Source organism: Heptranchias perlo, chromosome X (genome assembly GCF_035084215.1).
Source record: "Heptranchias perlo isolate sHepPer1 chromosome X, sHepPer1.hap1, whole genome shotgun sequence".
Classification (NCBI taxonomy): domain Eukaryota; kingdom Metazoa; phylum Chordata; class Chondrichthyes; order Hexanchiformes; family Hexanchidae; genus Heptranchias; species Heptranchias perlo.
Window position 1 is genome coordinate 19,520,627 of NC_090370.1, and position 72,089 is coordinate 19,592,715.

Genomic DNA, 72,089 nt, shown 5'->3' on the forward strand with positions numbered 1-72,089 from the left:
CCAGATCAGTTGATCTATTCCCCCAGATCAGTGGATCTATTCCCCCAGATCAGTGTATCTGTTCCCCAAGATCAGTGTATCTGTTCCTCTCGATCAGTGTATCTGTTCCCCTGGATCAGTGTATCTGTTCCTCTCGATCAGTGAATCTGTTCCTCTAGATCAGTGTATCTATTGCCCTGGATCATTGTATCTGTTCCCCCGGATCAGTGTCTCTGTTCCCCAAGATCTGTGTATCTGTTCCTCTCGATCAGTGTATCTGTTCCTCTCGATCAGTGTATCTGTTCCTCTCGATCAGTGAATCTGTTCCTCTCGATCAGTGTATCTGTTCCCCTCGATCAGTGTATCTGTTCCCCTGGATCAGTGTATCTGTTCCTCTCGATCAGTGAATCTGTTCCTCTAGATCAGTGTATCTATTGCCCTGGATCATTGTATCTGTTCCCCCGGATCAGTGTCTCTGTTCCCCAAGATCTGTGTATCTGTTCCTCTCGATCAGTGTGTCTGTTCCCCCAGATCAGTGTATCTGTTGCTCTCGATCAGCGTATCTGTTCCACTCGATCAGTGTATCTGTTCCCCAAGATCAGTGTATCTGTTCCTCTCGATCAGTGTATCTGTTCCCCTCGATCAGTGTATCTGTTCCCCAAGATCAGTGTATCTGTTCCCCCAGATCAGTGTATCTGTTCCCCCAGATCAGTGTATCTGTTCCCCAAGATCAGTGTATCTGTTCCCCCAGATCAGTGTATCTGTTCCCCAAGATCTGTGTATCTGTTCCTCTCGATCAGTGTGTCTGTTCCCCCAGATCAGTGTATCTGTTGCTCTCGATCAGTGAATCTGTTCCACTCGATCAGTGTATCTGTTCCCCAAGATCAGTGTATCTGTTCCTCTCGATCAGTGTATCTGTTCCACTCGATCAGTGTATCTGTTCCCCAAGATCAGTGTATCTGTTCCCCTCGATCAGTGTATCTGTTCCCCAAGATCAGTGTATCTGTTCCCCTCGATCAGTGTATCTGTTCCCCAAGATCAGTGTATCTGTTCCCCTCGATCAGTGTATCTGTTCCCCAAGATCAGTGTATCTGTTCCCCTGGATCAGTGTATCTGCTCCCCTAGATCAGTGTATCTGTTCCTCTCGATCAGTGTATCTGTTCCCCCGGATCAGTGTATCTGTTCTTCTCGATCAGTGTATCTGTTCCCCGAGATCAGTGTATCTGTTCCCACAGATCAGTGTATCTGTTCCCCAAGATCAGTGCATCTGTTCCCCAAGATCAGTGTATCTGTTCCCCCAGATCAGTGTATCTGTTCCCCAAGATCAGTGTATCTGTTCCCCCAGATCAGTGCATCTGTACCCCCGGATCAGTGTATCTGTTCCCCCAGATCAGTGTATCTGTTCCCCCAGATCAGTGCATCTGTGCCTCTCGATCAGTGCATCTGTTCCTCTCGATCAGTGTATCTGTTCCCCCAGATCAGTGCATCTGTTCCTCTCGATCAGTGCATCTGTTCCCCTGGATCAGTGCATCTGTTCCTCTCGATCAGTGTATCTGTTCCTCTCGATCAGTGTATCTGTTCCCCCAGATCAGTGGATCTGTTCCCCTGGATCAGTGTGTCTGTTCCCCCAGATCAGTGTATCTGTTCCCCAAGATCAGTGTATCTGTTCCTCTCGATCAGTGTATCTGTTCCCACAGATCAGTGTATCTGTTCCCCCAGATCAGTTTATCTGTTCCCCTGGATCAGTGTGTCTGTTCCCCCAGATCAGTGCATCTGTTCCCCCAGATCAGTGTATCTGTTCCCCCAGATCAGTGCATCTGTTCCTCTCGATCAGTGTATCTGTTCCCCCAGATCAGTGTATCTGTTCCCCCAGATCAGTGCATCTGTTCCTCTCGATCAGTGTATCTGTTCCCCCGGATCAGTGCATCTGTTCCTCTCGATCAGTGTATCTGTTCCTCTCGATCAGTGCATCTGTTCCCCCAGATCAGTGTATCTGTTCCTCTCGATCAGTGTGTCTGTTCCCCCAGATCAGTGTATCTGTTCCCCCAGATCAGTGTATCTGTTCCTCTCGATCAGTGCATCTGTTCCCCCAGATCAGTGTATCTGTTCCTCTCGATCAGTGTATCTGTTCCCCCAGATCAGTGCATCTGTTCCCCAAGATCAGTGTATCTGTTCCCCCAGATCAGTGTATCTGTTCCCCAAGATCAGTGTATCTGTTCCCCCAGATCAGTGCATCTGTTCCCCCGGATCAGTGTATCTGTTCCCCCAGATCAGTGTATCTGTTCCCCAAGATCAGTGTATCTGTTCCCCCAGATCAGTGCATCTGTTCCTCTCGATCAGTGCATCTGTTCCTCTCGATCAGTGTATCTGTTCCCCTGGATCAGTGTATCTGTATCTCTCGATCAGTGTATCTGTTCCCCCAGATCAGTGCATCTGTTCCTCTCGATCAGTGCATCTGTTCCCCTGGATCAGTGCATCTGTTCCTCTCGATCAGTGTATCTGTTCCTCTCGATCAGTGTATCTGTTCCCCCAGATCAGTGTATCTGTTCCTCTCGATCAGTGCATCTGTTCCTCTCGATCAGTGTATCTGTTCCCCCAGATCAGTGTATCTGTTCCTCTCGATCAGTGTATCTGTTCCTCTCGATCAGTGCATCTGTTCCTCTCGATCAGTGTATCTGTTCCCCCAGATCAGTGTATCTGTTCCTCTCGATCAGTGTATCTGTTCCCCCAGATCAGTTTATCTGTTCCTCTCGATCAGTGCATCTGTTCCTCTCGATCAGTGTATCTGTTCCTCTCGATCAGTGTATCTGTTCCTCTCGATCAGTATATCTGTTCCCCCAGATCAGTGTATCTGTTCCTCTCGATCAGTGTATCTGTTCCTCTCGATCAGTGTATCTGTTCCTCTCGATCAGTGCATCTGTTCCTCTCGATCAGTTTATCTGTTCCCACGGATCAGTGTATCTGTTCCCCCAGATCAGAGCATCTGTTCCTCTCGATCAGTGTATCTGTTCCTCTCGATCAGTGTATCTGCTCCCCTGGATCAGTGTATCTGTTCCTCTCAATCAGTGTATCTGTTCCCCTGGATCAGTGTATCTGTTCCCCCAGATCAGTGCATCTGTTCCCCCGGATCAGTGTATCTGTTCCCCCAGATCAGTGTATCTTTTCCCCAAGATCAGTGTATCTGTTCCCCCAGATCAGTGCATCTGTTCCTCTCGATCAGTGCATCTGTTCCTCTCGATCAGTGTATCTGTTCCCCTGGATCAGTGTATCTGTTCCTCTCGATCAGTGTATCTGTTCCCCCAGATCAGTGCATCTGTTCCTCTCGATCAGTGCATCTGTTCCCCTGGATCAGTGCATCTGTTCCTCTCGATCAGTGTATCTGTTCCTCTCGATCAGTGTATCTGTTCCCCCAGATCAGTGTATCTGTTCCTCTCGATCAGTGCATCTGTTCCTCTCGATCAGTGTATCTGTTCCCCCAGATCAGTGTATCTGTTCCTCTCGATCAGTGTATCTGTTCCTCTAGATCAGTGTATCTGTTCCTCTCGATCAGTGTATCTGTTCCCCCAGATCAGTGTATCTGTTCCTCTCGATCAGTGTATCTGTTCCCCCAGATCAGTGTATCTGTTCCTCTCGATCAGTGCATCTGTTCCTCTCGATCAGTGTATCTGTTCCCCCAGATCAGTATATCTGTTCCTCTCGATCAGTGCATCTGTTCCTCTCGAACAGTGCATCTGTTCCTCTCGATCAGTGTATCTGTTCCCCCAGATCAGTGTATCTGTTCCTCTCGATCAGTGTATCTGTTCCCCCGGATCAGTGTATCTGTTCCTCTCGATCAGTGTATCTGTTCCCCCAGATCAGTGTATCTGTTCCTCTCGATCAGTGCATCTGTTCCTCTCGATCAGTGTATCTGTTCCCCCAGATCAGTGTATCTGTTCCTCTCGATCAGTGTATCTGTTCCTCTCGATCAGTGTATCTGTTCCTCTCGATCAGTGTATCTGTTCCTCTCGATCAGTTTATCTGTTCCCACGGATCAGTGTATCTGTTCCCCCAGATCAGAGCATCTGTTCCTCTCGATCAGTGTATCTGCTCCCCTGGATCAATGTATCTGTTCCTCTCAATCAGTGTATCTGTTCCCCTGGATCAGTGTATCTGTTCCCCTGGATCAGTGTATCTGTTCCCCCAGATCAGAGCATCTGTTCCTCTCGATCAGTGTATCTGTTCCTCTCGATCAGTGTATCTGTTCCTCTCGATCAGTGTATCTGTTCCTCTCGATCAGTGTATCTGCTCCCCTGGATCAGTGTGTCTGTTCCCCTGGATCAGTGTATCTGTTCCTCTTGATCAGTGTATCTATTCCCCCAGATCAGTGGATCTATTCCCCCAGATCAGTTGATCTATTCCCCCAGATCAGTGGATCTATTCCCCCAGATTAGTTGATCTATTCCCCCAGATCAGTGGATCTATTCCCCCAGATCAGTTGATCTATTCCACCAGATCAGTGGATCTATTCCCCCAGATCAGTGTATCTGTTCCCCAAGATCAGTGTATCTGTTCCTCTCGATCAGTGTATCTGTTCCCCTGGATCAGTGTATCTGTTCCTCTCGATCAGTGAATCTGTTCCTCTAGATCAGTGTATCTATTGCCCTGGATCATTGTATCTGTTCCCCCGGATCAGTGTCTCTGTTCCCCAAGATCTGTGTATCTGTTCCTCTCGATCAGTGTATCTGTTCCTCTCGATCAGTGAATCTGTTCCTCTCGATCAGTGTATCTGTTCCCCTCGATCAGTGTATCTGTTCCCCTGGATCAGTGTATCTGTTCCTCTCGATCAGTGAATCTGTTCCTCTAGATCAGTGTATCTATTGCCCTGGATCATTGTATCTGTTCCCCCGGATCAGTGTCTCTGTTCCCCAAGATCTGTGTATCTGTTCCTCTCGATCAGTGTGTCTGTTCCCCCAGATCAGTGTATCTGTTGCTCTCGATCAGTGTATCTGTTCCACTCGATCAGTGTATCTGTTCCCCAAGATCAGTGTATCTGTTCCTCTCGATCAGTGTATCTGTTCCCCTCGATCAGTGTATCTGTTCCCCAAGATCAGTGTATCTGTTCCCCCAGATCAGTGTATCTGTTCCCCCAGATCAGTGTATCTGTTCCCCAAGATCAGTGTATCTGTTCCCCCAGATCAGTGTATCTGTTCCCCAAGATCTGCGTATCTGTTCCTCTCGATCAGTGTGTCTGTTCCCCCAGATCAGTGTATCTGTTGCTCTCGATCAGTGAATCTGTTCCACTCGATCAGTGTATCTGTTCCCCAAGATCAGTGTATCTGTTCCCCTCGATCAGTGTATCTGTTCCCCAAGATCAGTGTATCTGTTCCCCTCGATCAGTGTATCTGTTCCCCAAGATCAGTGTATCTGTTCCTCTCGATCAGTGTGTCTGTTCCCCAAGATCAGTGTATCTGTTCCCCTGGATCAGTGTATCTGTTCCCCAAGATCAGTGTATCTGTTCCCCTGGATCAGTGTATCTGCTCCCCTAGATCAGTGTATCTGTTCCCCCGGATCAGTGCATCTGTTCCTCTCGATCAGTGTATCTGTTCCTCTCGATCAGTGCATCTGTTCCCCCAGATCAGTGTATCTGTTCCTCTCGATCAGTGTATCTGTTCCCCCAGATCAGTGTATCTGTTCCCCCAGATCAGTGTATCTGTTCCTCTCGATCAGTGCATCTGTTCCCCCAGATCAGTGTATCTGTTCCTCTCGATCAGTGTATCTGTTCCCCCAGATCAGTGCATCTGTTCCCCAAGATCAGTGTATCTGTTCCCCCAGATCAGTGTATCTGTTCCCCAAGATCAGTGTATCTGTTCCCCCAGATCAGTGCATCTGTTCCCCCGGATCAGTGTATCTGTTCCCCCAGATCAGTGTATCTGTTCCCCAAGATCAGTGTATCTGTTCCCCCAGATCAGTGCATCTGTTCCTCTCGATCAGTGCATCTGTTCCTCTCGATCAGTGTATCTGTTCCCCTGGATCAGTGTATCTGTTCCTCTCGATCAGTGTATCTGTTCCCCCAGATCAGTGCATCTGTTCCTCTCGATCAGTGCATCTGTTCCCCTGGATCAGTGCATCTGTTCCTCTCGATCAGTGTATCTGTTCCTCTCGATCAGTGTATCTGTTCCCCCAGATCAGTGTATCTGTTCCTCTCGATCAGTGCATCTGTTCCTCTCGATCAGTGTATCTGTTCCCCCAGATCAGTGTATCTGTTCCTCTCGATCAGTGTATCTGTTCCTCTCGATCAGTGCATCTGTTCCTCTCGATCAGTGTATCTGTTCCCCCAGATCAGTGTATCTGTTCCTCTCGATCAGTGTATCTGTTCCCCCAGATCAGTTTATCTGTTCCTCTCGATCAGTGCATCTGTTCCTCTCGATCAGTGTATCTGTTCCTCTCGATCAGTGTATCTGTTCCTCTCGATCAGTATATCTGTTCCCCCAGATCAGTGTATCTGTTCCTCTCGATCAGTGTATCTGTTCCTCTCGATCAGTGTATCTGTTCCTCTCGATCAGTGCATCTGTTCCTCTCGATCAGTTTATCTGTTCCCACGGATCAGTGTATCTGTTCCCCCAGATCAGAGCATCTGTTCCTCTCGATCAGTGTATCTGTTCCTCTCGATCAGTGTATCTGCTCCCCTGGATCAGTGTATCTGTTCCTCTCAATCAGTGTATCTGTTCCCCTGGATCAGTGTATCTGTTCCCCCAGATCAGTGCATCTGTTCCCCCGGATCAGTGTATCTGTTCCCCCAGATCAGTGTATCTTTTCCCCAAGATCAGTGTATCTGTTCCCCCAGATCAGTGCATCTGTTCCTCTCGATCAGTGTATCTGTTCCTCTCGATCAGTGTATCTGTTCCCCTGGATCAGTGTATCTGTTCCTCTCGATCAGTGTATCTGTTCCCCCAGATCAGTGCATCTGTTCCTCTCGATCAGTGCATCTGTTCCCCTGGATCAGTGCATCTGTTCCTCTCGATCAGTGTATCTGTTCCTCTCGATCAGTGGATCTGTTCCCCCAGATCAGTGTATCTGTTCCTCTCGATCAGTGCATCTGTTCCTCTCGATCAGTGTATCTGTTCCCCCAGATCAGTGTATCTGTTCCTCTCGATCAGTGTATCTGTTCCTCTAGATCAGTGTATCTGTTCCTCTCGATCAGTGTATCTGTTCCCCCAGATCAGTGTATCTGTTCCTCTCGATCAGTGTATCTGTTCCCCCAGATCAGTGTATCTGTTCCTCTCGATCAGTGCATCTGTTCCTCTCGATCAGTGTATCTGTTCCCCCAGATCAGTATATCTGTTCCTCTCGATCAGTGCATCTGTTCCTCTCGATCAGTGCATCTGTTCCTCTCGATCAGTGTATCTGTTCCCCCAGATCAGTGTATCTGTTCCTCTCGATCAGTGTATCTGTTCCCCCGGATCAGTGTATCTGTTCCTCTCGATCAGTGTATCTGTTCCCCCAGATCAGTGTATCTGTTCCTCTCGATCAGTGCATCTGTTCCTCTCGATCAGTGTATCTGTTCCCCCAGATCAGTGTATCTGTTCCTCTCGATCAGTGTATCTGTTCCTCTCGATCAGTGTATCTGTTCCTCTCGATCAGTGTATCTGTTCCTCTCGATCAGTTTATCTGTTCCCACGGATCAGTGTATCTGTTCCCCCAGATCAGAGCATCTGTTCCTCTCGATCAGTGTATCTGCTCCCCTGGATCAATGTATCTGTTCCTCTCAATCAGTGTATCTGTTCCCCTGGATCAGTGTATCTGTTCCCCTGGATCAGTGTATCTGTTCCCCCAGATCAGAGCATCTGTTCCTCTCGATCAGTGTATCTGTTCCTCTCGATCAGTGTATCTGTTCCTCTCGATCAGTGTATCTGTTCCTCTCGATCAGTGTATCTGCTCCCCTGGATCAGTGTGTCTGTTCCCCTGGATCAGTGTATCTGTTCCTCTTGATCAGTGTATCTATTCCCCCAGATCAGTGGATCTATTCCCCCAGATCAGTTGATCTATTCCCCCAGATCAGTGGATCTATTCCCCCAGATTAGTTGATCTATTCCCCCAGATCAGTGGATCTATTCCCCCAGATCAGTTGATCTATTCCACCAGATCAGTGGATCTATTCCCCCAGATCAGTGTATCTGTTCCCCAAGATCAGTGTATCTGTTCCTCTCGATCAGTGTATCTGTTCCCCTGGATCAGTGTATCTGTTCCTCTCGATCAGTGAATCTGTTCCTCTAGATCAGTGTATCTATTGCCCTGGATCATTGTATCTGTTCCCCCGGATCAGTGTCTCTGTTCCCCAAGATCTGTGTATCTGTTCCTCTCGATCAGTGTATCTGTTCCTCTCGATCAGTGAATCTGTTCCTCTCGATCAGTGTATCTGTTCCCCTCGATCAGTGTATCTGTTCCCCTGGATCAGTGTATCTGTTCCTCTCGATCAGTGAATCTGTTCCTCTAGATCAGTGTATCTATTGCCCTGGATCATTGTATCTGTTCCCCCGGATCAGTGTCTCTGTTCCCCAAGATCTGTGTATCTGTTCCTCTCGATCAGTGTGTCTGTTCCCCCAGATCAGTGTATCTGTTGCTCTCGATCAGTGTATCTGTTCCACTCGATCAGTGTATCTGTTCCCCAAGATCAGTGTATCTGTTCCTCTCGATCAGTGTATCTGTTCCCCTCGATCAGTGTATCTGTTCCCCAAGATCAGTGTATCTGTTCCCCCAGATCAGTGTATCTGTTCCCCCAGATCAGTGTATCTGTTCCCCAAGATCAGTGTATCTGTTCCCCCAGATCAGTGTATCTGTTCCCCAAGATCTGCGTATCTGTTCCTCTCGATCAGTGTGTCTGTTCCCCCAGATCAGTGTATCTGTTGCTCTCGATCAGTGAATCTGTTCCACTCGATCAGTGTATCTGTTCCCCAAGATCAGTGTATCTGTTCCCCTCGATCAGTGTATCTGTTCCCCAAGATCAGTGTATCTGTTCCCCTCGATCAGTGTATCTGTTCCCCAAGATCAGTGTATCTGTTCCTCTCGATCAGTGTGTCTGTTCCCCAAGATCAGTGTATCTGTTCCCCTGGATCAGTGTATCTGTTCCCCAAGATCAGTGTATCTGTTCCCCTGGATCAGTGTATCTGCTCCCCTAGATCAGTGTATCTGTTCCTCTCGATCAGTGTATCTGTTCCCCCGGATCAGTGTATCTGTTCTTCTCGATCAGTGTATCTGTTCCCCGAGATCAGTGTATCTGTTCCCCCAGATCAGTGTATCTGTTCCCCAAGATCAGTGCATCTGTTCCCCAAGATCAGTGTATCTGTTCCCCCAGATCAGTGTATCTGTTCCCCAAGATCAGTGTATCTGTTCCCCCAGATCAGTGCATCTGTTCCCCCGGATCAGTGTATCTGTTCCCCCAGATCAGTGCATCTGTTCCCCAAGATCAGTGTATCTGTTCCCCCAGATCAGTGCATATGTTCCTCTCGATCAGTGCATCTGTTCCTCTCGATCAGTGTATCTGTTCCCCTGGATCAGTGTATCTGTTCCTCTCGATCAGTGTATCTGTTCCCCCAGATCAGTGTATCTGTTCCTCTCGATCAGTGCATCTGTTCCTCTCGATCAGTGTATCTGTTCCCCCAGATCAGTGTATCTGTTCCTCTCGATCAGTGTATCTGTTCCTCTCGATCAGTGCATCTGTTCCTCTCGATCAGTGCATCTGTTCCTCTCGATCAGTGTATCTGTTCCCCCAGATCAGTGTATCTGTTCCTCTCGATCAGTGTATCTGTTCCCCCGGATCAGTGTATCTGTTCCTCTCGATCAGTGTATCTGTTCCCCCAGATCAGTGTATCTGTTCCTCTCGATCAGTGCATCTGTTCCTCTCGATCAGTGTATCTGTTCCCCCAGATCAGTGTATCTGTTCCTCTCGATCAGTGTATCTGTTCCTCTCGATCAGTGTATCTGTTCCTCTCGATCAGTGTATCTGTTCCTCTCGATCAGTGCATCTGTTCCTCTCGATCAGTTTATCTGTTCCCACGGATCAGTGTATCTGTTCCCCCAGATCAGAGCATCTGTTCCTCTCGATCAGTGTATCTGTTCCTCTCAATCAGTGTATCTGTTCCCCTGGATCAGTGTATCTGTTCCCCTGGATCAGTGTATCTGTTCCCCCAGATCAGAGCATCTGTTCCTCTCGATCAGTGTATCTGTTCCTCTCGATCAGTGTATCTGCTCCCCTGGATCAGTGTGTCTGTTCCCCTGGATCAGTGTATCTGTTCCTCTTGATCAGTGTATCTATTCCCCCAGATCAGTGGATCTATTCCCCCAGATCAGTTGATCTATTCCCCCAGATCAGTGGATCTATTCCCCCAGATTAGTTGATCTATTCCCCCAGATCAGTGGATCTATTCCCCCAGATCAGTTGAACTATTCCCCCAGATCAGTGGATCTATTCCCCCAGATCAGTGTATCTGTTCCCCAAGATCAGTGTATCTGTTCCTCTCGATCAGTGTATCTGTTCCCCTGGATCAGTGTATCTGTTCCTCTCGATCAGTGAATCTGTTCCTCTAGATCAGTGTATCTATTGCCCTGGATCATTGTATCTGTTCCCCCGGATCAGTGTCTCTGTTCCCCAAGATCTGTGTATCTGTTCCTCTCGATCAGTGTATCTGTTCCTCTCGATCAGTGAATCTGTTCCTCTCGATCAGTGTATCTGTTCCCCTCGATCAGTGTATCTGTTCCCCTGGATCAGTGTATCTGTTCCTCTCGATCAGTGAATCTGTTCCTCTAGATCAGTGTATCTATGGCCCTGGATCATTGTATCTGTTCCCCCGGATCAGTGTCTCTGTTCCCCAAGATCTGTGTATCTGTTCCTCTCGATCAGTGTGTCTGTTCCCCCAGATCAGTGTATCTGTTGCTCTCGATCAGCGTATCTGTTCCACTCGATCAGTGTATCTGTTCCCCAAGATCAGTGTATCTGTTCCTCTCGATCAGTGTATCTGTTCCCCTCGATCAGTGTATCTGTTCCCCAAGATCAGTGTATCTGTTCCCCCAGATCAGTGTATCTGTTCCCCCAGATCAGTGTATCTGTTCCCCAAGATCAGTGTATCTGTTCCCCCAGATCAGTGTATCTGTTCCCCAAGATCTGTGTATCTGTTCCTCTCGATCAGTGTGTCTGTTCCCCCAGATCAGTGTATCTGTTGCTCTCGATCAGTGAATCTGTTCCACTCGATCAGTGTATCTGTTCCCCAAGATCAGTGTATCTGTTCCTCTCGATCAGTGTATCTGTTCCACTCGATCAGTGTATCTGTTCCCCAAGATCAGTGTATCTGTTCCCCTCGATCAGTGTATCTGTTCCCCAAGATCAGTGTATCTGTTCCCCTCGATCAGTGTATCTGTTCCCCAAGATCAGTGTATCTGTTCCCCTCGATCAGTGTATCTGTTCCCCAAGATCAGTGTATCTGTTCCCCTGGATCAGTGTATCTGCTCCCCTAGATCAGTGTATCTGTTCCTCTCGATCAGTGTATCTGTTCCCCGAGATCAGTGTATCTGTTCCCCCAGATCAGTGTATCTGTTCCCCAAGATCAGTGCATCTGTTCCCCAAGATCAGTGTATCTGTTCCCCCAGATCAGTGTATCTGTTCCCCAAGATCAGTGTATCTGTTCCCCCAGATCAGTGCATCTGTTCCCCCGGATCAGTGTATCTGTTCCCCCAGATCAGTGTATCTGTTCCCCCAGATCAGTGCATCTGTTCCTCTCGATCAGTGCATCTGTTCCTCTCGATCAGTGTATCTGTTCCCCTGGATCAGTGTGTCTGTTCCCCTGGATCAGTGTATCTGTTCCTCTTGAACAGTGTATCTATTCCCCCAGATCAGTGGATCTATTCCCCCAGATCAGTTGATCTATTCCCCCAGATCAGTGGATCTATTTCCCCAGATTAGTTGATCTATTCCCCCAGATCAGTGGATCTATTCCCCCAGATCAGTTGATCTATTCCCCCAGATCAGTGGATCTATTCCCCCAGATCAGTGTATCTGTTCCCCAAGATCAGTGTATCTGTTCCTCTCGATCAGTGTATCTGTTCCCCTGGATCAGTGTATCTGTTCCTCTAGATCAGTGTATCTATTGCCCTGGATCATTGTATCTGTTCCCCCGGATCAGTGTCTCTGTTCCCCAAGATCTGTGTATCTGTTCCTCTCGATCAGTGTATCTGTTCCTCTCGATCAGTGAATCTGTTCCTCTCGATCAGTGTATCTGTTCCTCTAGATCAGTGTATCTATTGCCCTGGATCATTGTATCTGTTCCCCCGGATCAGTGTCTCTGTTCCCCAAGATCTGTGTATCTGTTCCTCTCGATCAGTGTATCTGTTCCTCTCGATCAGTGAATCTGTTCCTCTCGATCAGTGTATCTGTTCCCCTCGATCAGTGTATCTGTTCCACTGGATCAGTGTATCTGTTCCTCTCGATCAGTGAATCTGTTCCTCTAGATCAGTGTATCTATTGCCCTGGATCATTGTATCTGTTCCCCCGGATCAGTGTCTCTGTTCCCCAAGATCTGTGTATCTGTTCCTCTCGATCAGTGTGTCTGTTCCCCCAGATCAGTGTATCTGCTGCTCTCGATCAGTGTATCTGTTCCACTCGATCAGTGTATCTGTTCCCCAAGATCAGTGTATCTGTTCCTCTCGATCAGTGTATCTGTTCCACTCGATCAGTGTATCTGTTCCCCAAGATCAGTGTATCTGTTCCCCTCGATCAGTGTATCTGTTCCCCCAGATCAGTGTATCTGTTCCCCCAGATCAGTGTATCTGTTCCCCCAGATCAGTGTATCTGTTCCCCCAGATCAGTGTATCTGTTCCCCCAGATCAGTGTATCTGTTCCCCCAGATCAGTGTATCTGTTCCTCCAGATCAGTGTATCTGTTCCCCAAGATCAGTGTATCTGTTCCCCCAGATCAGTGTATCTGTTCCCCAAGATCTGTGTATCTGTTCCTCTCGATCAGTGTGTCTGTTCCCCCAGATCAGTGTATCTGTTGCTCTCGATCAGTGTATCTGTTCCACTCGATCAGTGTATCTGTTCCCCAAGATCAGTGTATCTGTTCCTCTCGATCAGTGTATCTGTTCCACTCGATCAGTATATCTGTTCCCCAAGATCAGTGTATCTGTTCCCCAAGATCAGTGTATCTGTTCCCCTCGATCAGTGTATCTGTTCCCCAAGATCAGTGTATCTGTTCCCCCAGATCAGTGTATCTGTTGCCCAAGATCAGTGTATCTGTTCCTCTCGATCATTGTGTCTGTTCCCCTAGATCAGTGTATCTGTTCCCCTGGATCAGTGTATCTGTTCCCCAAGATCAGTGTATCTGTTCCCCTGGATCAGTGTATCTGTTCCCCGAGATCAGTGTATCTATTCCCCTAGATCAGTGTATCTGTTCCTCTCGATCAGTGTATCTGTTCCCCCGGATCAGTGTATCTGTTCTTCTCGATCAGTGTATCTGTTCCTCTCGATCATTGTGTCTGTTCCCCTAGATCAGTGTATCTGTTCCCCTGGATCAGTGTATCTGTTCCCCAAGATCAGTGTATCTGTTCCCCTGGATCAGTGTATCTGTTCCCCGAGATCAGTGTATCTATTCCCCTATATCAGTGTATCTGTTCCTCTCGATCAGTGTATCTGTTCCCCCGGATCAGTGTATCTGTTCTTCTCGATCAGTGTATCTGTTCCCCGAGATCAGTGTATCTGTTCCCCCAGATCAGTGTATCTGTTCCCCAAGATCAGTGTATCTGTTCCCCAAGATCAGCGTATCTGTTCCCCCGGATCAGTGTATCTGTTCCCCAAGATCAGTGTATCTATTCCCCAAGATCAGTGTATCTGTTCCCCAAGATCAGTGGATCTATTCCCCCAGATCAGTGGATCGATTCCCTCAGATCAGTTGATCTATTCCCCTAGATCAGTGTATCTGTTCCCCCAGATCAGTGAATCTGTTCCTCTCGATCAGTGTATCTGTTCCTCCAGATCAGTGTATCTGTTCCTCTCGATCAGTGAATCTGTTCCTCTCGATCAGTGTATCTGTTCCTCCAGATCAGTGTATCTTTTTCTTCTCGATCAGTGTATCTGTTCCCCAAGATCAGTGTATCTGTTCCTTCAGATCAGTGTATCTGTTCCCCAAGATCAGTGTATCTGTTCCCCAAGATCAGTACATCTGTTCCCCAAGATCAGTGTATCTGTTCCTCTAGATCAGTGTATCTGTTTCTTCTCGATCAGTGTAACTGTTCCCCAAGATCAGTGTATCTGTTCCCCAAGATCAGTGTATCTGTTCCTCTCGATCAGTGCATCTGTTCCCCCAGATCAGTGTATCTGTTCCCCAAGATCAGTGTATCTGTTCCTCCAGATCAGTGTATCTGTTCCTCTCGATCAGTGAATCTGTTCCTCTCGATCAGTGTATCTGTTCCTCCAGATCAGTGTATCTTTTTCTTCTCGATCAGTGTATCTGTTCCCCAAGATCAGTGTATCTGTTCCTTCAGATCAGTGTATCTGTTCCACAAGATCAGTGTATCTGTTCCCCAAGATCAGTACATCTGTTCCCCAAGATCAGTGTATCTGTTCCTCTAGATCAGTGTATCTGTTTCTTCTCGATCAGTGTAACTGTTCCCCAAGATCAGTGTATCTGTTCCCCAAGATCAGTGTATCTGTTCCTCTCGATCAGTGTATCTGTTCCCCAAGATCAGTGTATCTGTTCCTCTCGATCAGTGTATCTGTTCCCCAAGATCAGTGTATCTGTTCCCCAAGATCAGTGTATCTGTTCCCCAAGATCAGTGTATCTGTTCCTCTAGATCAGTGCATCTGTTCTCCAAGATCAGTGTATCTGTTTCTTCTCGATCAGTGTATCTGTTCCACTCGATCAGTGTATCTGTTCCCCAAGATCAGTGTATCTGTTCCTCTCGATCAGTGTATCTGTTCCCCAAGATCAGTGTATCTGTTCCTCTCGATCAGTGTATCTGTTCCTCTAGATCAGTGTATCTGTTTCTTCTCGATCAGTGCATCTGTTCCCCTCGATCAGTGTATCTGTTCCCCAAGATCAGTGCATCTGTTCCCCAAGATCAGTGTATCTGTTCCCCAAGATCAGTGCATCTGTTCCCCAAGATCAGTGTATCTGTTCCCCAAGATCAGTGTATCTGTTCCTCTCGATCAGTGTATCTGTTCCTCCAGATCAGTGTATCTGTTCCTCTCGATCAGTGAATCTGTTCCTCTCGATCAGTGTATCTGTTCCTCCAGATCAGTGTATCTTTTTCTTCTCGATCAGTGTATCTGTTCCCCAAGATCAGTGTATCTGTTCCTTCAGATCAGTGTATCTGTTCCCCAAGATCAGTGTATCTGTTCCCCAAGATCAGTACATCTGTTCCCCAAGATCAGTGTATCTGTTCCTCTAGATCAGTGTATCTGTTTCTTCTCGATCAGTGTAACTGTTCCCCAAGATCAGTGTATCTGTTCCCCAAGATCAGTGTATCTGTTCCTCTCGATCAGTGCATCTGTTCCCCCAGATCAGTGTATCTGTTCCCCAAGATCAGTGTATCTGTTCCTCCAGATCAGTGTATCTGTTCCTCTCGATCAGTGAATCTGTTCCTCTCGATCAGTGTATCTGTTCCTCCAGATCAGTGTATCTTTTTCTTCTCGATCAGTGTATCTGTTCCCCAAGATCAGTGTATCTGTTCCTTCAGATCAGTGTATCTGTTCCACAAGATCAGTGTATCTGTTCCCCAAGATCAGTACATCTGTTCCCCAAGATCAGTGTATCTGTTCCTCTAGATCAGTGTATCTGTTTCTTCTCGATCAGTGTAACTGTTCCCCAAGATCAGTGTATCTGTTCCCCAAGATCAGTGTATCTGTTCCTCTCGATCAGTGTATCTGTTCCCCAAGATCAGTGTATCTGTTCCTCTCGATCAGTGTATCTGTTCCCCAAGATCAGTGTATCTGTTCCCCAAGATCAGTGTATCTGTTCCCCAAGATCAGTGTATCTGTTCCTCTAGATCAGTGCATCTGTTCTCCAAGATCAGTGTATCTGTTTCTTCTCGATCAGTGTATCTGTTCCACTCGATCAGTGTATCTGTTCCCCAAGATCAGTGTATCTGTTCCTCTCGATCAGTGTATCTGTTCCCCAAGATCAGTGTATCTGTTCCTCTCGATCAGTGTATCTGTTCCTCTAGATCAGTGTATCTGTTTCTTCTCGATCAGTGCATCTGTTCCCCTCGATCAGTGTATCTGTTCCCCAAGATCAGTGCATCTGTTCCCCAAGATCAGTGTATCTGTTCCCCAAGATCAGTGCATCTGTTCCCCAAGATCAGTGTATCTGTTCCCCAAGATCAGTGTATCTGTTCATCTCGATCAGTGCATCTGTTCCCCAAGATCAGTGTATCTGTTCATCTAGATCAGTGCATCTGTTCCCTAAATCAGTGTATCTGTTCACTAAATCAGTGTATCTGTTCCCCAAGATCAGTGTATCTGTTCCCCAAGATCAGTGCATCTGTTCCGCAAGATCAGTGCATCTGTTCGCTAAATCAGTGTATCTGTTCCCCAAGATCAGTGCATATGTTCATCTAGATCAGTGCATCTGTTCCCCTAGATCAGTGTATCTGTTCCCCAAGATCAGTGCATCTGTTCCCTAAATCAGTGTATCTGTTCCTCAAGATCAGTGCATCTGTTCCCTAAATCAGTGTATCTGTTCCCCAAGATCAGTGCATATGTTCATCTGGAACAGTGCATCTGTTCTCCAAGATCATTGCATCTGTTCCTCTAGATCAGTGTATCTGTTCCCCAAGATCAGTTTATCTGCTTCCTCTCGATCAGTGTATCTGTTCCCCAAGATCAGTGAATCTGTTCCTCTCGATCAGTGTATCTGTTCCCCAAGATCAGTTTATCTGTTCCTCTCGATCAGTGTATCTGTTCCTCTTGATCAGTGTCTCTGTTCCTCTAGATCAGTGTATCTGTTCCCCTCGATCAGTGTATCTGTTCCTCTTGATCAGTGTATCTGTTCCTCTCGATCAGTGTATCTGTTCCTCTCGATCAGTGTATCTGTTCATCTCGATCAGTGCATCTGTTCCTCTCGATCAGTGTATCTGTTCCTCTCGATCAGTGCATCTGTTCCTCTCGATCAGTGTATCTGTTCCTCTCGATCAGTGTATCTGTTCCTCTCGATCAGTGCATCTGTTCCCCGAGATCAGTGTATCTGTTCCTCTCGATCAGTGTATCTGTTCCCCTCGATCAGTGTATCTGTTCCTCTAGATCAGTGTATCTGTTCCCCCAGATCAGTGTATCTGTTCCCCGAGATCAGTTTATCTGTTCCTCTCGATCAGTGTATCTGTTCCCCTTGATCAGTGTATCTGTTCCTCTTGATCAGTGTCTCTGTTCCTCTAGATCAGTGTATCTGTTCCTCTTGATCAGTGTATCTGTTCCTCTCGATCAGTGTATCTGTTCCCTGAGATCAGTGTATCTGTTCCTCTCGATCAGTGCATCTGTTCCTCTCGATCAGTGTATCTGTTCCTCTTGATCAGTGTATCTGTTCCTCTCGATCAGTGTATCTGTTCCCTGAGATCAGTGTATCTGTTCCTCTCGATCAGTGTATCTGTTCCTCTCGATCAGTGTATCTGTTCCCTGAGACATGTGTATCTGTTCCTCTCGATCAGTGTATCTGTTCCTCTCGATCAGTGTATCTGTTCCTCTTGATCAGTGTATCTGTTCCTTGAGATCAGTGTATCTGTTCCCCTCGATCAGTGTATCTGTTCCTCTCGATCAGTGTATCTGTTCCTCTCGATCAGTGTATCTGTTCCCTGAGACATGTGTATCTGTTCCTCTCGATCAGTGTATCTGTTCCTCTCGATCAGTGTATTTGTTCCTCTCGATCAGTGTATCTGTTCCTCTCGATCAGTGTATCTGTTCCCTGAGACATGTGTATCTGTTCCTCTCGATCAGTGTATCTGTTCCTCTTGATCAGTGTATCTGTTCCCTGAGATCAGTGTATCTGTTCCCTGAGATCAGTGTGTCTGTTCCCTGAGATCAGTGTATCTGTTCCTCTCGATCAGTATCTGTTCCTTGAGATCAGTGTATCTGTTCCCCCGGATCAGTGTATCTGTTCCCTGAGATCAGTGTATCTGTTCCCTGAGATCAGTGTATCTGTTCCTCTCGATCAGTGTGTCTGTTCCCTGAGATCAGTGTATCTGTTCCTCTCGATCAGTGTATCTGTTCCCTGAGATCAGTGTATCTGTTCCTCTCGATCAGTATCTGTTCCTTGAGATCAGTGCATCTGTTCCCTGAGATCAGTGTATCTGTTCCTCTCGATCAGTATCTGTTCCTTGAGATCAGTGCATCTGTTCCTCTCGATCAGTGCATCTGTTCCCTGAGATCAGTGTATCTGTTCCTCTCGATCAGTATCTGTTCCTCTCGATCAGTGTATCTGTTCCCCTTGATCAGTGTATCTGTTCCTCTTGATCAGTGTCTCTGTTCCTCTAGATCAGTGTATCTGTTCCCCTCGATCAGTGTATCTGTTCCTCTTGATCAGTGTATCTGTTCCTCTCGATCAGTGTATCTGTTCCCTGAGATCAGTGTATCTGTTCCTCTCGATCAGTGCATCTGTTCCCCCAGATCAGTGTATCTGTTCCCCAAGATCAGTGTATCTGTTCCCCAAGATCTGTGTATCTGTTCCTCTCGATCAGTGTGTCTGTTCCCCCAGATCAGTGTATCTGTTGCTCTCGATCAGTGTATCTGTTCCACTCGATCAGTGTATCTGTTCCCCAAGATCAGTGTATCTGTTCCTCTCGATCAGTGTATCTGTTCCACTCGATCAGTATATCTGTTCCCCAAGATCAGTGTATCTGTTCCCCTCGATCAGTGTATCTGTTCCCCAAGATCAGTGTATCTGTTCCCCTCGATCAGTGTATCTGTTCCCCAAGATCAGTGTATCTGTTCCCCCAGATCAGTGTATCTGTTGCCCAAGATCAGTGTATCTGTTCCTCTCGATCAGTGTGTCTGTTCCCCTAGATCAGTGTATCTGTTCCCCTGGATCAGTGTATCTGTTCCCCAAGATCAGTGTATCTGTTCCCCTGGATCAGTGTATCTGTTCCCCGAGATCAGTGTATCTATTCCCCTAGATCAGTGTATCTGTTCCTCTCGATCAGTGTATCTGTTCCCCCGGATCAGTGTATCTGTTCTTCTCGATCAGTGTATCTGTTCCCCGAGATCAGTGTATCTGTTCCTCTCGATCAGTGTATCTGTTCCCCTGGATCAGTGTATCTGTTCCCCGAGATCAGTGTATCTATTCCCCTATATCAGTGTATCTGTTCCTCTCGATCAGTGTATCTGTTCCCCCGGATCAGTGTATCTGTTCTTCTCGATCAGTGTATCTGTTCCCCGAGATCAGTGTATCTGTTCCCCCAGATCAGTGTATCTATTCCCCAAGATCAGTGTATCTGTTCCCCAAGATCAGCGTATCTGTTCCCCCGGATCAGTGTATCTGTTCCCCAAGATCAGTGTATCTATTCCCCAAGATCAGTGTATCTGTTCCCCAAGATCAGTGGATCTATTCCCCCAGATGAGTGCATCTATTCCCCCAGATCAGTGGATCTATTCCCCCAGATCAGTGGATCGATTCCCTCAGATCAGTTGATCTATTCCCCTAGATCAGTGTATCTGTTCCCCCAGATCAGTGAATCTGTTCCTCTCGATCAGTGTATCTGTTCCTCCAGATCAGTGTATCTGTTCCTCTCGATCAGTGAATCTATTCCTCTCGATCAGTGTATCTGTTCCTCCAGATCAGTGTATCTTTTTCTTCTCGATCAGTGTATCTGTTCCCCAAGATCAGTGTATCTGTTCCTTCAGATCAGTGTATCTGTTCCACAAGATCAGTGTATCTGTTCCCCAAGATCAGTACATCTGTTCCCCAAGATCAGTGTATCTGTTCCTCTAGATCAGTGTATCTGTTTCTTCTCGATCAGTGTAACTGTTCCCCAAGATCAGTGTATCTGTTCCCCAAGATCAGTGTATCTGTTCCTCTCGATCAGTGTATCTGTTCCCCAAGATCAGTGTATCTGTTCCTCTCGATCAGTGTATCTGTTCCCCAAGATCAGTGTATCTGTTCCCCAAGATCAGTGTATCTGTTCCTCTAGATCAGTGCATCTGTTCCCCAAGATCAGTGTATCTGTTCCTCTCGATCAGTGTATCTGTTCCCCAAGATCAGTGTATCTGTTCCTCTCGATCAGTGTATCTGTTCCTCTAGATCAGTGTATCTGTTTCTTCTCGATCAGTGCATCTGTTCCCCTCGATCAGTGTATCTGTTCCCCAAGATCAGTGCATCTGTTCCCCAAGATCAGTGTATCTGTTCCCCAAGATCAGTGCATCTGTTCCCCAAGATCAGTGTATCTGTTCCCCAAGATCAGTGTATCTGTTCATCTAGATCAGTGCATCTGTTCCCCAAGATCAGTGTATCTGTTCATCTAGATCAGTGCATCTGTTCCCTAAATCAGTGTATCTGTTCACTAAATCAGTGTATCTGTTCCCCAAGATCAGTGTATCTGTTCCCCAAGATCAGTGCATCTGTTCCGCAAGATCAGTGCATCTGTTCGCTAAATCAGTGTATCTGTTCCCCAAGATCAGTGCATATGTTCATCTAGATCAGTGCATCTGTTCCCCTAGATCAGTGTATCTGTTCCCCAAGATCAGTGCATCTGTTCCCTAAATCAGTGTATCTGTTCCTCAAGATCAGTGCATCTGTTCCCTAAATCAGTGTATCTGTTCCCCAAGATCAGTGCATATGTTCATCTGGAACAGTGCATCTGTTCTCCAAGATCATTGCATCTGTTCCTCTAGATCAGTGTATCTGTTCCCCAAGATCAGTTTATCTGTTCCCTCTCGATCAGTGTATCTGTTCCCCAAGATCAGTGAATCTGTTCCTCTCGATCAGTGTATCTGTTCCCCAAGATCAGTTTATCTGTTCCTCTCGATCAGTGTATCTGTTCCTCTTGATCAGTGTCTCTGTTCCTCTAGATCAGTGTATCTGTTCCCCTCGATCAGTGTATCTGTTCCTCTCGATCAGTGTATCTGTTCCTCTCGATCAGTGTATCTGTTCCTCTCGATCAGTGTATCTGTTCCTCTCGATCAGTGCATCTGTTCCTCTCGATCAGTGTATCTGTTCCTCTCGATCAGTGCATCTGTTCCTCTCGATCAGTGTATCTGTTCCTCTCGATCAGTGCATCTGTTCCCCGAGATCAGTGTATCTGTTCCTCTCGATCAGTGTATCTGTTCCCCTCGATCAGTGTATCTGTTCCTCTAGATCAGTGTATCTGTTCCCCCAGATCAGTGTATCTGTTCCACGAGATTAGTTTATCTGTTCCTCTCGATCAGTATATCTGTTCCCCTTGATCAGTGCATCTGTTCCTCTTGATCAGTGTCTCTGTTCCTCTAGATCAGTGTATCTGTTCCCCTCGATCAGTGTATCTGTTCCTCTTGATCAGTGTATCTGTTCCTCTCGATCAGTGTATCTGTTCCCTGAGATCAGTGTATCTGTTCCTCTCGATCAGTGCATCTGTTCCTCTCGATCAGTGTATCTGTTCCTCTTGATCAGTGTATCTGTTCCTCTCGATCAGTGTATCTGTTCCCTGAGATCAGTGTATCTGTTCCTCTCGATCAGTGTATCTGTTCCTCTCGATCAGTGTATCTGTTCCCTGAGACATGTGTATCTGTTCCTCTCGATCAGTGTATCTGTTCCTCTCGATCAGTGTATCTATTCCTCTTGATCAGTGTATCTGTTCCTTGAGATCAGTGTATCTGTTCCCCTCGATCAGTGTATCTGTTCCTCTCGATCAGTGTATCTGTTCCTCTCGATCAGTGTATCTGTTCCCTGAGACATGTGTATCTGTTCCTCTCGATCAGTGTATCTGTTCCTCTCGATCAGTGTATTTGTTCCTCTCGATCAGTGTATCTGTTCCTCTCGATCAGTGTATCTGTTCCCTGAGACATGTGTATCTGTTCCTCTCGATCAGTGTATCTGTTCCTCTCGATCAGTGTATCTGTTCCTCTTGATCAGTGTATCTGTTCCTTGAGATCAGTGTATCTGTTCCCCCGGATCAGTGTATCTGTTCCCTGAGATCAGTGTATCTGTTCCCTGAGATCAGTGTATCTGTTCCTCTCGATCAGTGTGTCTGTTCCCTGAGATCAGTGTATCTGTTCCTCTCGATCAGTGTATCTGTTCCCTGAGATCAGTGTATCTGTTCCTCTCGATCAGTATCTGTTCCTTGAGATCAGTGCATCTGTTCCCTGAGATCAGTGTATCTGTTCCTCTCGATCAGTATCTGTTCCTTGAGATCAGTGCATCTGTTCCTCTCGATCAGTGCATCTGTTCCCTGAGATCAGTGTATCTGTTCCTCTCGATCAGTTTTCTGTTCCTCTCGATTAGTGTATCTGTTCCCCTTGATCAGTGTATCTGTTCCTCTTGATCAGTGTCTCTGTTCCTCTAGATCAGTGTATCTGTTCCCCTCGATCAGTGTATCTGTTCCTCTTGATCAGTGTATCTGTTCCTCTCGATCAGTGTATCTGTTCCCTGAGATCAGTGTATCTGTTCCTCTCGATCAGTGTATCTGTTCCTCTCGATCAGTGTATCTGTTCCCTGAGACATGTGTATCTGTTCCTCTCGATCAGTGTATCTGTTCCTCTCGATCAGTGTATCTGTTCCCTGAGACATGTGTATCTGTTCCTCTCGATCAGTGTATCTTTTCCTCTTGATCAGTGTATCTGTTCCTCTCGATCAGTGTATCTGTTCCTCTCGATCAGTGTATCTGTTCCTCTCGATCAGTGTATCTGTTCCTCTCGATTAGTGTATCTGTTCCTCTCGATCAGTGCATCTGTTCCTCTCGATCAGTGCATCTGTTCCCCGAGATCAGTGTATCTGTTCCTCTCGATCAGTGTATCTGTTCCCCTCGCTCAGTGTATCTGTTCCTCTGGATCAGTGTATCTGTTCCCCCAGATCAGTGTATCTGTTCCCCAAGATCAGTTTATCTGTTCCTCTCGATCAGTGTATCTGTTCCCCTTGATCAGTGTATCTGTTCCTCTTGATCAGTGTCTCTGTTCCTCTAGATCAGTGTATCTGTTCCCTGAGATCAGTCTATCTGTTCCCTGAGATCAGTGTGTCTGTTCCCTGAGATCAGTGTATCTGTTCCTCTCGATCAGTGTATCTGTTCCTCTTGATCAGTGTATCTGTTCCTTGAGATCAGTGTATCTGTTCCCTGAGATCAGTGTATCTGTTCCCTGAGATCAGTGTGTCTGTTCCCTGAGATCAGTGTATCTGTTCCTCTCGATAAGTATCTGTTCCTTGAGATCAGTGTATCTGTTCCCCCGGATCAGTGTATCTGTTCCCTGAGATCAGTGTATCTGTTCCCTGAGATCAGTGTATCTGTTCCTCTCGATCAGTGTGTCTGTTCCCTGAGATCAGTGTATCTGTTCCTCTCGATCAGTGTATCTGTTCCCTGAGATCAGTGTATCTGTTCCTCTCGATCAGTATCTGTTCCTTGAGATCAGTGCATCTGTTCCCTGAGATCAGTGTATCTGTTCCTCTCGATCAGTATCTGTTCCTTGAGATCAGTGCATCTGTTCCTCTCGATCAGTGCATCTGTTCCCTGAGATCAGTGTACCTGTTCCCCTCGATCAGTATGTCTGTTCCCATAGATCAGTGTATCTCGTCCTCTCGATCAGTGCATCTGTTCTCCAAGATTTTGATGGTATTAGACAGGAACTTTCAGAAGTTGATTGGGAGAGTCTGTTGGCAGGCAAAGGGACGTCTGGTAAGTGGGAGGCCTTCAAAAGTGTGTTAACCAGGGTTCAGGGTAAGCACATTCCTTATAAATTGAAGGGCAAGGCTGGTAGAAGTAGGGAACCTTGGATGACTCGGGAGATTGAGGCTCTAGTCAGAAAGAAGAAGGAGGCATATGACATGCATAGGCAGCTGGGATCAAGTGGATCCCTTGAAGAGTATGGAGATTGCCAGAGCAGAGTTAAGAGAGAAATCAGGAGGGCAAAAAGGGGACATGAGATTGATTTGGCAGATAAGGCAAAGGTGAATCCAAAGAGCTTCTACAAATACATAAAGGGCAAATGAGTAACTAGGGAGAGAGTAGGGCCTCTTAAGGATCAACAAGGTCATCTATGTGCGGAACCACAAGAGATGGGTGAGATCCTAAATGAATATTTCGCATCAGTATTTACTGTTGAGAAAGGCATGGATGTTGGGGAACTTGGGGAAATAAATAGTGATGTCTTGAGGAGTGTACATATTACAGAGAGGGAGGTGCTGGAAGTCTTAACGCGCATCAAGGTAGATAAATCTCCGGGACCTGATGAAATGTATCCCAGGACGTTATGGGAGGTTAGGGAGGAAATTGCGGGTCCCCTAGCAGAGATATTTGAATCATCCACTGCTACAGGTGAGGTGCCTGAAGATTGGAGGGTAGCAAATGTTGTGCCTTTGTTTAAGAAGGGCGGCAGGGAAAAGCCTGGGAACTACAGACCGGTGAGCCTGACATCTGTAGTGGGTAAGTTGTTAGTGGGTGTTCTGAGGGACAGGATCGACAGGCATTTGGAGAGGCAGGGACTGACAGGAACAGTCAGCACGGTTTTGTGAGAGGAAAATCATGTCTCACGAATTTGATTGAGTTTTTTGAAGGGGTAACCAAGAAGATAGATGAGGGCTGTGCAGTAGACGTGGTCTACATGGACTTCAGCAAAGCCTTTGACAAGGTACCGCATGGTAGGTTGTTACATAAGGTTGGATCTCACGGGATCCAAGGTGAGGTAGCCAATTGGATACAAAATTGGATTGACGACAGAAGACAGAGGGTGGTTGTCAAGGGTTGGTTTTCAAATTGGAGGCCTGTGAGCAGCGGTGTGCCTCAGGGATCGGTGCTGGGTCCGCTGTTATTTCTTATTTATATTAATGATTTGGATGAGAATGTAGGAGGCATGGTTAGTAAGTTTGCAGCTGACACCAAGATTGGTGGCATTGTGGACAGTGAAGAAGGTTATCTAGGATTGCAACGGGATCTTGATAAATTGGGACAGTGGGCCGATGAATGGCAGATGGAGTTTAATTTAGATAAATGTGAGGTGATGCATCTTGGTAGATCGAATCGGGCCAGGACCTACTCCGTTAATGGTAGGGCGTTGGGGAGAGTTATAGAACAAAGAGATCTAGGAGTACAGGTTCATAGCTCCTTGAAAGTGGAGTCACAGGTGGATAGGGTGGTGAAGAAGGCATTCAGCATGCTTGGTTTCATTGGTCAGAACATTGAATACAGGAGTTGGGATGTCTTGTTGAAGTTGTACAAGACATTAGTAAGGCCACACTTGGAATACTGTGTACAGTTCTGGTCACCCTATTATAGAATGGATATTATTAAACTAGAAAGAGTGCAGAAAAGATTTATTAGGATGCTACCGGGACTTGATGGTTTGACTTATAGGGAGAGGTTGGATAGACTGAGACTTTTTTCCCTGGAGAGTAGGAGGTTTAGGGGTGATCTTATAGAAGTCTATAAAATAATGAGGGGCATAGATAAAGTAGATAGTCAAAATCTTTTCCCAAAGGTAGGGGAGTCTATAACGAGGGGGCATAGATTTAAGGTGAGAGGGGAGAGATACAAAAGGGTCCAGAGGGGCAATTTTTTCACTCAAAGGGTGGTGAGTGTCTGGAACGAGCTGCCAGAGGCAGTAGCAGAGGCGGGTACAATTTTGTCTTTCAAAAAGCATTTGGACAGTTACATGGGTAAGATGGGTATAGATGGATATGGGCCAAGTGCAGGCAACTGGGACTTGCTTTGTGGTATAAACTGGGCGACATGGACATGTTGGGCCGAAGGGCCTGTTTCCATGTTGTAAACTTCTATGATTCTATGATTCTATAAAATCAGTGCATCTGTTCCCCTCGATCAGTGTATCTGTTCGCCAAGATCAGTGCATATGTTCATCCAGATCAGTGCATCTGTTCCCCAAGATCAGTGCATCTGTTCATCTAGATCAGTGCATCTGTTCTCCAAGATCAGTGCATCTGTTCCCCGAGATCAGTGCATCTGTTCCCCAAGATCAGTGCATCTGTTCCCCAAGATCAGTGCATCTGTTCCCCAAGATCAGTGCATCTGTTCATCTAGATCAGTGTATCTGTTCCCCAAGATCAGTGCATCTGTTCCCCAAGATTAGTGCATCTGTTCCCCAAGATCAGTGCATCTGTTCCCCTAGATCAGTGCATCTGTTCTCCAAGATCAGTGCATCTGTTCCCCTCGATCAGTGCATCTGTTCCCCAAGATCAGTGTATCTGTTCATCTAGATCAGTGCATCTGTTCCCCAAGATCAGTGCATCTGTTCCCCTGGATCAGAGCATCTGTTCCCCTAGATCAGTGTATCTGTTCCCCAAGATCAGTGCATCTGTTCCTCTCGATCAGTGCATCTGTTCCCCTAGATCAGTGTATCTGTTCCCCAAGATCAGTGCATCTGTTCCCCAAGATCAGTGCATCTGTTCCCCAAGATCAGTGCATCTGTTCTCCAAGATCAGTGCATCTGTTCCCCTAGATCAGTGCATCTGTTCCCCAAGATCAGTGCATCTGTTCATCTAGATCAGTGCATCTGTTCCCCAAGATCAGTGCATCTGTTCCCCTCGATCAGTGCATCTGTTCCCCAAGATCAGTGCATCTGTTCATCTCGATCAATGCATCTGTTCATCGAGATCAGTGCATCTGTTCATCTAGATCAGTGCATCTGTTCCCCAAGATCAGTGCATCTGTTCCCCTCGATCAGTGCATCTGTTCCCCAAGATCAGTGCATCTGTTCCCCAAGATCAGTGCATCTGTTCATCTAGATCAGTGCATCTGTTCCCCAAGATCAGTGCATCTGTTCCCCAAGATCAGTGCATCTGTTCATCTAGATCAGTGCATCTGTTCTCCAAGATCAGTGCATCTGTTCCCCTAGATCAGAGCATCTGTTCCCCAAGATCAGTGCATCTGTTCCCCAAGATCAGTGCATCTGTTCCCCAAGATCAGTGCATCTGTTCATCTAGATCAGTGCATCTGTTCCCCAAGATCAGTGCATCTGTTCCCCTAGATCAGTGCATCTGTTCCCCAAGATCAGTGCATCTGTTCATCTCGATCAGTGCATCTGTTCATCTAGATCAGTGCATCTGTTCATCTAGATCAGTGCATCTGTTCCCCAAGATCAGTGCATCTGTTCCCCTTGATCAGTGCATCTGTTCCCCAAGATCAGTGCATCTGTTCCCCAAGATCAGTGCATCTGTTCATCTAGATCAGTGCATCTGTTCATCTAGATCAGTGCATCTGTTCCCCAAGATCAGTGCATCTGTTCCCCAAGATCAGTGTATCTGTTCCTCTCGATCAGTGCATCTGTTCCCCAAGATCAGTGCATCTGTTCCCCAAGATCAGTGCATCTGTTCCCCAAGATCAGTGCATCTGTTCGTCTGGATCAGTGCATCTGTTCATCCAGATCAGTGCATCTGTTCCCCAAGATCAGTGCATCTGTTCCCCGAGATCAGTGCATCTGTTCCCCAAGATCAGTGCATCTGTTCCCCGAGATCAGTGCATCTGTTCCCCAAGATCAGTGCATCTGTTCCCCAAGATCAGTGCATCTGTTCCCCGAGATCAGTGCATCTGTTCCCCGAGATCAGTGCATCTGTTCTCCAAGATCAGTGCATCTGTTCGCCGAGATCAGTGTATCTGTTCCCCAAGATCAGTGTATCTGTTCCCCGAGATCAGTGCATCTGTTCCCCGAGATCAGTGCATCTGTTCTCCAAGATCAGTGTATCTGTTCCACGAGATCAGTGCATCTGTTCCCCGAGATCAGTGCATCTGTTCTCCAAGATCAGTGCATCTGTTCCCCAAGATCAGTGCATCTGTTCCCCAAGATCAGTGCATCTGTTCCCCAAGATCAGTGCATCTGTTCCCCGAGATCAGTGTATCTGTTCCCCAAGATCAGTGCATCTGTTCCCCAAGATCAGTGCATCTGTTCATCTAGATCAGTGCATCTGTTCCCTAAGATCAGTGCATCTGTTCCCTAAATCAGTGTATCTGTTCCCCAAGATCAGTGCATCTGTTCCCCAAGATCAGTGCATCTGTTCCCTAAGATCAGTGCATCTGTTCCCCGATATCAGTGCATCTGTTCCCCAAGATCAGTGCATCTGTTCCCCAAGATCAGTGTATCTGTTCCTCTCGATCAGTGTCCTGTACCACGAGATCAGTGTATCTGTTCCCCCAGATCAATATGCCTGTTCCCCTCGATAAGTGTATCTGTTCCTGTAGATCTGTGTAACTGTTCCCCTCGATCAGTGTATCTGTTCCCATTGATCAGTGCATCTCTTCCTCTCGATCAGTGTTTCTGTTCCTCAAGATCTGTTCATCATTTCGTGCAGATCAGTGTATCTGTTCCCATAGGTCAGTGGATCTGTTCCCCTCGATCAGTGGATCTGTTCCTGTAGATTATTGAGTCTGTTCCTTCAGATCAGTGTATTTGTTCCCCTGGATCACTGTATCTGTTCCTCTGGATCAGTGTATCTGTTCCTGTCGATCAGTGTATCTGTTCCCTTTGATCAGTGTGTCTGATCACGTGGATCAGTGTACCTGTTCCCCTAGATCAGTGTATCTGTTGCTCTGGATCAGTGTATCTGTTCCCCTCGATCAGTGTATCTCTTCCCCTCGATCAGTGTATCTGTTCCTCTCGATCAGTGTGTCTGTTCCCCTCGATCAGTGTATCTGTTCCCCCAGATCAGTGTATCTGTTCCCCTCGATCAGTGTATCTGTTCCTCTCGATCAGTGTATCTGTTCCCCTCGATCAGTGTATCTGTTCCCCCAGATCAGTGTATCTGTTCCCCGAAATCAGTGTATCTGTTCCCCTCGATCAGTGTATCTGTTCCCCGATATCAGTGCATCTGTTCCCCTGGATCAGTGTATCTCTTCCCCTCGATCAGTGTATCTGTTCCCCTCGATCAGTGTATCTGTTCCCCGATATCAGTGTATCTGTTCCCCTGGATCAGTGTATCTGTTCCCCTTGATCAGTGTATCTGTTCCCCGAAATCAGTGTATCTGTTCCCCTGGATCAGTGTATCTGTTCCCCGATATCAGTGAATCTGTTCCCCTGGATCAGTGTATCTGTTCCCCTCGATCAGTGTATCTGTTCCCCGATATCAGTGTATCTGTTCCCCTTGATCAGTGTATCTGTTCCCCGAAATCAGTGTATCTGTTCCCCGATATCAGTGTATCTGTTCCCCTCGATCAGTGTATCTGTTCCCCTCGATCAGTGTATCTGTTCCCCGATATCAGTGTATCTGTTCCCCTGGATCAGTGTATCTGTTCCCCTTGATCAGTGTATCTGTTCCCCGATATCAGTGTATCTGTTCCTCCAGATCAGTTCATCTGTTACTCGAGATCAGTGTATCTGATCGCCTAGATGAGTGCATCTGTTCCTCTAGATCAGACTTTCTGCAATCATCACCTGTTGATATCGACTGCATATGATGATCACCTGTTTATATAGACTGGATGTGATGATCACCTGTTGAAAAAGACTGGATGCGATGATCACCTGATTAGAAAGACTGGATGTGATGATCACCTGTTTATATAGACTGGATGCGATGATCACCTGTTTCTATAGACTAGATGTGATGATCAACTGTTTATACAGACTAGATGTGATGATCAACTGTTTATATAGACTGGATGTGATGATCACCTGTTTATATAGACTGGATGCATTGATCACCTGATAAGATAGACTGGATATGATGATCACCTGTTTATATAGACTGGATGCGATGATCACCTGTTTATATAGACTGGATGTGATGATCACCTGTTTATATAGACTGGATGTGATGATCACCTGTTTATACAGACTGGATGCGATAATCACCTGTTCAGATGGACTGAATGCGATGATCAACTGTTTACTTAGACTGGATGTGATGATCACCTGTTGATAAAGACTGGATGCGATGATCACCTGTTTATATAGACTGGATGCGATGATCACCTGTTCATATAGACTGGATGTGATGATCACCTGTTTATATAGACTGGATGCATTGATCACCTGTTTATTTAGACTGGATGTGATGATCACCTGTTTATTTAGACTGGATGTGATGTTCACCTGTTCATATAGACTGGATGTGATGATCACCTGTTTATATAGATTGGATGTGATGATCACCTGTTTATATAGACTGGATGTGATGATCACCTGTTTATATAGACTGGATGTGATGATCACCTGTTTGTATAGATTGGATGTGATGATCACCTGTTCATATAGACTGGATGTGATGATCACCTGTTTATATGGACTGGATGCGATGATCACCTGTTTATACAGACTGGATGCGATGATCACCTGTTTTCTTGACTGGATGCGATGATCACCTTTTTATATTGACTGGATGCGATGAACATCTGTTTTCTTGACTGGATGCAATGATCACCTGTTTATATAGACTGGATGCAATGATCACCTGTTTATAGAGACTGGATGCGATGATCAGCTGTTTATATTGACTGGATGCGATGACCACCTGTTTATATAGACTGGATGTGATGATCACCTGTTTATATGGACTGGATGCGATGATCACCTGTTTATATAGACTGGATGTGATGATCACCTGTTTATATTGACTGGATGCGATGATCACCTGTTTATTAGACTGTATACGATGATCACCTGTTTATATAGACTGGATGTGATGATCACCTGTTCATATTGACTGAATGCGATGATCACCTGTTTATATAGACTGAATGCGATGATCACCTGTTTATATAGACTGGATGCGATGATCACCTGTTTATATAGACTGGATGTGATGATCACCTGTTTATATTGACTGGATGTGATGATCACCTGTTTATATAGACTGTATGCGATGATCACCTGTTTATATAGACTGTATGCGATGATCACCTGTTCATATTGACTGGTTGTGATGATCACCTGTTTATGTAAACTGGATGTCATGATCACCTGTTTGTATAGACTGGATGTGATGATCACCTGTTTCAATTGACTGGATGTGATGATCACCTGTTTATATCGACTGGATGTGATGATCACCTGTTTATATAGACTGGATGTGATGATCACCTGTATATGAAGACTGGATGTGATGATCACCTGTTTATATAGACTGGATGCGATGATCACCTGTTTATATAGACTGGATGTGATGATCACCTGTTTATATTGACTGGATGTGATGATCACCTGTTTATATAGACTGGATGTGATGATCTCCTATTGATATGGACTGGATGGATTGATCACCTGTTTATATAGACTGGATGTGATGATCACCTGTTTATATAGACTGGATGCGATGATCACCTGTTTATATAGACTGGATGTGATGATCACCTGTTTATATAGACTGGATGTGATGATCACCTGTTTATATAGACTGGATGTGATGATCACCTGTTTATATAGACTGGATGCGATGATCACCTGTTCATATGGACTGGATGTGATGATCACCTGTTTTGTATTGACTGGATGCGATGATCACCTGTTTTTTAGACTGTATACGATGATGACCTATTTATATAGACTGGATGTGATGATCACCTGTTCATATGGACTGAATGCGATGATCACCTGTTTACATAGACTGGATGTGATGATCACCTGTTTATGTGGACTGGATGTGATGATCACCTGTTTATCTCGACTGGATGTGATGATCACCTGTTTATATAGACTGGATGTGATGATCACCTGTTTATATCAACTGGATGCGATGATCTCCTGTTTATATGGACTGGATGCGATGATCACCTGTTTATATAGACTGAATGCGATGCTCACCTGTTAAAAAAGACTGGATGCGATGATCACCTGTTTATATAGACTGAATGCGATGATCACCTGTTTATATAGACTGGATGCGATGATCACCTGTTTTTGTAGACTGGATGCGATGATCACCTGTTTATATAGACTGGATGCGATGATCACCTGTTTATAGAGACTGAATGCGATGATCACCTGTTTATATAGACTGGATGCGATGATCACCTGTTTATATAGACTGAATGCGATGATCACCTGTTTATATGGACTGGATGCGATGATCACCTGTTTATATTGACTGGATGCGATGATCACCTGTTTATATTGACTGGTTGCAATGATCACCTGTTTATATAGACTGGATGGGATGATCACCTGTTTGTATAGACTGGATGCGATGATCACCTGTTTATTTAGACTCGATGCGATGATCACCTGTTCATATTGACTGGATGCGAAGATCACCTGTTTATATAGACTGAATGCGATGCTCACCTGTTAAAAAAGACTGGATGCGATGATCACCTGTTTATATAGACTGAATGCGACGATCACCTGTTTATATAGACTGGATGCGATGATCACCTGTTTTTGTAGACTGGATGCGATGATCACCTGTTTATATAGACTGGATGCGATGATCACCTGTTTATAGAGACTGAATGCGATGATCACCTGTTTATATAGACTGGATGCGATGATCACCTGTTTATATAGACTGAATGCGATGATCACCTGTTTATATGGACTGGATGCGATGATCACCTGTTTATATTGACTGGATGCGATGATCACCTGTTTATATTGACTGGTTGCAATGATCACCTGTTTATATAGACTGGATGGGATGATCACCTGTTTGTATAGACTGGATGCGATGATCACCTGTTTAATTAGACTCGATGCGATGATCACCTGTTCATATTGACTGGATGCGAAGATCACCTCTTCATATTGACTGGATGTGATGATCACCTGTTTCTATAGACTGGATGCGATGATCACCTGTTTATATAGACTGGATGCGATGATCACCTGTTTAGAGAGACTGGATGCGATCAGCACCTGTTTATATTGACTGGATGTGATGATCACCTGTTTATATAGACTGGATGAGATTATCACCTGTTTATTTAGACTGGATGCGATGATCACCTGTTTATATTGACTGGATGTGATGATCACCTGTTTGTATAGACTGGATGCGATGATCACCTGTTTAGATGGACTGGATGCGATGATCACCTGTTTATATTGACTGGATGCGATGATCACCTGTTTATATTGACTGGATGTGATGATCTCCTGTTTATATAGACTGGATGCGATGATCACCTGTTTATATTGACTGGATGCGATGATCAGATGTTCATACAGACTGGATGTGATGATCTCCTGTTTATATAGAATGGATGTGATGATCACCTGTTTATGTGGACTGGATGTGATGATCACCTGTTTATATAGACTGGATGTAATGATCACTTGTTTATTTAGACTCGATGCGATGATCACCTGTTTATATAGACTGGATGCGATGATCACATGTTTATAAAGACTGGATGTGATGATTACCTGTTTATATAGACTGGATGCGATGATCACCTGATTATATAGACTGAATGTGATGATCACCTGTTTATATAGACCAGATGCGATGATCACCTGATTATTTAGACTGAATGTGATGATCACCTGTTTGTACAGACTGGATACGATGATCACCTGTTTATATCGACTGGTTGCGATGATCACATGTTTATATGGTCTGGATGTGTTGATCACCTGTTTATATTGACTGGATGTGATGATCACCTGTTGATATGGACTGGATGTGATGATCACCTGTTTATTTTGACTGGATGCGATGATCTTCTGTTTATATGGACTGGATGCGATGATCACATGTTTATATAGACTGGATGCGATGATCACCTGTTTATATTGACTGGATGTGATGATCACCTGTTTATATAGACTGGATGCGACGATCACCTGATTTTATAGACTGGATGAGATGATCACCTGTTTATTTAGACTGGATGCGATGATCACCTGTTTGTATAGACTGGATGTGATGATCACCTGTTTTTCTAGACTGGATGTGACGGTCACCTGTTTATTCAGAATGGATGCGATGATCACCTGTTTATAGAGACTGGATGCGATGATCACCTGTTAATATAGACTGGATGTGATGATCTCCTATTTATATAGACTGGATGCGATGATCTCCAGTTCATATAGACTGGATGCGATGATCTCCTGTTTCTTTAGACTGGATCTGATGATCTCCTGTTGATATAGACTGGATGCAATGATCACCTATTTATATAGACTGGATCTGATGATCTCCTGTTTATATTGACTGGATGCAATGTTCCCCTGTTTATATGGACTGGATGTGATGATCACCTGTTCACATAGACTGGATGCAATGATCACCTCTTTATATAGACTGGATCTGATGATCTCCTGTTTGTATAGACTGGATGCGATGATCAACTGTTTATATTGACTGGATGTGATGATCACCTGTTCATAGAGACTGGATGCGATGATCACCTGTTTGTATAGTCTGGATGCGATGATCACCTGTTTGGATAGACTGGATGCGATGATCACCTGTTCATATAGACTGGATGCAATGATTAGCTGTTTATATAGACTTAATGCGATGATCACCTGTATATATGGACTGGATGCAATGATCACCTGTTTATATAGACTGAATGCGATGATCACCTTTTTATATGGACTGGATGCGATGATCACCTGTTAATTTTGACTGGATGTGATGATCACCTGGTAATATAAACTGGATGCGATGATCTCCTGTTTATATAGACTGGATGCGATGATCACCTGTTTATATTGACTGGATGTGATGATCACCTGTTTATATAGACTGGATGCGACGATCACCTGATTTTATAGACTGGATGAGATGATCACCTGTTTATTTAGACTGGATGCGATGATCACCTGTTTGTATAGACTGGATGTGATGATCACCTGTTTTTCTAGTCTGGATGTGACGGTCACCTGTTTATTCAGAATGGATGCGATGATCACCTGTTTATAGAGACTGGATGCGATGATCACCTGTTAATATAGACTGGATGTGATGATCACCTGATTATATAGACTGGATGTGATGATCACCTGTTCATATAGACTGGATACGATGATCACCTGTTTATTTTGATTGGATGCGATGATCACCTGTTTATATTGACTGGATGCGATGATCACCTGTTGATATTGACTGGATGTGATGATCACCTGTTTACATAGACTGGATGCGATGATCACCTGTTTATATTGACTGGATGTAATGATCACCTGTTTATACAGACTGGATGCGATGATCACCTGTTTGTATAGACTGGATGCGATGATCACCTGTTTATTTAGACTGGATGTGATGATCACCTGTTTATATAGACTGGATGCGATGATCACCTGTTAATGTAGACTGGATGTGATGATCACCTGTTTATATTGACTGGATGTGATGATCACCTGTTTATATAGACTGGATGCGATGATCACCTGTTTATATTGACTGGTTGCGATGATCACCTGTTTATATTGACTGGATGTGATGATAACCTGTTGAAATAGACTGGATGTGATGATCACCTGTTTATATAGACTGGATGTGATGATCACCTGTTTATATAGACTGGATGCGATGATCACCTGTTCATTTAGACTGGATGTGATGATCACCTGTTTATTTAGACTGGATGCGATGATCACCTGTTTATATTGACTGGATGTGATGATCACCTGTTTATATAGACTGCATGTGATAATCACCTGTTTATATTGACTGGATGCGATGATCACCTGTTTATTAAGACTGGATGTGATGATCACCTGTTTATATAGACTGGATGCGATGATCACCTGTTTATATAGACTGGATGCGATGATCACCTGTTTATATAGACTGGATGTGATGATCACCTGTTTACATAGACTGGATGCGATGATCACCTGTTTATATAGACTGAATGTGATGATCACCTGTTTATATTGACTGGATGTGATGATCACCTGTATATATTGACTGGATGCGATAATCACCTGTTCATTTGGACTGAATGTGATGATCACCTCTTTATTTCGACTGGATGTGATGATCACCTCTTTATATAGACTGGATGATATGATCACCTGTTTATACAGACTGGATGCGATGATCTCCTGTTTGAAAAGACTGAATGTGATGATCACCTGTTTGTCTGGACTGGATGCGATAATCACCTGTTTATATAGACTGGATGCAATGATCACCTGTTCATATAGACTGGATGCAATGATCACCTGTTTGTATAGACTGGATGCAATGATCACCTGTTTATATAGACTGGATGCAATGATCACCTGTTTGTATCGACTGGATGCAATGATCACCTGTTTATATCGACTGGATGTGATGATCACCTGTTTATATAGACTGGATGCGATGATCACCTGTTTATATAGACTGGATGCGATGATCACCTGTTTATATAGACTGAATGTGATGATCACCTGTTTATATTGACTGGATGTGATGATCACCTGTTTATATAGACTGGATGCGATGATCACCTGTTTATATAGACTGGATGCGATGATCACCTGTTTATATATACTGGATGTGATGATCACCTGTTTATATAGACTGGGTACGATGATCACCTGTTTTCTGGACTGGATGTGATGATCACCTGTTCAGATAGACTGGATACGATGATCACCTGTTTATATAGACTGGATACGATGATCTCCTGTTTATATAGACTGGATGCGATGATCACCTGTTTATATAGACTGGATGCGATGATCACCTGTTTATATAGACTGAATGTGATGATCACCTGTTTATATTGACTGGATGTGATGATCACCTGTTTATATAGACTGGATGCGATTATCACCTGTTTATATAGACTGGATGCGATGATCACCTGTTTATATATACTGGATGTGATGATCACCTGTTTATATAGACTGGGTACGATGATCACCTGTTTTCTGGACTGGATGTGATGATCACCTGTTCAGATAGACTGGATACGATGATCACCTGTTTATATAGACTGGATACGATGATCTCCTGTTTATATAGACTGGATGCGATGATCTCCTGTTGATATAGACTTCATCTGATGATCTCCTGTTGATATCGACTGGATGCAATGATCACCTCTTAAAATATACTGGATCTGATGATCACCTGTTTATTTAGACTGGATGTGATGATCACCTGTTTATATAGACTGGATGTGATGATCAACTGTTTGTACAGACTGGATGTGATGATCACCTGTTTATATGGACTGGATGCGATGATCACCTGTTTATATGGACTGGATGTGATGATCACCTGTTTATATAGACTGGATGTGATGATCACCTGTTGATACAGACTGGATGTGATGATCACCTGTTTGGATGGACTGGATGCGATGATCACCTGTTTCTCTCGACTGAATGTGATGATCACCTGTTCATATAGACTGGATGCGATGATCACCTGTTTATATAGACTGGATGTGATGATCACCTGTTTATATAGACTGGATGTGATGATCACCTGTTTATATAGACTGGATGTGATGATCACCTGTTTATATAGACTGGATGTGATGATCACCGATTTAGATAGACTGGATGTGATGGTCACCTATTTATATAGACTGGATGCAATGAACACCTGTTTATATAGACTGGATGTGATGATCTCCTATTTATATAGACTGGATGCGATGATCTCCAGTTCATATAGACTGGATGCGATGATCTCCTGTTTCTTTAGACTGGATCTGATGATCTCCTGTTGATATAGACTGGATGCAATGATCACCTATTTATATAGACTGGATCTGATGATCTCCTGTTTATATTGACTGGATGCAATGTTCCCCTGTTTATATGGACTGGATGTGATGATCACCTGTTCACATAGACTGGATGCAATGATCACCTCTTTGTATAGACTGGATCTGATGATCTCCTGTTTGTATAGACTGGATGCGATGATCAACTGTTTATATTGACTGGATGTGATGATCACCTGTTCATATAGACTGGAAGCGATGATCACCTGTTCATATAGACTGGATGCGATGATCACCTGTTTGTATAGTCTGGATGCGATGATCACCTGTTTGTATAGACTGGATGCGATGATCACCTGTTCATATAGACTGGATGCAATGATTAGCTGTTTATATAGACTTAATGCGATGATGACCTGTTTATATGGACTGGATGCGATGATCACCTGTTTATATGGACTGAATGCGATGATCACCTTTTTATATGGACTGGATGCGATGATCACCTGTTAATTTTGACTGGATGTGATGATCACCTGGTAATATAAACTGGATGCGATGATCTCCTGTTTATATAGACTGGATGCGATGATCACCTGTTTGTATGGACTGGATGCGATGATCACCTGTTTATATAGACTGGATGCGATGATCACCTGTTTTTGTAGACTGGATGCGATGATCACCTGTTTCTATAGATTGGATGCGATGATCACCTGTTTATATGGACTGGATATGATGATCACCTGTTTATATGGACTGGATGCGATGATCACCTGTTCATATAGACTGAATGTGATGATCACCTGTTTATATGGACTGGATGTGATGATCACCTGTTCATCTCGACTGGATGTGATGATCACCTGTTTATATAGACTGGATGTGATGATCACCGATTTAGATAGACTGGATGTGATGATCACCTATTTATATCGACTGGATGCAATGATCACCTGTTTATATAGACTGGATGTGATGATCTCCTATTTATATAGACTGGATGCGATGATCTCCAGTTTATTTCGACTGGATGCGATGATCTCTTGTTAAAATAGACTGGATCTGATGATCTCCTGTTTATATAGACTGGATGCAATGATCACCTATTTATATAGACTGGATCTGATGATCTCCTGTTGATATCGACTGGATGCGATGATCACCTGTTTATCTCGACTGGATGCGATGATCACCTGTTCATACAGACTGGATGTGATGATCACCGATTTAGATAGACTGGATGTGATGATCACCTGTTTATATTGACTGGATGCAATGTTCACCTGTTTATTTCGACTGGATGTGATGATCACATGTTGACATAGACTGGATGCAATGATCACCTCTTTATATAGACTGGATCTGATGATCTCCTGTTTGTCTCGACTGGATGCGATGATCACATGTTTATATTGACTGGATGTGATGATCACCTGTTTATATAGACTGGATGCGATGATCACCTGTTCAAATAGACTGGATGCGATGATCACCTGTTTGTATCGACTGGATGCGATGATCACCTGTTTATATTGACTGGATGCGATGATCACCTGTTTATATAGACTGAATGCAATGATAAGCTGTTTATATAGACTGAATGCGATCATCACTGTTTATATGTACTGGATGCGATGATCACCTGTTTATATAGAGTGAATGCGATGATCACCTGTTTATATGGACTGGATGTGATGATCACCTGTTTATATAGACTGGATGTGATGATCACCTGTTTATATAAACTGGATGCGATGATCTCCTGTTCATATGGACTGGATGCGATGATCACCTGTTTATTTTGACTGGATGTGATGATCACCTGTTGATATAAACTGGATGCGATGATCTCCTGTTTATATGGACTGGATGCGATGATCAACTGTTTATATGGACTGGATGCGATGATCACCTGTTTTTGTAGACTGGATGCGATGATCACCTGTTTATATAGACTGGATGCGATGATCACCTGTTTATATAGACTGGATGCGATGATCACCTGTTTCTATCGACTGAATGCGATGATCACCTGTTTTTATAGACTGGATGCGATGATCACCTGTTTTTTAGACTGGATGCGATGATCACCTGTTTATATAGACTGGATGCGATGATCACCTGTTTATATGGACTGGATATGATGATCACCTGTTTATATGGACTCGATGCGATGATCACCTGTTCATATAGACTGAATGTGATGATCACCTGTTCATCTCGACTGGATGTCATGATCACCTGTTTATATAGACTGGATGTGATGATCACCGATTTAGATAGACTGGATGTGATGATCACCTATTTATATCGACTGGATGCAATGATCACCTGTTTATATAGACTGGATGTGATGATCTCCTATTCATATAGACTGGATGCGATGATATCCAGTTTATATAGACTGGATGCGATGATCTCTTGTTTATATAGACTGGATCTGATGATCTCCTGTTTATATAGACTGGATGCAATGATCACCTATTTATATAGACTGGATCTGATGATCTCCTGTTTATATAGACTGGATGCGATGATCACCTGTTCATACAGACTGGATGTGATGATCAACTGTTTATATAGACTGGATGTGATGATCATCTGTTTATATTGACTGGATGCAATGTTCACCTGCTTATTTCGACTGGATGTGATGATCACCTGTTGACATAGACTGGATGCAATGATCACCTCTTTATATAAACTGGATCTGATGATCTCCTGTTTGTATAGACTGGATGCGATGATCAACTGTTTATATTGACTGGATGTGATGATCACCTGTTTAAATAGACTGGATGCGATGATCACCTGTTCATATAGACTGGATGCGATTATCACCTGTTTGTATCGACTGGATGCGATGATCACCTGTTTATATTGACTGGATGCGATGATCACCTGTTTATATAGACTGGATGCAATGATTAGCTGTTTATATAGACTGAATGCGATCATCACTGTTTATATGGACTGGATGCGATGATCACCTGTTTATATAGAGTGAATGCGATGATCACCTCTTTATATGGACTGGATGCGATGATCACCTGTTTATATTGACTGGATGTGATGATCACCTGTTTATATACACTGGATGTGATGATCACCTGTTTATATAGACTGGATGTGATGATCACCTGTTTATATAAACTGGATGCGATGATCTCCTGTTCATATAGACTGGATGCGATGATCACCTGTTTATTTTGACTGGATGTGATGATCACCAGTTGATATAAACTGGATGCGATGATCTCCTGTTTATATGGACTGGATGCGATGATCAACTGTTTATATGGACTGGATGCGATGATCACCTGTTTTTGTAGACTGGATGCGATGATCACCTGTTTATATAGACTGGATGCGATGATCACCTGTTTATATAGACTGGATGCGATGATCACCTGTTTATATAGACTGAATGCGATGATCACCTGTTTATATAGACTGGATGCGATTATCACCTCTTTATATCGACTGAATGCGATGATCACCTGTTTATATGGACTGGATGCGATGATCACCTGTTTATATTGACTGGATGCGATGATCACCTGTTTATATTGACTGGATGCAATGATCACCTGTTTATATAGACTGGATGCGATGATCACCTGTTTGTATAGACTGGAAGCGATGATCACCTGTTTATTTAGACTCGATGCGATGATCACCTGTTTATATTGACTGGATGCGATGATCACCTGTTTATAGAGACTGGATGCGATGATGACCTGTTTATATAGACTAGATGTGATGATCACCTGTTTTTCTAGACTGGATGCGATGATCACCTGTTTATATCGACTGGATGTGATGATCACCTGTTTATATACACTGGATGTGATGATCACCTGTTTATATAGACTGGATGTGATGATCACCTGTTTATATAAACTGGATGTGATGATCTCCTGTTCATATAGACTGGATGCGATGATCACCTGTTTATTTTGACTGGATGTGATGATCACCAGTTGATATAAACTGGATGCGATGATCTCCTGTTTATATTGACTGGATGCAATGATCACCTGTTTATATAGACTGGATGCGATGATCACCTGTTTGTATAGACTGGAAGCGATGATCACCTGTTGATATTGACTGGATGTGATGATCACCTCTTTATATAGACTGGATGATATGATCACCTGTTTATACAGACTGGATGCGATGATCTCCTGTTTGAAAAGACTGAATGTGATGATCACCTGTTTGTCTCGACTGGATGCGATAATCACCTGTTTATATAGACTGGATGCAATGATCACCTGTTCATATAGACTGGATGCAATGATCATCTGTTTGTATAGACTGGATGCAATGATCACCTGTTTATATCGACTGGATGCAATGATCACCTGTTTGTATCGACTGGATGCAATGATCACCTGTTTATATAGACTGGATGTGATGATCACCTGTTTATATAGACTGGATGCGATGATCACCTGTTTATATAGACTAGATGCGATGATCACCTGTTTATATAGACTGAATGTGATGATCACCTGTTTATATTGACTGGATGTGATGATCACCTGTTTATATCGACTGGATGCGATGATCACCTGTTTATATAGACTGGATGCGATGATCACCTGTTTATATATACTGGATGTGATGATCACCTTTTTATATAGACTGGGTACGATGATCACCTGTTTTCTGGACTGGATATGATGATCACCTGTTCAGATAGACTGGATACGATGATCACCTGTTTATATAGACTGGATACGATGATCTACTGTTTATATAGACTGGATGCGATGATCTCCTGTTGATATAGACTTCATCTGATGATCTCCTGTTTATATCGACTGGATGCAATGATCACCTCTTAAAATATAATGGATCTGATGATCTCCTGTTTATATAGACTGGATGTGATGATCTCCTGTTTATATCGACTGGATGCAATGATCACCTCTTAAAATATAATGGATCTGATGATCTCCTGTTTATTTAGACTGGATGTGATGATCACCTCTTCATATAGACTGGATGTGATGATCACCTGTGTGTACAGACTGGATGTGATGATCACCTGTTTATATGGAATGGATGCGATGATCACCTGTTTATATGGACTGGATGTGATGATCACCTGTTTATGTAGACTGGATGTGATGATCACCTGTTTATACAGACTGGATGTGATGATCACCTGTTTGTATGGACTGGATGCGATGATCACCTGTTTATATAGACTGAATGTGATGATCACCTGTTCATATAAACTGGATGTGATGATCACCTGTTTCTATAGACTGGATGTGATGATCACCTGTTTATATAGACTGGATGTGATGATCACCGATTTAGATAGACTGGATGTGATGATCACCTATTTATATAGACTGGATGCAATGAACACCTGTTTATATAGACTGGATGTGATGATCTCCTATTTATATAGACTGGATGCGATGATCTCCAGTTCATATAGACTGGATGCGATGATCTCCTGTTTCTTTTGACTGGATCTGATGATCTCCTGTTTATATAGACTGGATTTTGATCACCTATTTATATGGACTGGATCTGATGATCTCCTGTTTATATTGACTGGATGCAATGTTCACCTGTTTATATGGACTGGATGTGATGATCACCTGTTCACATAGACTGGATGCAATGATCACCTCTTTATATCGACTGGATCTGATGATCTCCTGTTTGTTTCGACTGGATGCGATGATCAACTGTTTATATTGACTGGATGTGATGATCACCTGTTCGTATAGACTGGATGCGATGATCACCTGTTCATATAGACTGGATACGATGATCACCTGTTTGTTTTGTCTGGATGCGATGATCACCTGTTTGTATAGACTGGATGCGATGAACACCTGTTTATATAGACTGGATGCAATGATTAGCTGTTTATATAGACTTAATGCGATGATCACCTGGTAATATAAACTGGATGCGATGATCTCCTGTTTATATAGACTGGATGCGATGATCACCTGTTTGTATGGACTGGATGCGATGATCACCTGTTTATATAGACTGGATGCGATGATCACCTGTTTTTGTAGACTGGATGCGATGATCACCTGTTTATATAGACTGGATGCGATGATCACCTGTTAATATGGACTGGATGCGATGATCACCTGTTTATATAGACTGGATGCGATGATCACCTGTTTAGATAGACTGAATGCGATTATCACCTGTTTATATAGACTGGATGCGATGATCACCTGTTTATATAGACTGAATGCGATGATCACCTGTTTATATGGACTGGATGCGATGATCACCTGTTTAAATTGACTGGATGCGATGATCACCTGTTTATATTGACTGGATGCAATGATCACCTGTTTATATAGACTGGATGCGATGATCACCTGTTTGTAGAGACTGGATGCGATGATCACCTGTTTATTTAGACTCGATGCGATGATCCCCTGATTATATTGACTGGATGCGATGATCACCTTTTTATATTGACTGGATGTGATGATCACCTGTTTCTATAGACTGGATGCGATGATCACCTGTTTATATAGACTGGATGCGATGATCACCTGTTTATATAGACTGGATGCGATGATCACCTGTTTATATAGACTGGATGAGATGATCACCTGTTTATTTAGACTGGATGCGATGATCACCTGTTTATATTGACTGGATGTGATGATCACCTGTTTGTATAGACTGGATGGATTATCACCTGTTTATATGGACTGGATGTGATGATCACCTGTTTATATTGACTGGATGCGATGATCACCTGTTTCTATTGACTGGATGTGATGATCTCCTGTTCATATAGACTGGATGCGATGATCACCTGTTTATACAGACTGGATGCGATGATCACCTGTTTATATTGACTGGATGTGATGATCACCTGTTTATATTGACTGGATGCGACGATCACCTGATTTTATAGACTGGATGTGATGATCACATGTTTATTTAGACTGGATGCGATGATCACCTGTTTATATAGACTGGATGTGATGATCACCTGTTTATTTCGACTGGATGAGATGATCACCTGTTTTTCTAGACAGGATGTGACGATCACCTGTTTATTTAGACTGGATGCGATGATCACCTGTTTGTATAGACTGGATGCGATGATCACCTGTTAATATAGACTGGATGTGATGATCACCTGTTTATATAGACTGGATGTGATGATCACCTGTTCATATAGACTGGATGCGATGATCACCTGTTTATATTGACTGGATGCGATGATCACCTGTTTATTTAGACTGGATGTGATGATCACCTGTTTATATTGACTGGATGTGATGATCACCTGTTTACATAGACTGGATGCGATGATCACATGTTTATGTTGACTGGATGCGATGATCACCTGTTTATTTAGACTGGATGCGATGATCACCTGTTAATGGAGACTGGATGTGATGATCACCTGTTAATATAGACTGGATGTGATGATCACCTGTTTAACTAGACTGGATGCGATGATCTCCTGTTTATATAGACTGGATGTGATGATCACCTGTTTATATAGACTGAATGTGATGATCACCTGTTTATTTAGACTGGATGTGATGATCACCTGTTTATTTGGACTGATAGTGATGATCACCTGTTTATTTAGACTGGATGTGATGATCACCTGTTAATGTAGACTGGAGGTGATGATCACCTGTTAATATAGACTGGATGCGATGATCACCTGTTTATATAGACTGGATGTGATGATCACCTGTTTATATAGACTGGATGCGATGATCACCTGTTTATGTTGACTGGATGTGATGATCACCTGTTTATATTGACTGGATGTGATAATCACCTGTTTATATGGACTGAATGTGATGATCACCTGTTTATTTAGACTGGATGTGATGATCACCTGTTTATATAGACTGGATGCGATGATCACCTGTTTATATGGACTGAATGTGATGATAACCTGTTTATATAGACTGGATGTGATGATCACCTGTTTATATAGACTGGATGCGATGATCACCTGTTTATATTGACTGGATGTGATGATCACCTGTTTATATTGACTGGATGCGATAATCACCTGTTTATTTAGACTGATTGCGATGATCACCTGTTTATTTAGACTGGATGTGATGATCACCTGTTTGTGTAGACTGGATGCGATGATCACCTGTTTATATTGACTGGATGTGATGATCACCTGTTTATATTGACTGGATGCGATAATCACCTGTTTATTTAGACTGAATGTGATGATCACCTGTTTATTTAGACTGGATGTGATGATCACCTCTTTTTTCGACTGGATGTGATGATCACCTGTTTATATGGACTGGATGCGATGATCACCTGTTTATATCGACTGGATGTGATGATCTCCTGTTTATATAGACTGGATGCGATGATCACCCGTTTGTATAGACTTTATGCGATGATCACCTGTTTGTATCGACTGGATGCGATGATCACCTGTTTATAAAGACTGGATGTGATGATCACCTGTTTATATGGACTGGATGCGATGATCACCTGTTTATATAGACTGGATGCGATGATCACCTGTTTATATGGACTGGATGCGATGATCACCTGTTTATTTAGACTGGATGTGATGATCACCTGTTTGTATAGACTGGATGCGATGATCACCTGTTCATATTGACTGGATGCGATAATCACCTGTTTATTTGGACTGAATGTGATGATCACCTCTTTATTTAGACTGGATGTGATGATCACCTCTTTATATAGACTGGATGTGATGATCACCTGTTTATATAGACTGGATGCGATGATCTCCTGTTTGAAAAGACTGAATGTGATGATCACCTGTTTGTATAGACTGGATGCGATAATCACCTGTTTATATGGACTGGATGCAATGATCACCTGTTCATATAGACTGGATGCAATGATCACCTGTTTATATAGACTGGATGCAATGATCACCTGTTTATATAGACTGGATGCAATGATCACCTGTTTGTATCGACTGAATGCAATGATCACCTGTTTATATAGACTGGATGTGATGATCTCCTGTTTATATAGACTGGATGCGATGATCACCTGTTTATATAGACTGGATGCGATGATCACCTGTTTATATAGACTGTATGTGATGATCACCTGTTTATATTGACTGGATGTGATGATCACCTGTTTATACAGACTGGATGCGATGATCACCTGTTCAGATAGACTGGATGTGATGATCACCGATTTAGATAGACTGGATGTGATGATCACCTATTTGAATAGACTGGATGCAATGAACACCTGTTTATAGAGACTGGATGTGATGATCTCCTATTTATATAGACTGGATGCGATGATCTCCAGTTCATATAGACTGGATGCGATGATCTCCTGTTTCTTTAGACTGGATCTGATGATCTCCTGTTTATATATACTGGATGCAATGATCACCTATTTATATAGACTGGATCTGATGATCTCCTGTTTATATTGACTGGATGCAATGTTCACCTGTTTATATGGACTGGATGTGATGAACACCTGTTCACATAGACTGGATGCAATGATCACCTCTTTATATAGACTGGATCTGATGATCTCCTGTTTGTATAGACTGGATGCGATGATCAACTGTTTATATTGACTGGATGTGATGATCACCTGTTCATATAGACTGGATGCGATGATCCCCTGTTCATATAGACTGGATGCGATGATCACCTGTTTGTATAGACTGGATGTGATGATCACCTGTTTATATAGACTGGATGCGATGATCACCTGTTTATATGGACTGAATGTGATGATCACCTGTTTATATAGACTGGATGCGATGATCACCTGTTCATATAGACTGGATGTGATGATCACCTGTTTATATAGACTGGATGCGATGATCACCTGTTTATATTGACTGGATGTGATGATCACCTGTTTATATTGACTGGATGTGATGATCACCTGTTTATATTGACTGGATGCGATAATCACCTGTTTATTTAGACTGATTGCGATGATCACCTGTTTATATGGACTGAATGTGATGATCACCTGTTTATATAGACTGGATGCGATGATCACCTGTTTATATAGACTGGATGTGATGATCACCTGTTTATATAGACTGGATGCGATGATCACCTGTTTATATACACTGGATGTGATGATCACCTGTTTATATAGACTGGATGTGATGATCACCTGTTTATATAGACTGGATGCGATGATCACCTGTTTATATTGACTGGATGTGATGATCACCTGTTTATATTGACTGGATGCGATAATCACCTGTTTATTTAGACTGATTGCGATGATCACCTGTTTATTTAGACTGGATGTGATGATCACCTGTTTGTGTAGACTGGATGCGATGATCACCTGTTTATATTGACTGGATGTGATGATCACCTGTTTATATTGACTGGATGCGATAATCACCTGTTTATTTAGACTGAATGTGATGATCACCTGTTTATTTAGACTGGATGTGATGATCACCTCTTTTTTCGACTGGATGTGATGATCACCTGTTTATATGGACTGGATGCGATGATCACCTGTTGATATAGACTGGATGTGATGATCACCTGTTTATATAGACTGGATGCGATGATCACCCGTTTGTATCGACTTTATGCGATGATCACCTGTTTGTATCGACTGGATGCGATGATCACCTGTTTATATAGACTGGATGTGATGATCACCTGTTTATATAGACTGGATGCGATGATCACCTGTTTATATAGACTGGATGCGATGATCACCTGTTTATATGGACTGGATGTGATGTTCACCTGTTTATATTGACTGGATGCGATGATCACCTGTTTATATAGACTGGATGCGATGATCACCTGTTTATATAGACTAGATGTGATGATCACCTGTTTATATAGACTGGATGCGATGATCACCTGTTTATATAGACTGGATGCGATGATCACCTGTTTATATAGACTGGATGCGATGATCACCTGTTTATATAGACTGGATGTGATGATCACCTGTTTATATTGACTGGATGCGATAATCACCTGTTTATATGGACTGGATGCAATGATCACCTGTTCATATCGACTGGATGCAATGATCACCTGTTTATATAGACTGGATGCAATGATCACCTGTTTATATAGACTGGATGCAATGATCACCTGTTTGTATCGACTGAATGCAATGATCACCTGTTTATATAGACTGGATGTGATGATCACCTGTTTATATGGACTGGATGCGATGATCACCTGTTTATATAGACTGGATGTGATGATAACCTGTTTATATAGACAGGGTACGATGATCACCTGTTTTCTGGACTGGATGTGATGATCACCTGTTCAGACAGACTGGATACGATGATCACCAGTTTATATCGACTGGATACGATGATCTCCTGTTTATATAGACTGTATGCGATGATCTCCTGTTGATATAGACTTCATCTGATGATCTCCTGTTTATATCGACTGGATGAAATGATCACCTCTTAAAATAGACTGGATCTGATGATCTCCTGTTCATATAGACTGGATGTGATGCTCACCTGTTTATATGGACTGGATGCAATGATTACCTCTTGAAATCGACTGAATGTGATGATGACCTGTTTATTTAGACTGGATGTGATGATCACCTGTTTATATAGACTGGATGCAATGAGCACCTATTTATACAGACTGGATCTGATGATCTCCTGTTCAGAAAGACTGGATGCGATGATCACCTGTTTATCTCGACTGGATGCGATGATCACCTGTTCATATAGACTGGATGTGATGATCACCTGTTTATATCGACTGGATGCAATGTTCACCTGTTTGTATAGACTGGATCTGATGATCTCCTGTTCAGAAAGACTGGATGCGATGATCACCTGTTTATCTCGACTGGATGCGATGATCACCTGTTCATATAGACTGGATGTGATGATCACCTGTTTATATTGACTGGATGCAATGTTCACCTGTTTATATAGACTGGATGTGATGATCACCTGTTTACATAGTCTGGATGCAATGATCACCTCTTGAAAAAGACTGGATCTGATGATCTCCTGTTTGCATAGACTGGATGCGATGATCACCTGTTTATATTGACTGGATGTGATGATCACCTGTTTTAAAGACTGGATGCGATGATCACCTGTTTATATAGACTGGATGCGATGATCACCTGTTTGTATAGACTGGATGCGATGATCACCTGTTTATATAGACTGGATGCAATGATTAGCTGTTTATATAGACTGAATGCGATGATCACCTGTTTATATGGACTGGATGCGATGATCACCTGTTTATATAGACTGAATGCGATGATTACCTGTTTATATGGACTGGATGCGATGATCACCTGTTTATATAGACTGGATGCGATGATCACCTGTTTTTGTAGACTGGATGCGATGATCACCTGTTTATATAGACTGGATGCGATGATCACCTGTTTATACAGACTGGATGCGATGATCACCTGTTTATATAGACTGGATGCGATGATCACCTGTTTAGATAGACTGAATGCGATGATCACCTGTTTATATAGACTGGATGCGATGATCACCTGTTTATATGGACTGGATGCGATGATCACCTGTTTATATTGACTGGATGCGATGATCACCTGTTTATATGGACTGGATGCGATGATCACCTGTTTATATTGACTGGATGCGATGATCACCTGTTTATATTGACTGGATGCAATGATCACCTGTTTATTTAGATTCGATGCGATGATCACCTGTTTATATTGACTGGATGCGATGATCACCTCTTTATATTGACTGGCTGTGATGATCACCTGTTTCTATAGACTGGATGCGATGATCACCTGTTTATATAGACTGGATGCGATGATCACCTGTTTATATAGACTGGATGTGATGATCACCTGTTTATATGGACTGGATGAGATGATCACCTGTTTATTTAGACTGGATGCGATGATCACCTGTTTATATTGACTGGATGTGATGATCACCTGTTTGTATAGACTGGATGCGATGATCACCTGTTTATATGGACTGGATGCGATGATCACCTGTTTATATTGACTGGATGCGATGATCACCTGTTTATATTGACTGGATGTGATGATCTCCTGTTTATATAGACTGGATGCGATGATCACCTGTTTATATAGACTGGATGCGATGATCACCTGTTTATATTGACTGGATGCGATGATCAGCTGTTCATAAAGACTGGATGTGATGATCTCCTGTTTACATAGAATGGATGTGATGATCACCTGTTTCTGTGGACTGGATGTGATGATCACCTGTTTATATAGACTGGATATAATGATCATCTGTTTATTTAGACTCGATGCGATGATCACCTGTTTGTATAGACTGGATGCGATGATCACATGTTTATAAAGACTGGATGTGATGATCACCTGTTTATATAGACTAGATGCGATGATCACCTGATTATATACACTGAATGTGATGATCACTGTTTATATAGACTGGATGTGATGATCTTCTGTTTATATGGACTGGATGCGATGATTACATGTTTATATAGACTGGATGCGATGATCACCTGTTTATATTGACTGGATGTGATGATCACCTGTTTCTATTGACTGGATGCGACGATCACCTGATTTTATAGACTGGATGAGATGATCACCTGTTTATTTAGACTGGATGCGATGATCACCTGTTTATATTGACTGGATGCGATGATCACCTGTTTATTTAGACTGGATGTGATGATCACCTGTTTGTATAGACTGGATGCGATTATCACCTGTTTATATTGACTGGATGCGATAATCACCTGTTTATTTGGACTGAATGTGATGATCACCTCTTTATTTAGACTGGATGTGATGTTCACCTCTTTATATAGACTGGATGTGATGATCACCTGTTTATATAGACTGGATGCGATGATCTCCTGTTTGAAAAGACTGAATGTGATGATCACCTGTTTGTATAGACTGGATATGATGATCACCTGTTTATATGGACTGTTTGCAATGATCACCTGTTCATATAGACTGGATGCAATGATCACCTGTTTATATTGACTGGATGCAATGATCACCTGTTTATATAGACTGGATGCAATGATCACCTGTTTGTATCGACTGAATGCAATGATCACCTGTTTATATAGACTGGATGTGATGATCACCTGTTTATATAGACTGGATGCGATGATCACCTGTTTATAGAGACTGGATGCGATGATCACCTGTTTATATAGACTGAATGTGATGATCACCTGTTTATATTGACTGGATGTGATGATCACCTGTTTATACAGACTGGATGCGATGATCACCTGTTTATATGGACTGGATGCGATGATCACCTGTTTATGTAGACTGGATGTGATGATCACCTGTTTATATAGACTGGGTCCGATGATCACCTGTTTTCTGGACTGGATATGATGATCACCTGTTCAGATAGACTGGATACGATGATCACCAGTTTATATCGACTGGATACGATGATCTCCTGTTTATATAGACTGGATGCGATGATCTCCTGTTGATATAGACTTCATCTGATGATCTCCTGTTTATATCGACTGGATGAAATGATCACCTCTTAAAATAGACTGGATACGATGATCTCCTGTTTATATAGACTGGATGTGATGATCACCTGTTTATATAGACTGGATGCAATGATTACCTCTTGAAATCGACTGAATGTGATGATCACCTGTTTATTTAGACTGGATGTGGTGATCACCTGTTTATATAGACTGGATGCAATGATCACCTATTTATATAGACTGGATCTGATGATCTCCTGTTCAGAAAGACTGGATGCGATGATCACCTGTTTATCTCGACTGGATGCGATGATCACCTGTTCATATAGACTGGATGTGATGATCACGTGTTTATATGGACTGGATGCAATGTTCACCTGTTTATATAGACTGGATCTGATGATCTCCTGTTCAGAAAGACTGGATGCGATGATCACCTGTTGATCTCGACTGGATGCGATGATCACCTGTTCATATAGACTGGATGTGATGATCACCTGTTTATATTGACTGGATGCAATGTTCACCTGTTTATATAGACTGGATGTGATGATCACCTGTTTACATAGACTGGATGCAATGATCACCTCTTCAAAAAGACTGGATCTGATGATTTCCTGTTTGTGTAGACTGGATGCGATGATCACCTGTTTATATTGACTGGATGTGATGATCACCTGTTTCAATAGACTGGATGCGATGATCACCTGTTTATATAGACTGGATGCGATGATCACCTGTTTGTATAGACTGGATGCGATGATCACCTGTTTATATAGACTGGATGCAATGATTAGCTGTTTATATAGACTGAATGCGATGATCACCTGTTTATATGGACTGGATGCGATGATCACCTGTTTATATAGACTGAATGCGATGATCACCTGTTTATATGGACTGGATGCGATGATCACCTGTTTATTTTAACTGGATGTGATGATCACCTGGTAATATAAACTGGATGCGATGATCTCCTGTTTATATAGACTGGATGCGATGATCACCTGTTCATATGGACTGGATGCGATGATCACCTGTTTATATAGACTGGATGCGATGATCACCTGTTCATATGCACTGGATGCGATGATCACCTGTTTTTGTAGACTGGATGCGATGATCACCTGTTTATATAGACTGGATGCGATGATCACCTGTTTATACAGACTGGATGCGATGATCACCTGTTTATATAGACTGGATGCGATGATCACCTGTTTAGATAGACTGAATGCGATGATCACCTGTTTATATAGACTGGATGCGATGATCACCTGTTTATATAGACTGAATGCAATGATCACCTGTTTATATGGACTGGATGCGATGATCACCTGTTTATATTGACTGGATGCAATGATCACCTGTTTATTTAGACTCGATGCGATGATCACCTGTTTATATTGACTGGATGCGATGATCACCTCTTTATATTGACTGGATGTGATGATCACCTGTTTCTATAGACTGGATGCGATGATCACCTGTTTATATAGACTGGATGCGATGATCACCTGTTTATATGGACTGGATGTGATGATCACCTGTTTATATGGACTGGATGAGATGATCACCTGTTTATTTGGACTGGATGCGATGATCACCTGTTTATATTGACTGGATGTGATGATCACCTGTTTGTATAGAAAGGATGCGATGATCACCTGTTTATATGGACTGGATGCGATGATCACCTGTTTATATTGACTGAATGCGATGATCACCTGTTTATATTGACTGGATGTGATGATCTCCTGTTTATATAGACTGGATGCGATGATCACCTGTTTATATAGACTGGATGCGATGATCACCTGTTTATATTGACTGGATGCGATGATCAGCTGTTCATAAAGACTGGATGTGATGATCTCCTGTTTCTGTGGACTGGATGTGATGATCACCTGTTTATATGGACTGGATGCGATGATCACATGTTTATAAAGACTGGATGTGATGATCACCTGTTTATATAGACTAGATGCGATGATCACCTGATGAGATACACTGAATGTGATGATCACCTGTTTATATAGACTGGATGTGATGATCTTCTGTTTATATGGACTGGATGCGATGATCACATGTTTATATAGACTGGATGCGATGATCACCTGTTTATATTGACTGGATGTGATGATCACCTGTTTATATTGACTGGATGCGACGATCACCTGATTTTATAGACTGGATGTGATGATCACCTGTTTATTTAGACTGGATGCGATGATCACCTGTTTATATAGACTGGATGCGATGATCACCTGTTAATATAGACTGGATGTGATGATCACCTGTTTATATAGACTGGATGCGATGATCACCTGTTAATATAGACTGGATGTGATGATCACCTGTTTATTTTGACTGGATGCGATGATCACCTGTTTATATTGACTTGATGCGATGATCACCTGTTTATTTAGACTGGATGTGATGATCACCTGTTTATATTCACTGGATGTGATGATCACCTGTTTACATAGACTGGATGCGATGATCACCTGTTTATATTGACTGGATGCGATGATCACCTGTTTATTTAGACTGGATGTGATGATCACTTGTTTATATAGACTGGATGTGATGATCACCTGTTTATATAGATTGAATGTGATGATCACCTATTTATTTAGACTGGATGCGATGATCTCCTGTTTATATAGACTGAATGTAATGATCACCTATTTATTTAGACTGGATGCGATGATCACCTGTTTATATTGACTGGACGCGATTATCACCTGTTTATATTGACTGGATGTGATGATCACCTGTTTACATAGACTGGATGCGATGATCACCTGTTTATATTGACTGGATGCGATGATCACCTGTTTATATTGACTGGATGTGATGATCACCTGTTTATATTGACTGGATGCGATAATCACCTGTTTATTTAGACTGATTGCGATGATCACCTGTTTATTTAGACTGGATGTGATGATCACCTGTTTGTGTAGACTGGATGCGATGATCACCTGTTTATATTGACTGGATGTGATGATCACCTCTTTTTTCGACTGGATGTGATGGTCACCTGTTTTTATAGACTGGATGCGATGATCACCTGTTTTTTGACTGGATGCGATGATCACCCGTTTGTATCGAATGGACGCGATGATCACCTGTTTATATAGACTGGATGTGATGATCACCTGTTTATATAGACTGGATGCGATTATCACCTGTTTGTATCGAATGGACGCGATGATCACCTGTTTATATAGACTGGATGTGATGATCACCTGTTTATATAGACTGGATGCGATGATTACCTGTTAAAAAAGACTGGATGCGATGATCACCTGTTTATATAGACTGGATGTGATGTTCACCTGTTTATATTGACTGGATGCGATGATCACCTGTTTATATAGATTGGATGCGATGATCACCTGTTTATATTGACTAGATGTGATGATCACCTGTTTATATTGACTGGATGCGATGATCACCTGTTTATATCGACTGGATGTGATGATCACCTGTTTATATAGACTGGATGCGATGATCACCTGTTTATATAGACTGGATGTGATGATCACCTGTTTCTCCAGACTCGATGCGATGATCACCAGTTTAAATTGACTGGATGCGATGATCACCTTTTTATTTAGACTGGATGTGATGATCACCTGTTTGTATCGACTGGATGCGATGATCACCTGTTTATATTGACTGGATGCAATAATCACCTGTTTATTTGGACTGAATGTGATGATCACCTCTTTATTTAGACTGGATGTGATGATCACCTCTTTATATAGACTGGATGCAATGATCACCTGTTTATATAGACTGGATGCAATGATCACCTGTTTGTATCGACTGGATGCAATGATCACCTGTTTATATAGACTGGATGTGATGATCACCTGTTTATATAGACTGGATGCGATGATCACCTGTTTATATAGACTGGATGCGATGATCACCTGTTTATATAGACTGAATGTGATGATCACCTGTTTATATTGACTGGGTGTGATGATCACCTGTTTATACAGACTGGATGCGATGATCACCTGTTTATATAGACTGGATGCGATGATCACCTGTTTATATAGACTGGATGTGATTATCACCTGTTTATATAGACTGGGTACGATGATCACCTGTTTTCTGGACTGGATGTGATGATCACCTGTTCAGATAGACTGGATACGATGATCACCTGTTTATATCGACTGGATACGATGATCTCCTGTTTATATAGACTGGATTCGATGATCTCCTGTTGCTATAGACTTCATCTGATGATCTCCTGTTTATTTCGACTGGATGTGATGATCACCTGTTTATATAGACTGGATGCAATGATTACCTCTTGAAATCGACTGAATGTGATGATCACCTGTTTATTCAGACTGGATGTGATGATCACCTGTTTATATGGACTGGATGTGATGATCACCTGTTTGTACAGACTGGATGTGATGATCACCTGTTTATATGGACTGGATGAGATGATCACCTGTTTATATGGACTGGATGTGATGATCACCTGTTTATATAGACTGGATGTGATGATCACCTGTTTATACAGACTGGATGTGATGATCACCTGTTTATATGGACTGGATGCGATGATCACCTGTTCATATAGACTGAATGTGATGATCACCTGTTTATACAGACTGGATGTGATGATCACCTGTTTATATAGACTGGATGTGATGATCACCGATTTAGAAAGACTGGATGTGATGATCACCTATTTATATAGACTGGATGCAATGATCACCTGTTTATGTATACTGGATGTGATGATCTCCTATTTATATAGACTGGATGCGATGATCTCCAGTTTATATCGACTGGATGCGATGATCTCCTGTTTATATCGACTGGATCTGATGATCTCCTGTTTATATAGACTGGATGCAATGATCACCTATTTATATAGACTGGATCTGATGATCTCCTGTTTATATAGACTGGATGCGATGAACACCTGTTTATCTCGACTGGATGCGATGATCACCTGTTCATATAGACTGGATGTGATGATCACCTGTTTATATAGACTGGATTTGATGAACACCTGTTTATATTGACTGGATGCAATGTTCACCTGTTTTTTAGACTGGATGTGATGATCACCTGTTTCCATAGACTGGATGTGATGATCACCTGTTTATATTGACTGGATGTGATGATCTCCTGTTTGTATAGACTGGATGCGATGATCACCTGTTTATATTGACTGGATGTGATGATCACCTGTTTATATAGACAAGATGCGATGATCACCTGTTAAAATAGACTGGATGCGATGATCTCCTGTTTATATCGACTGAATGTGATGATCACCTGTTTGAATAGACTGGATGTGATGATCACCTGTTTATATAGACTGGATGCGATGATCACCTGTTGAAAAAGACTGATGTGATGATCACCTGTTTATGTAGACTGGATGTGATGATCGCCTGTTTATATAGACTGGATGCGATGATCACCTGTTTCCATAGACTGGATGTGATGATCACCTGTTTATATTGACTGGATGTGATGATCACCTGTTTATATAGACTGGATGCGATGATCACCTGTTTATACAGACTGGATGCAATGATCACCTGTTCATATAGACTGGATGCAATGATCACCTGTTTATATGGACTGGATGCGATGATCACCTGTTTATATAGACTGGATGCGATGAGCACCTGTTTATTTAGACTGGATTCGATGATCACCCGTTGATATTGACTGGATGCGATGATCACCTGTTCATATAGACTGGATGCAATGATCACCTGTTTATATAGACTTGATGCAATGATCACCTGTTCATATAGACTGGATGCAATGATCACCTGTTTATACAGACTGGATGCAATGATCACCTGTTTATATGGACTGGATGCGATGATCACCTGTTTATTTAGACTGGATGCGATGATCACCCGTTGATATTGACTGGATGCGATGATCACCTGTTCATATAGACTGGATGCAATGATCACCTGTTTATATAGACTGGATGCGATGATCACCTGTTCATATAGACTGGATGCAATGATCACCTGTTTATATAGACTGGATGCAATGATCACCTGTTTATATGGACTGGATGCGATGATCACCTGTTTATATGGACTGGATGCAATGATCAGCTGTTGATATGGACTGGATGTGATGATCACCTGTTTATATAGACTGGATGCGATGATCACCTGTTTATATGGACTGGATGCGATGATCACATGTTTATATAGACTGGATGCGATGATCACCTGTTTATATTGACTGGATGTGATGATCACCTGTTTATATAGACTGGATGCAATGATCAGCTGTTGATATGGACTGGATGCGATGATCACCTGTTGATATGGACTGGATGCGATGATCACCTGTTCATATAGACTGGATGCAATGATCACCTCTTTATATGGAATGGATGTGATGATCACTTGTTTATATAGACTGGATGCGATGATCACCTGTTTATTTAGACTCGATGCGATGATCGCCTGTTTATATTGACTGGATGCGATGATCACCTCTTTATATTGACTGGATGTGATGATCACCTGTTTCTATAGACTGAATGCGATGATCACCTGTTTAGACAGACTGGATGCGATGATCACCTGTTTATATAGACTGGATGCGACGATCACCTGTTTATATTGACTGGATGTGATGATCACCTGTTTATATAGACTGGATGAGATGATCACCTGTTTATTTAGACTGGATGCGATGATCACCTGTTTATATTGACTGGATGTGATGATTACCTGTTTGTATAGACTGGATGCGATGATCACCTGTTTATATGGACTGGATGCGATGATCACCTGTTTATATTGACTGGATGCGATGATCACCTGTTTATATTGACTGGATGTGATGATCTCCTGTTTATATAGACTGGATGCGATGATCACCTGTTTATATAGACTGGATGCGATGATCACCTGTTTATATTGACTGGATGCGATGATCAGCTGTTCATATAGACTGGATGTGATGATCTCCTGTTTATATAGAATGGATGTGATGATCACCTGTTTATGTGGACTGGATGTGATGATCACCTGTTTATATAGACTGGATGTAATGATCACCTGTTTATTTAGACTCGATGCGATGATCACCTGTTTATATAGACTGGATGCGATGATCACATGTTTATAAAGACTGGATGTGATGATCACCTGTTTATATAGACTAGATGCGATGATCACCTGATTATATACACTGAATGTGATGATCACCTGTTTGTACAGACTGGATACGATGATCACCTGTTTATATCGACTGGTTGCGATGATCACATGTTTATATGGACTGGATGTGATGATCACCTGTTTATATAGACTGGATGCGATGATCTTCTGTTTATATGGACTGGATGCGATGATCACATGTTTATATAGACTGGATGCGATGATCACCTGTTTATATTGACTGGATGTGATGATCACCTGTTTATATTGACTGGATGCGATGATCTTCTGTTTATATGGACTGGATGCGATGATCACATGTTTATATACACTGGATGCAATGATCACCTGTTTATTTCGACTGGATGCGATGATCACCTGTTTTTCTAGACTGGATGTGACGATCACCTGTTTATTTAGACTGGATGCAATGATCACTTGTTTATATAGACTGGATGCGATGATCACCTGTTAATATAGACTGGATGTGATGATCACCTGTTCATATAGACTGGATGTGATGATCACCTGTTCATATAGACTGGATGCGATGATCACCTGTTTATTTTGACTGGATGCGATGATCACCTGTTTATATTGACTGGATGCGATGATCACCTGTTTATTTAGACTGGATGTGATGATCACCTGTTTATATTGACTGGATGTGATGATCACCTGTTTACATCGACTGGATGCGATGATCACCTGTTTATATTGACTGTATGCGATGATCACCTGTTAATGTAGACTGGATGTGATGATCACCTGTTTATATAGACTGGATGCGATGATCACCTGTTTATATTGACTGGATGTGATGATCACCTGTTTATATAGACTGGATGCGATGATCACCTGTTTATATTGACTCGATGCGATAATCACCTGTTTATATGGACTGAATGTGATGATCACCTGTTTATTTGGACTGGATGTGATGATCACCTGTTTATATTGACTGGATGCGATGATCACCGATTTGGAAAGACTGGATGTGATGATCACCTATTTATATAGACTGGATGCAATGATCACCTGTTTATATAGACTGGATGTGATGATCTCCTATTTATATAGACTGGATGCGATGATCTCCAGTTTATCTCGACTGGATGCGATGATCTCCTGTTTATATAGACTGGATTTTGATCACCTATTTATATGGACTGGATCCAATGATCTCCTGTTTAAAGAGACTGGATGCGATGATCACCTGTTTATCTCGACTGGATGCGATGATCACCTGTTCATATTGACTGGATGTGATGATCACCTGTTTATATAGACTGGATGTGATGATCACCTGTTTATATAGACTGGATGTGATGATCACCTGTTGATATTGACTGGATGCAATGTTCACCTGTTTATATAGACTGGATGTGATGATCACCTGTTTACATAGACTGGATGCAATGATCACCTCTTTCGCTAGACTGGATCTGATGATCTCCTGTTTGTATCGACTGGATGCGATGATCTCCTGTTTATATCGACTGAATGTGATGATCACCTGTTTGTATAGACTGGATGTGATGATCACCTGTTTAGATAGACTGGATGCGATGATCACCTGTTGAAAAAGACTGGATGTGATGATCACCTGTTTATATTGACTGGATGTGATGATCACCTGTTTATATAGACTGGATGCGATGATCACCTGTTTATACAGACTGGATGCAATGATCACCTGTTCATTTGGACTGGATGCAATGATCACCTGTTTATATAGACTGGATGCAGTGATCACCTGTTTATATAGACTGGATGTGATGATCACCTGTTTATATGGACTGGATGCGATGATCACCTGTTTATATCGACTGGATGCGATGATCACCTGGATATTTAGACTGGATGCGATGATCACCCGTTGATATTGACTGGATGCGATGATCACCTGTTCATACAGACTGAATGCAATGATCACCTGTTTATATAGACTTGATGCAATGATCACCTGTTCATATAGACTGGATGCGATGATCACCTAATTATATAGACTGGATGCGATGATCACCTGTTTCTATAGACTGGATGCGATGACCACCTGTTTAGATAGACTGGATGCGATGATCACCTGTTTATATAGACTGGATGCGACGATCACCTGTTTATATTGACTGGATTTGATGATCACCTGTTTATATAGACTGGATGAGATGATCACCTGTTTATTTAGACTGGATGCGATGATCACCTGTTTATATTGACTGGATGTGATGATTACCTGTTTGTATAGACTGGATGCGATGATCGCCTGTTTATATGGACTGGATGCGATGATCACCTGTTTATATTGACTGGATGCGATGATCAAATGTTTATATTGACTGGATGTGATGATCTCCTGTTTATATAGACTGGATGCGATGATCACCTGTTTATATTGACTGGATGCGATGATCAGCTGTTCATATAGACTGGATGTGATGATCTCCTGTTTATATAGAATGGATGTGATGATCACCTGTTCATGTGGACTGGATGTGATGATCACCTGTTTAAAAAGACTGGATATAATGATCACCTGTTTATTTAGACTCGATGCGATGATCACCTGTTTATATAGACTGGATGCGATGATCACATGTTTATAAAGACTGGATGTGATGATCACCTGTTTATATAGAATAGATGCGATGATCACCTGATTATATACACTGAATGTGATGATCACCTGTTTGTACATACTGGATACGATGATCACCTGTTTATATCGACTGGTTGCGATGATCACATGTTTATATGGACTGGATGTGATGATCACCTGTTTATATTGACTGGATGTGATGATCACCTGTTGATATGGACTGGATGTGATGATCACCTGTTTATATAGACTGGATGCGATGATCTTCTGTTTATATGGACTGGATGCGATGATCACATGTTTATATAGACTGGATGCGATGATCACCTGTTTATATTGACTGGATGTGATGATCACCTGTTTATATTGACTGGATGCGACGATCACCTGATTTTATAGACTGGATGCGATGATCTTCTGTTTATATGGACTGGATGCGATGATCACATGTTTATATCGACTGGATGCAATGATCACCTGTTTATTTAGACTGGATGCGATGATCACCTGTTTTTCTAGACTGGATGTGACGATCACCTGTTTATTTAGACTGGATGCAATGATCACCTGTTTATATAGACTGGATGCGATGATCACCTGTTAATATAGACTGGATGTGATGATCACCTGTTTATATAGACTGGATGTGATGATCACCTGTTCATATAGACTGGAGGCGATGATCACCTGTTTATTTTGACTGGATGCGATGATCACCTGTTTATATTGACTGGATGCGATGATCACCTGTTTATTTAGACTGGATGTGATGATCACCTGTTTATATTGACTGGATGTGATGATCACCTGTTTACATAGACTGGATGCGATGATCACCTGTTTATATTGACTGGATGTGATGATCACCTGTTTATACAGACTGGATGCGATGATCACCTGTTTATATTGACTGTATGCGATGATCACCTGTTTATTTAGACTGGATGTGATGATCACCTGTTTATATGGACTGGATGCGATGATCACCTGTTAATGTAGACTGGATGTGATGATCACCTGTTAATATAGACTGGATGTGATGATCACCTGTTTAAATAGACTGGATGCGATGATCTCCTGTTTGTATGGACTGAATGTGATGATCACCTGTTTGTTTAGACTGGATGTGATGATCACCTGTTTATATAGACTGGATGCGATGATCACCTGTTTATATTGACTGGATGTGATGATCACCTGTTTATATAGACTGGATGCGATGATCACCTGTTTATATTGACTGGATGCGATAATCACCTGTTTATATGGACTGAATGTGATGATCACCTGTTTATTTGGACTGGATGTGATGATCACCTGTTTATATTGACTGGATGCGATGATCACCGATTTGGAAAGACTGGATGTGATGATCACCTATTTATATAGACTGGATGCAATGATCACCTGTTTATATAGACTGGATGTGATGATCTCCTATTTATATAGACTGGATGCGATGATCTCCAGTTTATCTCGACTGGATGCGATGATCTCCTGTTTATATAGACTGGATCTGATGATCTCCCGTTTATATAGACTGGATGCAATGATCACCTATTTATATAGACTGGATCCGATGATCTCCTGTTTAAAGAGACTGGATGCGATGATCACCTGTTTATCTCGACTGGATGCGATGATCACCTGTTCATATAGACTGGATGTGATGATCACCTGTTTATATAGACTGGATGTGATGATCACCTGTTTATATAGACTGGATGTGATGATCACCTGTTTATATTGACTGGATGCAATGTTCACCTGTTTATATAGACTGGATTTGATGATCACCTGTTTACATAGACTGGATGCAATGATCACCTCTTTCTATAGACTGGATCTGATTATCTCCTGTTTGTATCGACTGGATGCGATGATCACCTGTTTGTATTGACTGGATGCGATGATCAAATGTTTATATTGACTGGATGTGATGATCTCCTGTTTATATAGACTGGATGCGATGATCACCTGTTGATATAGACTGGATGCGATGATCACCTGTTTATATTGACTGGATGCGATGATCAGCTGTTCAGAAAGACTGGATGTGATGATCTCCTGTTTATATAGAATGGATGTGATGATCACCTGTTTATGTGGACTGGATGTGATGATCACCTGTTTATATAGACTGGATGTAATGATCACCTGTTTATTTAGACTCGAGGCGATGATCACCTGTTTATATAGACTGGATGCGATGATCACATGTTTATAAAGACTGGATGTGATGATCACCTGTTTATATAGACTAGATGCGATGATCACCTGATTATATACACTGAATGTGATGATCACCTGTTTGTACAGACTGGATACGATGATCACCTGTTTATATCGACTGGTTGCGATGATCACATGTTTATATGGACTGGATGTGATGATCACCTGTTTATATTGACTGGATGTGATGATCACCTGTTGATATGGACTGGATGTGATGATCACCTGTTTATATAGACTGGATGCGATGATCTTCTGTTTATATGGACTGGATGCGATGATCACATGTTTATATAGACTGGATGCGATGATCACCTGTTTATATTGACTGGATGAGATGATCACCTGTTTATATTGACTGGATGCGACGATCACCTGATTTTATAGACTGGATGCGATGATCTTCTGTTTATATGGACTGGATGCGATGATCACATGTTTATATAGACTGGATGCAATGATCACCTGTTTATTTAGACTGGATGCGATGATCACCTGTTTTTCTAGACTGGATGTGACGATCACCTGTTTATTTAGACTGGATGCAATGATCACCTGTTTATATAGACTGGATGCGATGATCACCTGTTAATATAGACTGGATGTGATGATCACCTGTTTATATAGACTGGATGTGATGATCACCTGTTCATATAGACTGGATGCGATGATCACCTGTTTATTTTGACTGGATGCGATGATCACCTGTTTATATTGACTGGATGCGATGATCACCTGTTTATTTAGACTGGATGTGATGATCACCTGTTTATATTGACTGGATGTGATGATCACCTGTTTACATAGACTGGATGCGATGATCACCTGTTTATATTGACTGGATGTGATGATCACCTGTTTATACAGACTGGATGCGATGATCACCTGTTTATATTGACTGTATGCGATGATCACCTGTTTATTTAGACTGGATGTGATGATCACCTGTTTATATAGACTGGATGCGATGATCACCTGTTCATGTAGACTGGATGTGATGATCACCTGTTAATATAGACTGGATGTGATGATCACCTGTTTAAATAGACTGGATGCGATGATCTCCTGTTTGTATAGACTGAATGTGATGATCACCTGTTTGTTTCGACTGGATGTAATGATCACCTGTTTATATAGACTGGATGCGATGATCACCCGTTTATATTGACTGGATGTGATGATCACCTGTTTATATAGACTGGATGCGATGATCACCTGTTTATATTGACTGGATGCGATAATCACCTGTTTGTATGGACTGAATGTGATGATCACCTGTTTATTTGGACTGGATGTGATGATCACCTGTTTATATTGACTGGATGCGATGATCACCGATTTGGAAAGACTGGATGTGATGATCACCTATTTATATAGACTGGATGCAATGATCACCTGTTTATATAGACTGGATGTGATGATCTCCTATTTATATAGACTGGATGCGATGATCTCCAGTTTATCTCGACTGGATGCGATGATCTCCTGTTTATATAGACTGGATCTGATGATCTCCCGTTTATATAGACTGGATGCAATGATCACCTATTTATATAGACTGGATCCGATGATCTCCTGTTTAAAGAGACTGGATGCGATGATCACCTGTTCATATAGACTGGATGTGATGATCACCTGTTTATATAGACTGGATGTGATGATCACCTGTTTATATAGACTGGATGTGATGATCACCTCTTTCTATAGACTGGATGTGATGATCACCTGTTTATATAGACTGGATGTGATGATCACCTGTTTATATTGACTGGATGCAATGTTCACCTGTTTATATAGACTGGATGTGATGATCACCTGTTTACATAGACTGGATGCAATGATCACCTCTTTCTATAGACTGGATCTGATGATCTCCTGTTTGTATCGACTGGATGCGATGATCACCTGTTTATATTGACTGGATGTGATGATCACCTGTTTATACAGACAAGATGCGATGATCACCTGTTAAAATAGACTGGATGCGATGATCTCCTGTTTATATCGACTGAATGTGATGATCACCTGTTTGTATAGACTGGATGTGATGATCACCTGTTTATATAGACTGGATGCGATGATCACCTGTTGAAAAAGACTGGATGTGATGATCACCTGTTCATGTAGACTGGATGCGATGATCACCTGTTTACATAGACTGGATGCGATGATTACCTGTTCATAGAGACTGGATTCGATGATCACCTGTTTATATGGACTGGATGCGATGATCACCTGTTAATGTAGACTGGATGTGATGATCACCTGTTAATATAGACTGGATGTGATGATCACCTGTTTAAATAGACTGGATGCGATGATCTCCTGTTTGTATGGACTGAATGTGATGATCACCTGTTTGTTTAGACTGGATGTGATGATCACCTGTTTATATAGACTGGATGCGATGATCACCTGTTTATATTGACTGGATGTGATGATCACCTGTTTATATAGACTGGATGCGATGATCACCTGTTTATATTGACTGGATGCGATAATCACCTGTTTATATGGACTGAATGTGATGATCACCTGTTTATTTGGACTGGATGTGATGATCACCTGTTTATATTGACTGGATGCGATGATCACCGATTTGGAAAGACTGGATGTGATGATCACCTATTTATATAGACTGGATGCAATGATCACCTGTTTATATAGACTGGATGTGATGATCTCCTATTTATATAGACTGGATGCGATGATCTCCAGTTTATCTCGACTGGATGCGATGATCTCCTGTTTATATTGACTGGATCTGATGATCTCCCGTTTATATAGACTGGATGCAATGATCACCTATTTATATAGACTGGATCCGATGATCTCCTGTTTAAAGAGACTGGATGCGATGATCACCTGTTTATCTCGACTGGATGCGATGATCACCTGTTCATATAGACTGGATGTGATGATCACCTGTTTATATAGACTGGATGTGATGATCACCTGTTTATATAGACTGGATGTGATGATCACCTGTTTATATTGACTGGATGCAATGTTCACCTGTTTATATAGACTGGATTTGATGATCACCTGTTTACATAGACTGGATGCAATGATCACCTCTTTCTATAGACTGGATCTGATTATCTCCTGTTTGTATCGACTGGATGCGATGATCACCTGTTTGTATTGACTGGATGCGATGATCAAATGTTTATATTGACTGGATGTGATGATCTCCTGTTTATATAGACTGGATGCGATGATCACCTGTTGATATAGACTGGATGCGATGATCACCTGTTTATATTGACTGGATGCGATGATCAGCTGTTCAGAAAGACTGGATGTGATGATCTCCTGTTTATATAGAATGGATGTGATGATCACCTGTTTATGTGGACTGGATGTGATGATCACCTGTTTATATAGACTGGATGTAATGATCACCTGTTTATTTAGACTCGAGGCGATGATCACCTGTTTAAATAGACTGGATGCGATGATCACATGTTTATAAAGACTGGATGTGATGATCACCTGTTTATATAGACTAGATGCGATGATCACCTGATTATATACACTGAATGTGATGATCACCTGTTTGTACAGACTGGATACGATGATCACCTGTTCATATAGACTGGTTGCGATGATCACATGTTTATATGGACTGGATGTGATGATCACCTGTTTATATTGACTGGATGTGATGATCACCTGTTGATATGGACTGGATGTGATGATCACCTGTTTATATAGACTGGATGCGATGATCTTCTGTTTATATGGACTGGATGCGATGATCACATGTTTATATAGACTGGATGCGATGATCACCTGTTTATATTGACTGGATGAGATGATCACCTGTTTATATTGACTGGATGCGACGATCACCTGATTTTATAGACTGGATGCGATGATCTTCTGTTTATATGGACTGGATGCGATGATCACATGTTTATATAGACTGGATGCAATGATCACCTGTTTATTTAGACTGGATGCGATGATCACCTGTTTTTCTAGACTGGATGTGACGATCACCTGTTTATTTAGACTGGATGCAATGATCACCTGTTTATATAGACTGGATGCGATGATCACCTGTTAATATAGACTGGATGTGATGATCACCTGTTTATATAGACTGGATGTGATGATCACCTGTTCATATAGACTGGATGCGATGATCACCTGTTTATTTTGACTGGATGCGATGATCACCTGTTTATATTGACTGGATGCGATGATCACCTGTTTATTTAGACTGGATGTGATGATCACCTGTTTATATTGACTGGATGTGATGATCACCTGTTTACATAGACTGGATGCGATGATCACCTGTTTATATTGACTGGATGTGATGATCACCTGTTTATACAGACTGGATGCGATGATCACCTGTTTATATTGACTGTATGCGATGATCACCTGTTTATTTAGACTGGATGTGATGATCACCTGTTTATATAGACTGGATGCGATGATCACCTGTTCATGTAGACTGGATGTGATGATCACCTGTTAATATAGACTGGATGTGATGATCACCTGTTTAAATAGACTGGATGCGATGATCTCCTGTTTGTATAGACTGAATGTGATGATCACCTGTTTGTTTCGACTGGATGTAATGATCACCTGTTTATATAGACTGGATGCGATGATCACCTGTTTATATTGACTGGATGTGATGATCACCTGTTTATATAGACTGGATGCGATGATCACCTGTTTATATTGACTGGATGCGATAATCACCTGTTTATATGGACTGAATGTGATGATCACCTGTTTATTTGGACTGGATGTGATGATCACCTGTTTATATTGACTGGATGCGATGATCACCGATTTGGAAAGACTGGATGTGATGATCACCTATTCATATAGACTGGATGCAATGATCACCTGTTTATATAGACTGGATGTGATGATCTCCTATTTATATAGACTGGATGCGATGATCTCCAGTTTATCTCGACTGGATGCGATGATCTCCTGTTTATATAGACTGGATCTGATGATCTCCCGTTTATATAGACTGGATGCAATGATCACCTATTTATATAGACTGGATCCGATGATCTCCTGTTTAAAGAGACTGGATGCGATGATCACCTGTTCATATAGACTGGATGTGATGATCACCTGTTTATATAGACTGGATGTGATGATCACCTGTTTATATAGACTGGATGTGATGATCACCTGTTTATATTGACTGGATGCAATGTTCACCTGTTTATATAGACTGGATGTGATGATCACCTGTTTACATAGACTGGATGCAATGATCACCTCTTTCTATAGACTGGATCTGATGATCTCCTGTTTGTATCGACTGGATGCGATGATCACCTGTTTATATTGACTGGATGTGATGATCACCTGTTTATACAGACAAGATGCGATGATCACCTGTTAAAATAGACTGGATGCGATGATCTCCTGTTTATATCGACTGAATGTGATGATCACCTGTTTGTATAGACTGGATGTGATGATCACCTGTTTATATAGACTGGATGCGATGATCACCTGTTGAAAAAGACTGGATGTGATGATCACCTGTTTACATAGACTGGATGCGATGATTACCTGTTCATAGAGACTGGATTCGATGATCACCTGTTTATAGAGATGGATGTGATGATCACCTGCTTGTGCAGACTGGATGTGATGATCACCTGTTTATATTGACTGGATGTGATGATCACCTGTTTATATAGACTGGATGCGATGATCACCTGTTTATACAGACTGGATGCAATGCTCACCTGTTCATATAGACTGGATGCAATGATCACCTGTTTATATAGACTGGATGCAGTGATCACCTGTTTATATAGACTGGATGTGATGATCACCTGTTTCTGGACTGGATGCGATGATCACCTGTTTATATAGACTGGATGCGATGATCACCTGGATATTTAGACTGGATGCGATGATCACCCGTTGATATTGACTGGATGCGATGATCACCTGTTCATATAGACTGAATGCAATGATCACCTGTTTATATAGACTTGATGCAATGATCACCTGTTCATATAGACTGGATGCGATGATCACCTAATTATATAGACTGGATGCGATGATCACCTGTTTCTATAGACTGGATGCGATGATCACCTGTTTAGATAGACTGGATGCGATGATCACCTGTTTATATTGACTGGATGTGATGATCACCTGTTTATATAGACTGGATGAGATGATCACCTGTTTATTTAGACTGGATGCGATGATCACCTGTTTATATTGACTGGATGTGATGATTACCTGTTTGTATAGACTGGATGCGATGATCACCTGTTCATATGGACTGGATGCGATGATCACCTGTTTATATTGACTGGATGCGATGATCACCTGTTTATATTAACTGGATGTGATGATCTCCTGTTCATATAGACTGGATGCGATGGTCACCTGTTTATATAGACTGGATGCGATGATCACCTGTTTATATTGACTGGATGCGATGATCAGCTGTTCATATAGACTGGATGTGATGATCTCCTGTTTATATATAATGGATGTGATGATCACCTGTTTATATAGACTGGATGTAATGATCACCTGTTTATTTAGACTCGATGCGATGATCACCTGTTTATATAGACTGGATGCGATGATCACATGTTTATAAAGACTGGATGTGATGATCACCTGTTTATATAGACTAGATGCGATGATCACCTGATTATATACACTGAATGTGATGATCACCTGTTTGTACAGACTGGATACGATGATCACCTGTTTATATCGACTGGTTGCGATGATCACATGTTTATATGGACTGGATGTGATGATCACCTGTTTATATTGACTGGATGTGATGATCACCTGTTGATATGGACTGGATGTGATGATCACCTGTTTATATAGACTGGATGCGATGATCTTCTGTTTATATGGACTGGATGCGATGATCACATGTTTATATAGACTGGATGCAATGATCACCTGTTTATTTAGACTGGATGCGATGATCACCTGTTTTTCTAGACTTGATGTGACGATCACCTGTTTATTTAGACTGGATGCAATGATCACCTGTTTATATAGAGTGGATGCGATGATCACCTGTTAATATAGACTGGATGTGATGATCACCTGTTTTCTAGACTGGATGTGATGATCACCTGTTCATATAGACTGGATGCGATGATCACCTGTTTATTTTGACTGGATGCGATGATCACCTGTTTATATTGACTGGATGCGATGATCACCTGTTTATTTAGACTGGATGTGATGATCACCTGTTTACATGGACTGGATGCAATGATCACCTGTTTATTTAGACTGGATGCGATGATCACCTGTTTATATAGACTGGATGCGATGATCACCTGTTAATATAGACTGGATGTGATGATCACCTGTTTATATAGACTGGATGTGATGATCACCTGTTTACATAGACTGGATGCGATGATCACCTGTTTATATTGACTGGATGTGATGATCACCTGTTTATACAGACTGGATGCGATGATCACCTGTTTATATTGACTGTATGCGATGATCACCTGTTTATTTAGACTGGATGTGATGATCACCTGTTTATATAGACTGGATGCGATGATCACCTGTTAATGTAGACTGGATGTGATGATCACCTGTTAATATAGACTGGATGTGATGATCACCTGTTTGAATAGACTGGATGCGATGATCTCCTGTTTGTATAGACTGAATGTGATGATCACCTGTTTATATAGACTGGATGCGATGATCACCTGTTTATATTGACTGGATGTGATGATCACCTGTTTATATAGACTGGATGCGATGATCACCTGTTTATATTGACTGGATGCGATAATCACCTGTTTATATGGACTGAATGTGATGATCACCTGTTTATTTGGACTGGATGTGATGATCACCGATTTGGAAAGACTGGATGTGATGATCACCTATTTAT